This window comes from Lolium rigidum, chromosome 7 (genome assembly GCF_022539505.1).
Source record: "Lolium rigidum isolate FL_2022 chromosome 7, APGP_CSIRO_Lrig_0.1, whole genome shotgun sequence".
In the NCBI taxonomy this organism is placed as follows: Eukaryota; Viridiplantae; Streptophyta; class Magnoliopsida; order Poales; family Poaceae; genus Lolium; species Lolium rigidum.
In genome coordinates this window covers 94,189,691-94,261,779 of record NC_061514.1, presented here as the reverse complement: position 1 = coordinate 94,261,779, position 72,089 = coordinate 94,189,691, and the positions used below count along the sequence as shown (strand labels likewise).

General features: G+C 46.7%; 3 protein-coding genes across 3 annotated transcripts in view; 1 reads left to right on the top strand and 2 right to left on the bottom strand.

Moving 5' to 3' along the window:
• Positions 1 to 10,923: 10,923 nt before the first annotated feature.
• Positions 10,924 to 12,213, top strand: LOC124670073 (fasciclin-like arabinogalactan protein 8). Its single transcript, XM_047206583.1, has one exon. The coding sequence runs from the start codon at positions 10,924 to 10,926 to the stop codon at positions 12,211 to 12,213; it is 1,290 nt and encodes a 429-aa protein (XP_047062539.1).
• A 16,550-nt stretch (positions 12,214 to 28,763) lies between these two features.
• Positions 28,764 to 30,443, bottom strand: LOC124669693 (xyloglucan galactosyltransferase XLT2-like). The gene has a single exon (XM_047206256.1). The coding sequence runs from the start codon at positions 30,441 to 30,443 to the stop codon at positions 28,971 to 28,973; it is 1,473 nt and encodes a 490-aa protein (XP_047062212.1). The 3' UTR covers positions 28,764 to 28,970.
• Positions 30,444 to 62,583: 32,140 nt separating this feature from the next.
• The window catches only part of LOC124671690 (probable serine/threonine-protein kinase WNK5), a 16,896-nt gene continuing 7,390 nt past the window's right edge, over positions 62,584 to 72,089 (bottom strand). The window contains exons 2-3 of the mRNA XM_047208032.1: positions 63,719 to 64,343; positions 62,584 to 63,039 (exon numbers count right to left, since the gene is read on the bottom strand). Of these exons, the coding sequence (XP_047063988.1) occupies positions 62,653 to 63,039; positions 63,719 to 64,343 (1,012 nt within the window). The 3' untranslated portion in view covers positions 62,584 to 62,652. The remainder of the gene's footprint in view (positions 63,040 to 63,718; positions 64,344 to 72,089) is intronic.

Genomic DNA, 72,089 nt, shown 5'->3' with positions numbered 1-72,089 from the left:
CTGAAGATAACCAGCGGCGTCCATAACCCTGCCCAGGCCAAGCCAGAAGGGTAACCTTGCTAACGTCGTCATCTTGTACTCGTCGAAGTCGGGCCATCGCTGTCGACAAAAGGGAGGAAGGAAAAGAGAAAGGGAAAAGTCGAGAGTAAGTACCAAGGAACGAACTCCGGCACGTACTTAGCGAGACTGGAAATGGCTATGCTCGCCGAGCGAGTATAAATATATATCGCCTGGGGCTATATGGTAGGTTTAGCGGCAGCAAAACAATAACCAATAGAGACACACTACAACATCCGTCTACTCAGAGAAGATAAGGGAGCGCATAAGGTAACAGATAAATACTACACAAACATAACCCAGCCGATTACACATATCCCCTTCAACAATTGCGAAGAGGCAATGTAAAAGGCACTCAACGGTGGACAAGTTTCATTAGGTAGCCATTGTAGTAATGCTATATTACTACACAAGTTATTAGCAATTATTAGCATCAACATAAAGGTGTAAGTTGTTCTATGATCGAGTTAAACAGCTCCAAGTCGTCCATAACCGCGGACACGGCTTATCGATAAGATGTACACCCTGCAGGGGTTGCCCAAATGTAACCATACGCATGCTCGACCCACTTACGACAGTGGATGTCTCACAACAAGACCGTTCCCAGCTCAACAAGAAAGTCTAGGGGGGGGCACCGACTAAGCTACCCGTAACGAAGTCCGGCCGTACTCCGAGCGGACTCGGGGTTTGCGACGGTGGCTAGGCGTGCGAACCACACGCTTCGCTAAACGTCCCGTGGGGTACAATACGAGAATATAAACACCCGAAGGCAACAAGAAGTAAACACCCGAAGGCAACAGTAAGTAAAGCATGGCATACATGGCATCGGCAAATAAAACCAAGGTTGTGGCCCCCTTTTCAACTAACTTGAGAAAAGGTAATGGGTGAGGGGGGGTCCCAATAATCGTCCCCACGCATGGGTAGAGCGCTCAATCTCGGAACAGATAACAAGAACTCGGGTCCTAGGGGACATTAGCGAGTCAAAGTTCCGATGCTTTCGCAAAGGGGCTCACGGATGCCTCTGCTACAATTTTAGTTGTTAACAATTAAGTAAAACATGTGTATCTCCAACAACCGATATAGCATGTGATAACCTCCCAACAACCCAACATATCCCGATAATGCATCGAGATAAACAACGAGCCTAAACACGCCTACGACTCGCAAGGCTCAAACATCAAGCAACGGCTATGGATAAGGAATGGTGCATATAGGATTAATATGGTAAACAAGTGGAATAGGACACGTGACTCGATAAAGAATCGCAACATAAGGATAGCAGTGCGAGGGAGAGAGTTAAATAGGTGAAGAGAGAGGGCTCGCCTGTGAAAGGTTGCAGAAGAACTTGTCGGAGAACTCGTCGTATCTCACATCACCACTTCGTGATCCTATCCGGGAAGAAGCAAATGCTACAACAGACATCGGATGCAAATCTTACAACTACGGAATAAGAACCGACATGATCAAGATGATATGCATGACATGGCAAATATGATGCAATGCAACTTATCCAATTTAAGCGGAGTCGAAACCCCGGACAAGCAAATTAGGTTGGAGTTGCATTTCTACCGACAAATATAAGTGTTGGTTAGCATGACATACCAAGGCAGGGGTGTGCTACTTCCAATTTAAACGGAGCGGGGAAAATCCTTGTTGGATATCCGAAATACTCCTTAGTTCCATATTAGGTGAATGCACAAACTATCACGGCTGGACATGATGCAAGATGCAAACATGCATATGGATGGCATATTCATGTTCAGTGCATTTTTCTGATCAATTTTCATATAAAACACTTTGCATTTCGATGAACAGTTTGAAAGATATGATTTATCCAACTTTATCACATTTTCTGGAATTTCTGTAAAACAGAGAAAAGGGGAAAACGTTTCTCACTCACGGACAGGCTAGCCTGAGCGACTGACGCGCGGGCCAGGGAGCTGACGTGGCTGCCGACTAGGTCGGTGGGTCGGAGCATAACTCCGCGGGGGTTTTCGACAAAACGTCCAGGGGTCGGGGACCGCGGTTGAAGGGAAGAGAGGTAGCGGGGGTTTTCTGCAAGAGATGTAGATCCAGATCTGAGTAGGGTTTCTCACCCAGGGGAGATCCAACCGATCTGGCTGACAGGTTGGGCCCGCGGGGCGACGTGGCTGCCACGCTGGCAAAGCGTGCGGGCACGCTCTGGAGGTGTTCGATGCCGTGCACAGGCGACGAGCGGCGGTGACCACCGGCGCGTGGCGTGGACGCGCGCGGGCGACTCAGTGCGTTCCCAGACGCGAGCGGGGCTCTGCGGATGCGCCTCGTCAGTGCGGGTCAGGAGGGGGTGGTGCTGTTGCCGGGGCTTCACCAGAGTGGCGCCGACGGCGAGGACCTGCGGGAAACCACCTCGGTCACCGTCGGTAGAATGGAAACGGGAAGGAAGGGGGAAGAAGGAGGGGTCTAGGGGATGCGTCGTCTCACCAGGAAGGTGTAGGAGTGGACGGGGAGGCCGGAGGAGGAGGGACGGCATCGCCATCATCGACGACATGCGCGCAGCTGGAGATGGGGAAGGAGAGTGTGGCGACGAATCGGGGTGCCCCTGGCGCGATTCGACGTACTGGGAGGAAGCGGGAGACGCGCCGGTTCTCTGGGTCTCATCGGCGTGGCGTGGGGTTGACGGAGGCGGTGGGGCGCCGACGAATTTTGGGCGGAGGTGCACGGTGGTTTTTCTCCTCCGTTTGGCTAGCAGAGAAAAACGAAACGGGGGAGGAGGAGAAGACTTGGGTGAGGGGAAAGAGAGGTGCGGTCCAAGAGATAAAGCAGGAGAAGGGGGCGGCTTCACATGGGGAGGATGATGCGGCGGGTGGAGGACCACTGCGTACTCACGCCGCGCGCGTGCTCTTCCCGTCGTTTTCCTGTGTGACGAGGAAGGAGGAGAAAAGAAAAGGGGAGGACGAATCGGTACGGGCCAAAAAAGGTAGGAAGGGAGAAGAGAGGTGGCCCGCGGGGATGGTTTGGCTGAGATGGTGGTGGGCTGCAGACTGGGCCGCATGGCCTGGTCGGTTGGCTGGGGCTGACTGGGCCACCGGGGGAGAGGGAAAAAGGCCAGGGGAGAGGGAGAGCCTAGGAGAAAGGGGAAGGTTAGAGTTTTATTTTCTTTTCTCCTTTTGTTTTGTTTTTAGAAAACTGTTTTGTATATTAATTTGAAACAAAACCAGACCAAGATAAAATTTATATTTAATTTGAAACATATGAAAATAATTTTATTTTTCCTTGTTAGTTTTGTTTTAGGGTTTGTTAAAAAAAAGACAAAGACGGGTTTATTATATAAACCATATGAGAGGGTAAAATAAAATAATTAGAGTTTATAAAATAATTTTATTTTGTTAAAACATGGATGAGATGATGCATGATGTCATGATGATGCATAAAAGAAAAAGAACAAACAAGATCTATTAGGGGTACTACCCTGGGCCGTTACAATCGACACCACTAACAAGGAACCTCGCCCCGAGGTTCCACGCCATGGTACGGGGGAGAGAGGTGAATTATCGGATCTTCAGGCGATGTGTCGATCTCCTCGACACCACTAACAAGAGGTCTTGCTCCAGCTTGATCGGCGACACCACCAACAAGAAGTCGTTGTTTCCGATGACGATGATGACTCCGGAGAAACAAAGGAAGGAATAACAGTCACACGGATCCACCAATTCAGGTAACAAGAGCGAATAATAAGTGTAGTCGGTATGGTGATCAGCCCATCCCGCACTCAAAGTATTACTCTGCACATGAATAGGAGAGTCGTGTAACCAACTCCCAGAATTCTGATTGACGATATCGACAAGCATTGTCAGCGAAGATTCGACGGAGCCAAAGAACAAAGTATTGTAGAAAGATCAGAGAGGCATAGATGACATCAATGGAGAAGACGAAGGTTAGCCGCCGGTGATGTTCTTCTGTCCGAAATCTTCGGAGATCGGTCCTAATAGGTGAAGGCATAGATCGTCCAACCCACGTCAGAACCTAAGACTCGGAGAAGCAGATAAGAGAGAAGAAACAAAACTCGCAAAGGTAAAAGGAGAATGAATATAGATAAGGAGAAAAACAGAGCTAATCAGATCTATCCAATGAATTTTCGAAAATAGGTTTTGGACACTCTAACTCAACGACCGTTGGCAAGGCTATCCTACAGGCTGGACTAGTGGGGTATCGTCAACCTGAGCTCTGATACCAACTTGTGACGCCCCGGAACCGGTACCATGAGGATCTCAGCGAACCCACCGAAATCCGCATGATATCGATTCAGAGACGCCCTCCGACACGACGTGCGCGACGAATCACACACGTGATGCCAGAGGAATTAACACGAGCGGTAACATTACCACAGGATTACAATAGAGCCCACAAGATACATATATTACAACAACGACTCCAACGAGTCAAGATACAAATATACAGTACAAAGATCCGAATCATACAGAAGATCAAATACGTCCGAGTACGGACAAGATACAAATTGGACTAAGAGTCCTGAAGATAACCAGCGGCGTCCATAACCCCGTCCAGTGCCAAGCCGAAGGGTAACCTTGCTAACATCGTCATCTTGTACTCCGTCGAAGTCGGGCCATCGGTTGCCGACAAAAGGGAGGAAGCAAAAGAGAAAGGGAAAAGGCGAGAGTAAGTACCAAGGAACGAACTCCGGCACGTACTTAGCGAGACTGGAAATGGCTATGCTCGCCGAGCGAGTATAAATATATATCGCCTGGGGCTATATGGTATGTTTAGCGGCAGCAAAACTATAACCAATAGAGACACGCTACAACATCCGTCTACTCAGAGAAGATAAGGGAGCGCATAAGGTAACAGATAAATACTACACAAACATAACCCAGCCGATTACACATATCCCCTTCAACAATTGCGAAGAGGCAATGTAAAAGGCACTCAACGGTGGACAAGTTTTATTAGGTAGCCATTGTAGTAATGCTATATTACTACACAAGTTATTAGCAATTATTAGCATCAACATAAAGGTGTAAGTTGTTCTATGATCGAGTTAAACAGCTCCAAGTCGTCCATAACCGCGGACACGGCTTATCGATAAGATGTACACCCTGCAGGGGTTGCCCAAATGTAACCATACGCATGCTCGACCCACTTACGACAGTTCAACAAGAAAGTCTAGGGGGGCCACCCGACTAAGCTACCCGTAACGAAGTCCGGCCGTACTCCGAAGCGGACTCAGGGTTTGCGACGGCGGCTAGGCGTGCGAACCACACGCTTCGCTAAACGTCCCGCGGGGTACAGTACAGAATATAAACACCCGAAGGCAACAGGAAGTAAACACCCGAAGGCAACGAGTAAGTAAAGCATGGCATACATGGCATCGGCAAATAAAACCAAGGTTGTGGCCCCCTTTTCAACTAACTTGAGAAAAGGTAATGGGTGAGGGGGGGTCCCAATAATCGTCCCCACGCATGGGTAGAGCGCTCAATCTCGGAACAGATAACAAGAGCTCGGGTCCTAGGGGACATTAGCGAGTCAAAGTTCCGATGCTTTCGCAAAGGGGCTCACAGATGCCTCTGCTTAGAATGTTAGTTGTTAACAATTAAGTAAAACATGTGTATCTCCAACAACTGATATAGCACGTGATAACCTCCCAACAACCCAACATATCCCGATAACAGATCGAGATAAACAACAGAGCCTAAACACGCCTACGACTCGCAAGGCTCAAACATCAAGAAACGGCTATGGATAAGGAATGGTGCATATAGGATTAATATGGTAAACAAGTGGAATAGGACACGTGACTCGATAAAGAATCACAACATAAGGATAGCAGTGCGAGGGAGAGAGTTAAATAGGTGAAGAGAGAGGGCTCGCCTGTGAAAGGTTGCAGAAGAACTTGTCGGAGAACTCGTCGTATCTCACATCACCACTTCGTGATCCTATCCGGGAAGAAGCAAATGCTACAACAGACATCGGATGCAAATCTTACAACTACGGAATAAGAACCGGCATGATCAAGATGATATGCATGACATGGCAAATATGATGCAATGCAACTTATCCAATTTAAGCGGAGTCGAAACCCCGGACAAGCAAATTAGGTTGGAGTTGCATTTCTAACGACAAATATAAGTGTTGGTTAGCATGACATACCAAGGCAGGGGTGTGCTACTTCCAATTTAAACGGAGCGGGGAAAATCCTTGTTGGATATCCGAAATACTCCTTAGTTCCATATTAGGTGAATGCACAAACTATCACGGCTGGACATGATGCAAGATGCAAACAGGCATATGGATGGCATATTCATGTTCAGTGCATTTTTCTGATCAATTTTCATCTAAAACACTTTGCATTTCGATGAACGGTTTGAAAGATATGATTTATCCAACTTTATCACATTTTCTTGAATTTCTGTAAAACAGAGAAAAGGGGAAAACGTTTCTCACTCACGGACAGGCTATCCTGAGCGACTGACGCGCGGGCCAGGGAGCTGACGTGGCTGCCGACTAGGTCGGTGGGTCGGAGCATAACCTGCAGGGGGTTTTCAGCAAAACGTCCAGGGGTCAGGGACCGCGGTTGAAGGGAAGAGAGGTAGCAGGGGGTTTTCTGCAAGAGATGTAGATCCAGATCTGAGTAGGGTTTCTCACCCAGGGGAGATCCAACCGATCTGGCTGACAGGTTGGGCCCGCGGGGCGACGTGGCTGCCACGCTGGCAAAGCGTGCGGGCACACTCTGGAGGTATTCGATGCCGTGCATAGGCGACGAGCGGCGGTGACCACCGGCGCGTGGCGTGGACGCGCACGGGCGACTCAGCGCGTTCCCAGACGCGAGCGGGGCTCTGCGGATGCGCCTCGTCGGCGCGGGTCAGGAGGGGGTGGTGCTGTTGCCGGGGCTTCACCGGAGTGGCGCCGACGGCGAGGACCTGCGGGAAACCACCTCGGTCACCGTCGGTAGAATGGAAACGGGAAGGGAGGGGGAAGAAGGAGGGGTCTAGGGGATGCGTCGTCTCACCAGGAAGGTGTAGGAGTGGACGGGGAGGCCGGAGGAGGAGGGACGGCGTCGCCATCATCGACGACATGCGCGCAGCTGGAGATGGGGAAGGAGACCGTGGCGACGAATTGGGGTGCCCCTGGCGCGATTCGACGTACTGGGAGGAAGAGGGAGACGCGCCGGTTCTCTGGGTCTCATCGGCGTGGCGTGGGGTTGACGGAGGCGGTGGGGCGCCGACGAATTTTGGGCGGAGGTGCACGGTGGTTTTTCTCCTCCGTTTGGCTAGCAGAGAAAAACGAAACGGGGGAGGAGGAGAAGACTTGGGTGAGGGGAAAGAGAGGTGCGGTCCAAGAGATAAAGCAGGAGAAGGGAGCGGCTTCACATGGGGAGGATGATGCGGCGGGTGGAGGACCACTGCGTACTCACGCCGTGCGCGTGCTCTTCCCGTCGTTTTCCTGTGTGACGAGGAAGGAAGAGAAAAGAAAAGGGGAGGACGAATCGGTACGGGCCAAAAAAGGTAGGAAGGGAGAAGAGAGGTGGCCCGCGGGGATGGTTTGGCTGAGATGGTGGTGGGCTGCAGGCTGGGCCGCATGGCCTGGTCGGTTGGCTGGGGCTGACTGGCCACCGGGGGAGAGGGAAAAAGGCCAGGGGAGAGGGAGAGCCTAGGAGAAAGGGGAAGGTTAGAGTTTTATTTTCTTTTCTCCTTTTGTTTTGTTTTTAGAAAACTGTTTTGTATATTAATTTGAAACAAAACCAGACCAAGATAAAATTTATATTTAATTTGAAACATATGAAAATAATTTTATTTTTCCTTGTTAGTTTTGTTTTATGGTTTGTTAAAAAAAAAGACAAAGACGGGTTTATTATATAAACCATATGAGAGGGTAAAATAAAATAATTAGAGTTTATAAAATAATTTTGTTTTGTTAAAACATGGATGAGATGATGGATGAGATGATGCATGATGTCATGATGATGCATAAAAGAAAAAGAACAAACAAGATCTATTAGGGGTACTACCCTGGGTCGTTACATCTATGGTGCAAGTCGTTGCAGGGTCCAGCGAGGCACCGACGAGGAAAGCTCCAACCAACAAAACAATTTTATGAAAAGTTGTACACAAATTGTGTGTCAATTATCAATAATCCTACACTTACGGGGGATTCCTATGGGATAAAATCTACAGGCTGATCTGGCAGTGTATCATTGGTTCAAGATCGTAAAATGATGGAACCAAAAACAAACTGCAGCAAAAAGTATAAGGTGACCCCGTAAAATTATGGTAATTATTTCTTCCTATAGAATTTGCACTATAGATTTCTGTATGATTAGTTTCTATAAGATATGGTTCGATGAATCAAACAACTTGTGTAACATTTTTTTATAGAATTCAAATCTCACACTATTCCTATAAAAATCCTATAAATCAAAGGAGCCCTAAAATCTTTTGAATCAAACAGGTGCTGAGCAGTTTTATGGCCGGCCGGCAGATGATCGAGCTTGGAGCACGCCTGCTGCCTGCATATCAATCATGGGCGCTTTTGAATGGTTCCTCGCTTTTGCTTTGATGATCATCACGAATTATGAGAGAAATGGTCACAAACTGTAGGTTGCATTTGCCCACTTGAGCCTGCATTTTAACACACGAATTATGGTAATTATGAGAGGAATGGTTATCAGGAGGACAGTCTTACATAACACAATACACTGTCCGAAGAAATTGTACTAGCAGCTCGATTTTTGAGTCTGTGTGACCATTAATTTACTTCTGATTATACCTGCATATTAGTGGAAAAAACAGTTGATGTCTTACCTTTTTTTTTGCGACGTAGTTGATGTCTTAACTGCCTCACCTACAAAACAGACCAATGCACACACCGATACACGGTACCCGGTATACGACACGACGTCGCAACACATGGACCATCTTCCTCTCCTCGTGTTGTTTCCGGTGTGACGAGGCGCTCGCGATCACCTTTTTCTTTTCACGTTCGCAGCCTCACGCCATGTCCAGCGGCTCTGTTTGTGTTTATTTATGATGATGCCATTGAAAAATAATTTACACCTCAACTTAGCGGCTCGACGTATACTGATCACACTATCCGCAGAAAAGTAAATGCGGTTTAAATACTCGTCGTGAACGTGTCTAGGAGGACACAGTGCGGGCATCCGCCCCTTGGCACTTAGGCCCGCCTCCTAGCGACCAAGCGTGTTTTGCCTTTCGTGCGTGAGTACCGATGGGCGGCGCTCAACATCTTTTCGCGTCGCGTTAATTTCGCACCGCGCCTTCCGTGCGCCTGCGCTGGTGGCGTCGCTTCGGCATCAACGCTAGAGCATTGAAGGCGAGGCAACATGCCAGTCTTTTAAAGAGGCGGCAACCATTTCCTCGTCCACGCCATTGCCATCGTCCTAGTCCTTGGCACCCCTTCTTCCGACCTAGACCATGGGTAAAAGCTGGCCCTTCCGCAAGGCAAAGCATGGCGATGAGGTCGGCTCCTCCTCGTGTGGCGGCAAGAAGCAATGGCATCGCTTTGCTACATCCAAGTGGAGTTTGCGCGTCAACTGTGGGAGGCGAACCGACCGATGCCATGGTTGGATGCTAGCCTACCGGGTAGAGGCTGGTACCTCAAGTCCCTTCGCGTGTCGGTCCCTCCCGTGCCTCGTGCAGGACAAGAGCGGCGCAGCGAGATTCGATGCTGCCGGTTCATATTGCCGCTAGATCTACTGCCGGTTCAAACTGTCGAATCTGAAAGGGTATTTTCCTACTAAAATGATTTTGTGTGTTTGTTATCAACATAGAGATATTTTAATCATGTGCTTATGTCTCAAAGATAACTATTGTAATAAGCTTGTTACGGTAGCCGATCCCTAAAAAGTGAAGCGAACAAGAGATGCATTGCAGCTTTATGGGACAGCGACGACGTGGACAATGGCGAAATCAACCCTGTGAATGGCACTCTCAACTTCATCTTGTTCGACCACCACCACTAGATTGGGTTTAGTTTTAGATTTTTTAAACTTTCATTTAAAAAACCTAAATGTACAATTTACCTGCTGCTTAGTTTATTTCAAATCATATTGGTAGTCCAAACTTTGTTCAATTTCTGAAATCCGAAAGAAATATGACCATATCTCGACGCTCCAAAAACTTCACGTTCGGTGTTGTTGCCGCGATAGTTACGAGGCCGGTAAGGGCTCCTTTGATTTAAAGGATAGGAAAAGCATAGGAATAGGAAATGTATAGGATTAGAATGGCATGTCTACTTGAAACCTATAGGAAGATGAAGTTTGTTTGATTGTAGCAAAGGAATTTTTCCATGAGGTATGAGCTAATGCTTCTTTCCTATAGGAATTACACTACAAGATTCCTATAGGAATTTTTCCTATAGGATATGTTCCTATGAATCAAATAACATGTATAGGAATTTTTCCCATAGGAACCAAATCCTACACAATTCCTATGCAAATCCTTTGAATCAAAGGAGCCCTAAAGATGCTCTAAGCTTGTATAAAAAAAGAGAGAAAAAGAGCATAACCGACACGATCCTACATGAATTGGACACAAAGTTCCTAATATTTCATTCGGATTTGAGAAACTGAATAGGCCAAACTATTTTTGAGATAGGAACAGAACAGGCCAATCTTCACACGGAAGCAAAGGTCTCCCCCCACCGCCGAAGATCATCACAGCTCTCAACGCGCTGGAACACGCCCAGACATTAGTGCCCCACACCTAATCAAACCTAACCATGGTCAAAGTAACCCAACCACACCTCAATCCAGTTCCCCAAACGGCCAAAAACCCAGACGCAGAAAGCTAAAACCCCCACGCCACGCAGCACAGCACAACAAATCTTTCCCCATTCCCCACCGCCACCACCGCCATGGCCGCCGCGTACCGCCTCCTCTTCCTCCTGGCCGTCTCCCTCGCCGCCGTCTCCGCCGCCCGCGCCCACAACATCACGGCCATCCTCGAGGGCTACTCCGAGTACTCGCTGTACAACAGCTACCTCTCCCAGACCAAGGTCTGCGACGAGATCAACGGCCGCAGCACGGTGACCTCCCTCGTCCTCACCAACGGCGCCATGTCCTCGCTCGTCTCCAACCTCTCCCTCGCCGACGTCAAGAACGCGCTCCGCCTCCTCACCCTCCTCGACTACTACGACCCCAAGAAGCTGCACTCCCTCCACGGCGGCTCCGAGCTCACCACCACGCTCTACCAGACCACCGGCGACGCCTCGGGGGACATGGGCCACGTCAACATCACCAACCTCCGCGGCGGCAAGGTCGGCTTCGCGTCCGCCCAGCCCGGCGCCAAGTTCCAGGCCACCTACACCAAGTCCGTCAAGGAGGAGCCCTACAACCTCTCCGTCCTCGAGGTCTCCGACCCCATCACCTTCCCCGGCCTCTTCACCGCCGCCTCCGCCGCCTCCACCAACCTCACCGCGCTCCTCGAGAAGGCCGGCTGCAAGCGGTTCGCCGCGCTCGTCGTGTCGTCCGGGGTCATCAAGACGTACCAGGCGGCCATGGACAAGGCGCTCACCCTGTTCGCGCCCACGGACGACGCGTTCCACGCCAAGGGCCTCCCGGATCTGGCCAAGCTCACGGCCGCCGACCTCGTCACGCTGCTCGAGTACCACGCCCTGCCGCAGTACGCGCCCAAGGCCTCGCTCAAGACCATCAGGGGCGGCATCCCGACCCTCGCCTCCACCGGCAAGGGGAAGTACGACCTCTCCGTCGTGGCCAGGGGCGACGACGTGTCCATGGACACCGGCATGGACAAGTCCCGCGTCGCCTCCACGGTGCTCGACGACACCCCGGTGGCCGTGCACACGGTCGACAGCGTCCTGCTGCCTCCCGAGCTCTTCGGCGGCGCCCCGTCGCCCGCGCCCGCTGGAGCGTCGGCCGACACGCCGGCGTCCGCCCCTGCGCCAGAGGCCGCCTCCGCGCCGGCGCCCGCTCCCACCAAGCAGCACGAGAAGAAGAAGCCGAAGGGCAAGTCGCACTCCCCGCCCGCGCCGCCGGCTGATTCCCCTGACATGGCCCCCGCCGACGCGCCGGACGGAGACGAGGCGGACAAGGCCGGCGACAAGAGCGGCGCCGTCGCGGTGGGCACGGGCTTCGCGGCCATGGTGGCCTCTGTCGCCGCCCTGGTCGGCGCGTCGTTGCTGTGATCTGCCCAGGTGTTCGGCGGCCCTCGTTTGTTCTCTTCCTCTGGACACCCATGATGTGATGCACTCCGGTCTTGCTCGCCAGTTCGTCGCGGGCCACTGAAATGATCATCTGAAGATGTTTCTTATTCCTGGTTTGCTGATTTAGTAGTTAGGGTTGAATCATTGCGTGGATTTTGGTGATTGTGGCGCCTGCATTGGTAGTTTTAGTTGCTCAGAACAGTTCTATCGAGTTCGATTATGCTATGCTCGTTCCAGGTGCTGAATTCCCTCTTACAATGACTGAATTCGCATCCAGCATCATGCATTATTGGTTCAGTCGGTTGCAACGGGTGCTCTGGTCTTATTAAACTCGATAATTGTGGCTACTTCATTCTACATTGCAGTTTCGCGTGTACATTCTATATTTTACATCAGTTTATCTTTGCTTGCACATTGTAGAATGTTCGTCAGTTCATCTTCTTTGCTGGCCTGGCCGCACTCTAGAATCATCCATAGAGTGAGTTGATATGGCCAAAACGTACTGGGCCGCTCACAAGCTAGACCAGAGTAGAACAATGCAGCTTGCCGGAGTTCTGATCTTGGTAGCGCAACGTAGTTTTGAAAGAGTATTGCGTATCATGTGAATTTCGAAAAAGTCGTTCAAAATTTCGAAAAATTCATGTTCATCGCCTGAACTTTTCACCGACCACCTGCACAAACGACAGCACTACTCCTGCCTCGTTTCCGGGGTCGCATTGCGTATCATGTGACTCTGCCGTCTGCGGCGAGCCCGACGCCGTTGGCCCCATGCCTCGCTTTAACTCGTTTCGTTTTTTTGCAATCCGTTTGCCTGCCGATACGGCGTGGCTCCACGCTGGTGCAGATCATCATTCAGGCTATGGTCCCTGTAAAATCAGAGCTTGGAGCTGTACTCGCGTAGCAATTCGAGCAAATGCCTCGTCTCGTTTCGTGGACACTTTTGGGTAGATGCGCGGCGTGTACGGTGTACAGTACCGTGTATGTACAAATCTTGGCTGGATTTGCGATGGCAGTTCGCTGCTTTTGCTAAGACTGTACAAAACATCGCCCCTAGGATACCGCTCTATACCTCGAGTCCTCGAGTATCCGATGAGTGCGTCACAGGGAAAAATTCGAAACGCTTGCGCGGAATCCTGGCTGCTGCTCCTCTCGGCGTGACGATTGCTGGTGCCCGTTGGAACTGAAACTTGGTAGGAGACGAGACAAACTGTCAATGAGCGAGTCGGCCTTGGTCCTGCTGCGTGGCCCCCATTGGTGAAGCGACTGTTGTGTGTTCGTGCGCGGTGTGGGTTCATCGCTCTCGTTCATGACATTGGGATTCTCCTGTGTACTGTAGCTGTACGTGCCTCGAACCACTGCAGTTCTACAATTCCTAATCTCGATTTCGTCCGTAAAATAAAGCCTCGAGGACGCCGAAGAAGACTCCTGATCCTCGAAAGAACAAATTGCATCTGGGCTTGTTGTTACTTGTCGGATGCACATGCTTAAGAGCATCCTAGCACGACCGAACCGTATTTTTCCGACCGATTTACGGGTTCATGTCAAAAGTGGCGCAGAACAAAGACTGAACTCGTTGTCCGGTCGAAAAACTTTTTTAGGGTCTGAAAAGTTTAACACTCGACTCCTATTAATATAGACCTAAGGGCAGTTTACAGGCTCAAAATTAAACGGATTTCTCACCGCTCCTCCAGCGCCGCCGTCCTTCAGCGCTGATTTCTGACTACTTTGTCAAAATTATGCAACGCTGGCCAAGCTCGTGGCTGCAGGCGACGCGCGCGGCGGGCGGGCACAACAGGCGGCGCGACAATAGCTAGCAGCGCGGCCAAGCAACAACGTTTAATGGGGCAAGGGCTGGCCTCGTTGCTGTGCATAAAGTCTGCCCAGGCTCCGTCCGCGCGGGCGGAGCAAGCAATCATGGTGATTAGTATTGACGTTTAATGGGCAAGAGCTGACCTCGTTGCTGTGCATAGAGTCTGCCTCGGCTCCGGACGCGCTCGGCTCTTTTGTGTGTGTGTGTGGCCGTCTTCGCTTGACCCCCAAGCTCGCGGCTGCAGCCAGGGGCGTGGGTGGCGGCCCGCGCAGGAAGATCTAGGCAGCGGCGGGGATAGTTTTTGTGAAGAAGATAATGACTTTTCGAATATTCTGTTTTATTTTATTTACAGGATTTGTTCTGCGTCAGCCGTTTTGCGATTCATAAATATGTTTTCGGAAGACTAACTCCAGTTTTTCGGTTTGCTGTTAGAGATGCTCTAACAAAGGTCGAGTGGGAGGAATAAAAAAGGGCAAAGTTGGAATCGGCCAGTGTACTGTACTCTGTAGATGGGAATGGAGTCCAGAACAGTCAATTCGTCGCTGGGCACGAAATGCTCGGCACGCAGGGCGTCGCCACAACCAAGGCCGGGCACTATATACTGTATTACCGCCTGCCCACGTGCGATTTGCGGTGGGCTGAGGCCCAGTTCGCCTGTGGTGGACACCTTTTTTTTCGTTTTGTTTGTTCTGCTTTTCTTTACTGTTGATTTTCGTTTTCTTTCTTCCCTGTATTTTTCATGTTTTTTTTTCTAAATTACGGAACTATTTTATCCAGTGTTTTGTTTTTAAAATTGAACCTTTTTTACCAGGTAAACTTTTTATAATTTGAACTTTCCTGACCATGACCAATTTTTTAAACTGAACATTTTTAGATCAGGAAAATTTATAAAATATGAACCTTTTTTATCCAGCGAACAATTTTGAGAGTATGAACTTTTTAAGACTATGAAAAAATTATAAAATCTGAACCTTTCAAAAATCATAAACAATTTTCATTTTTAAATCTGAACGCTTTCGAAAAGCATGAACATTTCAAAATCCAAAATTTTTCAGGAATCCTAAACTAATTTCAAAATCGGAATATTTTTTAAATCATACAAAGTAAAGTAAGAGAAAAAAACAGAAAAAAAAGAGAAAATGATACAAGCAATACCTGTTAACAGACTGGAAGGAACCGGCGCAGCAGCCATCTGCAGCTGCGGGCTAGGTGCTCTAGCGCTGGCTACATAGGGCTTGTTTCATGTGCTGGGAGTAACTCCCTGTCTCACTATTTTCTATACTCCCTTAGGTTCTAAATATTAATTGTAAATTTAGATAAAATATAGGCTAAATTTTGTAGGTTTAATAAACCTCTGACAAATATTTAGTGCAAAGGTGAATATAAAATTTTAGATAAGTCCTTTTTTCTATATTGAAGAGCTCTGGCTCCTCATTTCATTAAAGATGAAACCAAATATGTTCACAAACGTTATTATACCATAAAAATATTTCACCCTAGGTCTCCTTGTAGGAACAATGCAAAAGCATCGGATTGAGTGCTTGGGGGATACCACCGCGTGGTGGCACGCTTGGCGCGCGTCTACTCCCCCCCCCCCCCCCCCCCCAAGCTTTTCTTTTTACAAATTCTTGTGTTTGAAACACATAAGCAATTTAAACATACACGAGTACATATCTTTAAAATATTGCTTTGAATGGAAATAGAACAAATAATAAACCCTACAAATAGAAATTCAACTAGATCAAAGATCCGACACAATTCTTGACTCTCCTTTGAGCCTCCAAAGATGCTCTACAAGATCATGTTGCACTTGAGTATAAATATTTGAGTCACGGATTTCTGCATGCACAACGATCAAATCAGCAAAAGGTGCAGGCACCTAGTGAGCAATGTGCGCAAGAGGACCCTCACACTCATAGGGTCCAACATGCCTGGTTCGAGGCTTTCGGTCACCTGTATGCATCAACTTGGTCTTGAGACTAGGTAAGAGCAGGATACCGAACAATAGCAAATCGAGATTGGAGCACACCAAATGCCCGCTCAACATGCTCAACAAAGTGGCAATTCTTCTGAGGCGTCAGGATTGTTTTGACGAATGTCGCCCATTTGGGTTAGATGACATCAACTAGATAGTACCCCTTGGTATACGAGTTGCCATTCATCTCATAGTTGTATGGTGGAGTATGACCTTCCACAAGTTTCATGAACACCGGAGAGCACTACAACACATTAATGTCATTGTGTGATCCATCCATGCCAAAGAAAGAATACCAAATCCACAAGTTATGATCTGCCAGAGCTTCGAGTACCACACTGCAGTATCTGGGACTTCTGTCCTTTGTACAAATCTTGTCAATCAAACAAATAGTTCTTCCATGACCAGTGCAATGCAATCGATGTTTCCAAGCATCTCAGGAAATACTCACGCACATTTTGTGCCATGATCATAACAGTATCTGCTTCATTTTGCCTTCTGAGATAGTCTTTGCCAAACTTTCTCACCACTACTCTACAAAACTTATACGTGCATTCGATGAGAATTGTACTCACTCATGCGAAGGTATTTGTTCCGTGAGTCAACATGGGCTCCATATGCAAGCATCCTCATGACGGTGATGCACTTCTTGATCAGTGAGAAACAAGTCGTGCCAACGATGTCTTGCTTCAGCTTGATGTAGATGTTGTACTCTCTGACACCATCATCGGCGAATTAGCCGTTGTAGAGCATGTATGTCCCTCCAACCTTTACCGCCGTCTATATTTCCTTCTTCCAGGCTTTGAACCTCCACGGCGCGCCTCTTCTTCCCCTGCTCGACGTCATCAAGCATTTTTTTGAAGGCAACTAATAATTGACAGGTGGTCCCGAATGTCGGCGTCGAAGTCTTCCTTATCATCTATGATTCGTTAGATCATATTGCCGTCTCTATCCATGTCTACGAGCAAAAAGATCGTTAGCAATCAGAGCCAGCAAGTTAGGCAAGAACCACGACTGATGGTTCCTACAAGACAAACGACAGATCACCTTTAGTGCATGGTGGATGCGCGGAGAAGCCACCGTGTTCGTGTCCGAGTTAGTGAACACGGGCCGTGCCAATGAACAACTAGGTAGTGAGACGTCACTCTGGATTCCGGTACATGTGAAATATTCCGTCGGAATGGCCGGCAGTTTGAGCGGCAGTGGGAGGGGTAGGAGGGCCAGGAGGGAAGGCGCATTGCAAAGAAAGGCGGGAGACAACAGCGTCAGCTTTGGTCACTGACAGGTGGGTATCCATGTAGTTACGTATGGTACCTCCGCAATGAGAAAATGTATTGGTTCACGCCAAACCGAATCAGCCTTCCAGGTGCGCGACTGGAACGATTAAATGTCCGAAGCTTTGCAAATTGCTTAGAAGATACAGTTTGGAGCACGGCGACCACTAGAGATGCTTTTACGCCCACATTTATAATCCTTGGAAGAATACTTGCAACTGGGTTTGTTCTTATTTGTCGGGTGCACTAACCTATGACTTGAGTAAAGAAAACAAGTGATGTCGGCCATGTGGGAATGGTATGGGTTGCTCAAAAAAAAATGTGGGAATGGTATGGAGTTGATCGCAGGCAACTTGCAAGGTGGGCCGGGAATTTTCCGCAAAAAGGACCCGGCACAACACAACCCGGATGTGTGCGTCTAAAAAAAACTGTTACTCGGACAGTATGCTCTAGAATCTAAATTTTTACCTCCTTTTGCAAAACCAGGAATAGTCAAATCGATCTGAGAAAAAATTTACAATCCTTAGAGCATCTCCAGCGTCCCCCAAAGCGTCCCCAAACCGCGTCGGATTAACCGTTTGGGGGACGTGTTTCGTTCGTGCCGCGTTTGGGGGACGTCGCTCCCCAGCCGCGTCCCCCAAACGCCTCCCCCAAACATTTGAAATACTTTTGGGAACATGATTTACACGAAGACACAGTTTGGAACATGGTTTTCCACAAACTAATACATAGTTTGAACCATGGTGGACACAAATATAAAATTTTGCAAAGAAACTAAACCTAACTAGGTCGTGCATCGAAGGTTTCCTGTGTTCGCTGCTAAGAAAGAACACTCGAGGGCACACCCAGTCACCTAAACTGGAAAATTCAGCGGGAGGATGGTGCCCTTGTTAGTTCTACCGATGAGGCGAACATCTAGAAACTTCCGTGCACGTGTTCGCTGCGAAGAAACAACACGCAGTCGTCCTCCTCGTCGGTGTTGTCGCCGTGGTAGTCCCGGCGGCAGCGCGTCTCGTCGAAGACCTTGACGCTCATGTCCCTGTCGCCGAAGTAGGAGAACAGGAGGATGAAGCCGGCTTCGAGGCTGTGGTGCCGCGCGAACTTCTCCCAGCCGATGTTGAGGGACATCTTGCCGCACGCGTCGTAGATCACGTCGACGATCCACCGGTAGTAGTCGCACGCAGCCTCCCGCAGATGCATCGTGCGCGGGCGGTCGTCGCCGGCGACGTAGTCGGCGAAAGAGTCCGGCAGCCTCTGGATGCCGCGCGGGTCGCCCTTGAGGACGAGGACGAACTCGAACAGCACGTCCGGCTCCACGTCCATCTCTGACGATGAAGCCGACGCGGCGTGGGAGCGACGACGAGCGTTCGGCTCGCCGCGGCCACGACCACGACCACGGCCGCGAGGTCGGCCTCCGCCTCTACCAGACATAGCGTCGAGTCTTGTTGAGATGGTGGCGGCTAGGGTTTGGAAGAGAGGCGCTAGGGTTTGTGTGTGAGAGGGACGATGAGAGGCGGCCCTTTTATAGGCCGGAGGGAGGCGGAGGAGCGGTGGCGCTCATTAACGTCGGCACGCAGAGCTAGGCGCGACGCGTCACCGTGGCTCTGCGGGAACTGCACCGTCGCTGCGCGCCAATAACTTCCATCGCGAGGTAGGCGACGGTTAGGTTAAAATTTATTGTGCCGCTGACGAGTCGGCCCCGCCACTCCCCGCCTCGCTTTTCGGTGTGTCCGGCGTCCCCGGTGCGTCCCCTGTGGGACGGGGACGGGCTCGGGACGCCGGACACCGTATCGGGACGCGCCGGACAAAATTTGAGTTTGGAGGACGCGGCTGGAACGGTTTTTTGGTCCGGCGCGCACCAAATTGCTTTGGAACGCTTTGGGGGACGCGGCTGAAGATGCTCTTAAGCAGGTGCTCGGACAGTCAGACGGGGCATTAGGTGCCTGATTGACCTAGACAAAAGGATGATTAACACTAGAGGCCTGTCTAGAGCATATGTACTGCTCAACACTCCTGCAGCTGCAATTTCAGCATAGCAACTTGGTATTGTTGCCTAAATGATGTGGAGGTAGAAATGGTGGAGCAGGAGAAGCACTCGAGGGAAAACCAGCGGCGCAATAACAACTTGGCCATGATCTACGTATCTACGCCACTCATTAGCCATCAGTTGTACTGAGTAACCATGGATTGAGCGATCGACGACGAGCTGTCTCCGGCGAACTTGGTACGGAGTACGGGGCACCAGCTAATGCAGAGCGTGAGCGACGGTGGGGTGAATCATTGCCGGTCCAGAGAGGAGGCGTGCGGCTCCCGCCGCGGCGGATGCGCCTTTGCCTTTTAGCAGCAGCCAATCCACTCATTTCCGTGGGTGGAGTCACTCAAGCTCAAGATTCTCGGAGGAACAAACATGCCAAAGGCAATGTCGAGCGGCCTGGTAGCGGCCCGTGCACTGCCGATCTGTTGGTGTCGCCTTTTCTTTCGAACCCAATTGTTTGACGATGATGAGTTCGACGTTCTTCGTCCCTACAATGATGAACCGGATTTCGAGCAGGAAGAATCACTCTTTAAGCATAGATCGTAGAAATGATGTTACCCGTCCTCAGTGGCGGACCTAGGATTTTACTGATGGGTATGCCATACCAAAATTTGATGGCAATTTCAATAAAATAGTTATATATTTTATAAATAATTTAAATTTTGCCTTATAATATGGTATATAATATGAATTTAAATATAAAATTGAAAAGTTGCATAAATAAAGAATATGGATGATTATGAAGTTTATGTTCACAATCGAATTCTATTTAACTATTTAATATCATGATGACATATAGATGAATATGAGTCTAGAACTTAAATAAAAAAATCAGCTACTTGGATAATTACCGCAACACACATGCGCCATGCCCGAGTTTTACCGTTGTTTGCAATTGATTAGGTCTTAGGGAATTTCCTGCGGGGAGATCCATTTTGGACACAAAAGAAATGTTCGTTTTTGTCACAAATGGGTCGCCACGGACAGGCGTCCGCTCACCCAACGGAGAGACCCATTTAACAAAAACTTGTCCATTTTATTTGGTCAATGAAAAATTAGACCCACTCCTGTGAAGACTTTATTTTTTGTGTTCTTTCTTAATTCAAAATATCACAAACAATCACAATTAAAATTTGCACTAAACCAAGAGCTAGAAAATTTTGTACAGATGCATACCAGAAACATACATACTGTAAATTACTCAGATTGCAAAGAGCTCATGTCAACATGCTAGTACTATTTCCAGATTGCGGACGTGGAGCTGCTGGCCGGCGACGGTGAGGACCAGACACGGGCGTGCTAGGAGGCCGAGCGGCTCCTGGCTCTATTTCTTGAGGAGTACCACGGTAGTATAAGCACAGATGCATGGCTGGGCTGTATCTAAGCTGAGCAGTTTTGCACATCGATCAGGTTTTTTCTCCTACTACACACTAGCACGGTTTGACCGCCGGGTATGCCTTGGCATACCTGGCATACCCTGTAGGTCCGCCGCTGCCCGCCCTGTAAAGCTTGAGGCCTTGTTCGGTAGAAGCGTTTTTTTGAGTTTTGGGGTGGCTTATCCCGGTCCAATTTGAATCCCCTGGAAACCACGACCGGTCCGTTCTGTAGGCCAGTTTCGGACGGTTTTAGCCCGTTTGACCCGCTAGAAAACACGTCTGGACGCCAGATTGCCAGGGATCAGAAACGCTCGCCCCACCTCGCGTTTAGGAAAGGGATTGGCGTGGGAGAAAATCGAAGGGGATTGGGTGGCTGGAGTGTTTCCACCAAAAACACGGTGGGTTACTCAACATTCAACAATACTCGTTGATCCCCTCCTGCCGAACAAGGCCTGAGAGTATCTCCACCGGCGTGTTCTAAATAGACGTCGATAGCAGCGTCGACACAGTGCTATCGGAGGCGTCGGCACTAGCTCCCTCGGTATAGGGAAGACCCTCCCACGCCAGCAAATCCGACATGGCCGGCCCCCAATTTTTTTTGGATGTTTATCTATTTATCAAATTACAATATTTTTCGTTATTTTAAGCAACAATTTAAACAATATTAAATATTCAAACACATAAATAGTTTCACATGACAATCCAAATATATAAATTAAATTATTCATATAAGAATTCAAATAATTCATCTTATTTAAGAATCATGTGGTGTTTTTCTTCTCTTACACAAATGCTCAACTATATCATTCTGCATTTGAGTATGAATTTGTGCATCTCTAATTTTTTGGATGCTTGACGAGAAAAGCAACAAACTCGGCCACTACCTCATCAAGTATGCCAAGAGGTCGCTAATGATCAAATGGATGGTCATCATCCACTAGTTCTTCACACTCACTCTCTATGATCATCTTGTGCATGATCACACAATGGTTCATCACCTCCCATACCTGAGACTCCGACTAGGTGAGAGAAGGGTATCAAACAATGGAAAAACGCTGCTGGAGCACATCAAATGCCAACTCAATATCCTTTTGACATGCCTCCTGGCATCGAGCAAAATAAGCTCTCTTCTCGGTATTAGGGTCGGGGACTGTCTTCACAAATATAGCGTACGGTGGACAGGTACCATTGGCTATATAGTATCTCTTATTGTATGCGTGTACATTGTTCTCATGGTTTACGACCGAATCATGTCCCTCGGCTAGTATTGCAAAATCCAGATAGCGTTGGACCATGTTGATATCATCGTGAGTCCCTATCATGCTAAAGAAAGTGTGGCAAATGCAAAGGTCATAATCCTCCACAACTTCAAGTATCACAATGCACTCTTCGGCATGATCCTTGTACAACCCTTGCCAAGAAAATAGGAAATTCTTCCAGCCCTAGTGCATGAAGTTGATACTCCTGAGCATCCCGGGAAATACTTTCGCAACATTTTGTCTCAGGATCCAAGTTGTATCTTCTGCATTTGGTTCTCTTAAATAGTGATATGGCCCAAACACTTCCACGACCGACTGACATAACCTCTAGACACTCTCGAAGCATGTGGACTCCGACATGGGCATATAGTCATGGAGGAGCTCCATACGCAAAACACCACAGAGCATTCGTGCACTTCTGAACTGATGAGAAGCCCCACAATCCGGTGAAGTCGTTCTTGCACATGAAGTAGGTGTCATACTCCTTGACGCCAAACACAATCCACATGAACAACTCCTTGTTCATCCTGAATCACCATCGAAAATCCTTGGCGTTATGTGTTGCATCATCTTTGAAGTAGTCGGAGTCAAGCAACTTTGCACCGGCAAGCCGATGTCGGTCCTTTTTCTTCGCCTTCCCAACCCTCGATCCACCTTGCCATGGACCGACGACTATCTGTTGTCGAAGAAAGAGGAGGTTGGTCAAGATCGGCAGCTGATGTTGTTTGTCAGCGGTGGCTGCAGTTTCCTCTTTCAACTACATCTGCATCATCACCTCGCCGTCACTATCCATTACATCAAACCCTAGAACACCTTGTGGGCGGGGCGAACAAGCGACAATGTTGTCCGCCGTGTTGTGCCCCGAGTCAGGGCGGTCGATGAGGAGCATCGCATAAGGACCTATCAACGTTTTGTGTGGTATCCCACGATGGTGCTTCGGTGATGGCGCCAGACAATCTTGCTGAGCGTTGTTGCGGAAGCGGTTGGGAAACCCCAAGAGGAAGGTGTGATGAGCACAGCAACAAGTTTTTCCTCAGTACGAAACCAAGGTTTAATCGACCAGTAGGAGAAAGGCGTGACTTCTGAAGGTGTTGCTAGCTGACTAGTGGCAGAGCGCATTACCGGCGTTAGAAACAACGTGGAACCTGCACACAACACAACCAAAGTACTTTCCGCAGTGAGGTTGTCAATCTCACCGGTTTGCTGAATACAAAGGATTAGATGTATCGAGTGAAAAGAGATGTTTACAGTAATTAAAGAGAACATGAATTGCAGTAAGTAAACAAAACAGCATGATTGTATCAGTGTAAAAGAAAGAACCGGGGCCCATAGTTCACTAGATGTGTCTCTCCATAAAGATAAATAGCATGTTGGGTGAATAAATTACAGCTGGGCAATTGAAAGAATATCGACCATACATGGCAAGATGATTACTATGATATTTGTTTGGGCATTACAACATAATACATAGACCGTAATCCAACTGCGTCTATGGCTAATAACCCACCTTCCGGTTATCATCCGAACCCCTTTCAGTTTTAAGTTGCAAGCAACAGATTATCTACTAGCAACAGAGAGCATGCAAGATCACAAATAACATATGACATGAATATATAATCGACCTCAACATAGTATACAATATTCATCGGATCCTAGCAAACACAACATGTAGGACATAAAGATGATCTTGATCATGTAGGGCAGCTCACAAGGTCTATACATGAGGCAAAAATTGGAGAAGACAACCATCTAGCTACTGATATGGACTCATAGTCCAGGGATGAACTACTCACGCATCACTTCGGAGGCGGGCATGGCGATGTAGATGCCTCCGGTGATGATTTCCCCCTCTGACAGGGTGCCGGGAAGAGCTTTAGAACCCCCTGAGATGAGTTCCGCGATGGCGGCCGCGACGGAACTTTTCATGGATCGAGGCTCGGGTATCCAGGGTTTTCCCGAGATCGTGAATAAATAGGTGGAGGAGGCGAGGTCGGTGGCCGCCTGGTGGGCCCACACCACCCCTAGACGCGGGCCACACTCAGGCCGCTCCATGGGGTGGTCTGGCCGCCCTGTGGTGCCACTTCGTCCCCCCTCCGGACTTCGTCATCGTTTCGGTAAAATATTGACTTCGGTTTTTTGTTTCGTCCAATTCCGAGAATATTTCCTGTACAATTTTTCTGAAATACAAAAACAGCAGAATACAAGGAACTGGCACTCTGGAATCTTGTTAATAGGTTAGTGCCGGAAATCATATAAAAGTGCATCGAAGTGTAAGCAAAACATATATGAAATGGTGTAAAACAAGCATGGAGCATCAAAAATTATAGATATGTTTGGGACGTATCAACGGCGGTAGGAGAGGCATCACCGTCAAGCTGCTCCCTTCGGACTGCGGCGGAACTGGTGGCACCATCGACTGTTTCGACCGAGCCATGACGCGAGATGGCTAGACGTGGCGGTGGCGCCGGTGTCGGTAAGGATTCTGGTTGGGCAGGAGGGAGACAAGCTCGTGAAGGCGACTGTGACGACGTCAATGACTAACTAGCAGGGTGGGTGGCAGATTGGGAGGGCCGGATGAGGTGGGGAATGGCCATGTGTAGATGCCAGGAGGGAACCACAGGCGAAATCCTACGTGGATTGCTATGTCGCCGCTCCCAACCTGCCCCTTGCGGATAGAGGCTAACATGGGATTCCGGCGATTTAATTGGGTTCTAAAATGCACCAACGATTTTAGGGGGATTCTCTGGTGGTATCTCTTTTCAGCCGAACACCCTCATAAGGTTATGAAAATTGTTATTGGAAGCACCGGTAGAAATGCTCTGATACAATACGTTTGAGGGAGAGCTGTAAGAAAAAATAGACTTTGTAAAAGAACCTGCTCGAGCAAAAGATGCCATATCGTAAGCAATAAAAAAACTCTAATGAGTTGCACGTAAGCTAGTTATTCTACATGCAGGAAACCTCTACAGAGATATTCATTCCATAGTCGTGCAATCAACAACCCATCCACTAGATACGAGATATACGTGTACGTGTCTAATATACAATCCATATATAAGAACGGTATGAGTTAATAAAAAAAATTATTAATAAAAATTGCAGTGGGGATTTTCCCCACTGTTTCACCCTCAAAAAAAAGAACGGTATGAGTTAATATATAAAGGAAGTTGCATTGTTTGTATATATTTGGTTGCGTAGAACTATTTTGAGGGGATTAATTTCATTCGTAGGTGTATTTTCCGTTGTTACATAGTAATTCATAACAAAGACCATTTGAGGTTAATGCTTCATTCTCTAGTTGATGTCGGTAACAAAAATAAAATTACTTAGAGCATCTCCAGTCGCGTCCCCCAAACCGTCCCCCAAAGGGATTTGGGGCGCGCCGGACAAAAAAAGCGTTCCAGCCGCGTCCCCCAAAGCCCTTTTTTGTCCGGCGCGGCCCGATACGGTGTCCGGCGCCCGAGCCCGTCCCCGTCCCACGGGGGACGCTCCGGGGACGCCGGACACAGCAAGCGAGGCGGGGAGTGGCGGGGCCGACGCGTCGGCGGCACGGTTAATTTTAACCTAGCCGTCGCCTACCTCGCGACGGAAGTTATTCGCGCGCGGTGACACACCTGCGGCATCTTTGCCTTAATGGCGACGGAGGGGCGGGCGAGACGTCTCGTCGGTGCTGCGCGGCCTCCATGCGTCGCCGGCGTTCGCACGCCACCGCCCGTTCCCGCGCGATCTTCCCGCCTCTTCTCGTACGTTCCCGCGCTTTCTTCCCGACGCCGGCGTCTATAAAGGTCTCCCGGCTCATCAATGGTAGCCACCACACCCCGCCGGTAACAAACACAGCCCTCGTCGCTCCACGGCCGTCTCCTCCATCACCGGTGGCAATGGCGAACCGCCCCGGCGATGGCCACTTCCCTCCACCGCCGTCTCCTCCATTGACGAGCCGGCGGCGGCGTGCGGCACTCGAGGAGGCACTCGAGGAGGAGGCCCGCCGGCGGCGTGAGGCGCGGCGGGCGGCGGATCTAGCGGCGTTCTCCGCCCCTGCCTCCGCGGCTGAGGAGGCCGCGGCGGCAGCGGCGTGGCGAGGAGCGGCGGTGCGACACCGTTGCGGCGTTCGACGCCTCGACGGGACAAGAGGCGCGACGGCGCCGGTGCCGGGAGGAGATGGAGCAGCGATGGGCCGACGAGCGCCGGCGCCGGCGCGATGAGCGGCGGCGGCCGTTCCGCGAACGGCGTGACTCGATCGAGCGCCGGCGGCGTGAGTCGATCGAGCTCCGGCGGCGGGCGGCGGCGGAGGAGCGTCGGCGGCGGGAGTCGACGCTTACGGCGCTATGGGGGAGGCGGGCGGAGCGGTTGGCGGCGGCCGACACGTATGCGGCGGCGATGATGGAGGCGCCAACGGATGTGGAGGAGGAGGCGCCAATGGAGGAGGAGGCCGAGGCGGAGGAGACCGAGGTGGAGGACGGCGACGACGACGGCGAGTTCGGCCGGTCCGACGACGACGCCCCGCACCCGGACGAGACGGCCGATCAGCAACGCGCCCTCGTCGAGTCCTTCGAGTCGGAGAAGAAGCTCCATGACGGCGCCCGTGCCCGCGAAGAGGCGCGGATTCGTCGCGCCGTCGAGCTCTCCCTCTGCCGGCCCGGCGGGGAGGGCGGAGGAGGACTATCGGCGGGAGCGGCACCGTCCGGCCACCGCCGAACGCAAGGAGAGGAGGCGCGCGCAGGAGGAGCTGCGGCGTAGGGGAGGCGACGACGGGGCGGGGCCGTCGAACGCGCCGCCGGGCGGTCGGTAGCCTAGGTTTAGATGAAATCTAGCCGTTTTCATTCAAACTTTGTAATATATAATCAAAATTGAATGAAAACCTTTATTTTCCTGCACAAATATTCATTTGGGGGCGGCGTTTGGGGGACGCGGCTGGGGAGCGACGTCCCCCAAACGCGGCACGAGCAAAACACGTCCCCCAAACGCTCAATCCGGCGCGGTTTGGGGGACGGTTTGGGGGACGCGACTGGAGATGCTCTTAGTTGCAATAGTTTACAAAGAACATATACCGATGAAAAACATGTGGATTTAGTGCTTGGATTACATGGTTTTTCAAATACAAGCATAACATGTACATATATCATTCGTGACCAAAATGGAGAAGCTAGTATGAATATTGTCGTGAGAAGCAAAAACTGACATACATGACCATAATGAGAACATCGGTATTGTATGAATGACGAAAAATGATTATACCTATTGTAATATGCACATGTAAATGTACATACTTATAGAGTGCCATTTATCGCAATTTATCTTTTCAAGCGGTGAATGATTAGGGTAACAGATTACTAGTAAGAAAACAACAAAATTAGGTCGATCTTTGGACCTGTGGGTGGATTTAATTTATTTAATGTGTTTTCATGTGATCGTTTGATTCTGTGCTCTCCTTCCTTAATTTTATATGGCTAACATTGGAATCCAAACTATTTCTGGTCCAATCTCTCAATATAAAATATTCATAGTTGTGGACGATGCAAGGGGTTGCACATATCCCAGAAACACATCTACAAGTTAGCACAAAACTCTGCCTCATATCAACTCGTGAGCTGCAACCAATATAGTATGGATATTGTCGCGAGAAGCAAAAAAAACTAGAGTGCCATTTGTCACAATTACCTTTTCAAGCATTGAATGATTAGAGTAACACCTTACTAGTAAGGAAACAACTAAATTAGGTTGATCTTGGGACATGTGGGTAGATTTAGTTTCTTCAATGTCTTTTCATGTGATCGTTTTTTTTTTGTCTCATTCTTAAATTTTATATGGCTCAACGAACCCAAACTATTCTTGGTCCAATCTATCGGTATAAAATATTCATAGTTGTGGACGATAGAAGGTATTGCAACTATCCTCAAAACACCTCGACATGTTAGCACAAAACTCCGCCTCATACCAACTCCCGAGTTGCAACCGATGAATTGCTCATATATACATTATAAATTGTTATGTGATTAATTTAGCATAAAAGTGTCGCTAAAAACTGACATGGTATCATCCTGCAGGAAATGTTTGATAGATGAGCAAAGGTGGAACATATGCCTAGTTTGAGAGTCCAATAGACAATTAGGTTTTCCCCGACTAACAGCTTGAACAAGGTATAAAAGTAACTTTCATATAAAAATATGTAAATTTTCACAATTCCACATCACAAATGTCGCATTAGTTCATGCCTTCTCATTGCACATCATCATCGAGAGGAGCTAATCAATGGAACTTCATGTGATTTTCAGAGGATGTTATACCAAATGATTTTTTTTCCCGGTTGAATCATTTTTAGGATTTGAATCATTTTTCCTAAAGATTCCTAAAAGTAACTTCCATATGAACTATTTAAGAGGAAACATATATTTTAAAAAACGGCCGGGCCAGCGACCCAAACAAAAAAAAAAGACCTAAATGTTTTAATACATTTGAACCATTTTGTATAAATATATTTGAAATGGAAGACAACTATCGTGCGAAAAGAAGTGAGTTACAGTTTTGGACGGAAGGAGTAGAAGTAGAACAGACCAGAAACTAAGATGCTTGACATGTGATCACCAGATTGAGGAGCTAACCATTTGATAGTAGTAGAGATTAAGAGTCAAATGAAGTAGGACAGACCAGAAAGTGCCGTGCTTCATGGTAACATGGTTAGACCAGATCGAGGAGCTAACAAATTTGAGACATATTAAGAGTCAACTTTGCTAAGAATCTAATGGTTGCAGGCTGTCAAACTGTACTACAAACTCCAATGTGCACCGTCTCCCATAGAGGAACTAGTATTCAGAATACACAGTTTCATACACTTGCTTAGATTCTGTTCATTCCCTATGTGGTGATGTAATTGACATCTACAACCACGGTTAAAAGTAAGATTACAAGTAGCTGTTGTTTAATTTTAGCTCTTCACACAACGAATCATCAGAAAAAGGAAACAAAAAAGAATGATCAATATGACAGTTTGATCCTCTCCGCCGGTGACCAAATTACGTCCTCCTACTCCGTTGCCGCTCGGCGACCCGCCGCAGCATGCCGTCGACCATGACGTCCAGGGCGTCCTTCATGCCACCGCCGAGCCCATCCTTGTCGGCGGCGGAGTAGACCAACCTCGGTATCATCTTCACCACGCGCTCCCTCATCCGCCGCACCCGCGCCTCGGGAATGGCCGCCAGCACGCCGCGTAAGGTGACATTGCCGGCGCGCAGCTCGTCGCGATCAATGAAGACGGACCACTCCCCGACTTGGCCGTGGTCTACCGGCAGGTACCACTTGTACTGGATGTAGGCGCTGCGCTGCCAGAAGAGCACCGGCACGGCCCCGGCCACCATGCAGTCGAAGAGCGAGCGGCGCGTGAAGCTGTCCCCGCGCGGCTGCAGGCAGAAGCGCGCGCCCATGAACAGGTCGAGGACGAGCGCGTTGTTCTTGATGCACTTGCCGTCGGCGCAGTCCAGCGCTTCGCACGCTGGCCCCGCGGCCTGGCACTCCTCGAGCAGCAAGCCCCGGAAGTCCCCTTTGATGGCCGAGCGCGGCGCGCCGGCGAAGGCGAAGAGCCTCGGGCGCGCGACGGACGCGACGTGCCGCTGCCACGCGCGCGCGTCGGCGGCGGTGCGCGGGTGGAAGCCGGTCGGGTACGGTATGCCGACGTCCATGTCGTCCCAGGGCTCGCGCTCGATGACGAGGCGGGTGACGTTGGCGACGCCGGGCATGGCGAGGAAGCTGCCGCCCCACCCGCCGCTCGGCCCGCGGCGGAAGTCCCAGGTAATGCGGCCCAGCGCGAGGAAGTGGTCCCAGCCATTGGAGCGCTTGTAGTAGGGCTGGGCGTGGAGCCAGGAGAGAAGCGCGACGCAGTCGCTGTCCCGGTCGGCGTCGGTGGCGTTCGCGGACCACAGGTGGCGCCCGACGGCCAGACCCGCGTAGAAGGGCACGAAGAACGCGGCGGCGCGCGCCGGGTCGGCCGTGCGGCACCGGTGCGAGAGCAGGCGGCGGTGGACGATGAGCTCGAGCGCGAACTGGTCGGAGGAGTACCAGGAGCCGAGCAGCTCGGGCGGCAGGATGGACGACAGGCTGGTCCCTTCCGCCGGGAGCCCGCGCCCGTCGTTGGCGAGGTAGGGGCAGATCGAGTACATCGGCATGAGCGTTTCGCACATGGAGAGCAGATCCTCGTTGAAGACGGCGGGCAGGTCGTAGACGTACACGAGCCCCCCGTCGCAGCCGGAGTCGTCCGCGGCGGGGCGCGGCGGCTCCTTCACGGACACGGAAGAAGCGGAAGCGGGGCGCGGCGGCGCCTGTACTGAAACGGAAGAAGCGGCGGCGGTCGGGACGCGCACGGAGGGGGGCGCGGAGCGGTAGGCGACGAGGAGGACGAGCTGGAAGACGAAGAAGGCGCCGAGGAGGATCACAACGAGGCGCTGGCGGCGCGCGGCGGGATTTAGCGGCTCGGGGCGGTGCATTGCGGCCATGGTGGTGGGGGGTGGAGGAGCTCTGAGCTTGCTGTGGATGGCGGTGTCGGTGTGTGGATGGTGTGAGGCGCCCGAGCTGGGGGAGGACCACCCCCGCGGCCACGGGGAGAGAACGTGGGGTGCAGTACCGGGAGAGGAATGGGGGATGGGTGGAGATGGCCGGAGATCGCGCTCTGCTGGGGAAGAGGTAGTAGTACTGGAATGCTAGTATAGTGGAAAAGGAGTGATGCTGCTTTCGACGAACGGATGTCCGGCTAGCTCAACTCCAGGCTGATTGGATTTGGCCTGGACCAAATTTTTACGCCACTATATCACGGAGAAAAACCTTGGATTACCGTTACCGATCAGAAAAGTCATTTTGTTTAGTAGCTCGTGAAAACTATTTTCTGCATCTGAGAGAAGACAACCTCATTGTTTGGTTGATTTCATGCTTTTACTAGCCTCACCTATATGGTAATATGGTGACCTTATCTCATTCATCACAAGCATCGGTATATCGTCGACCACGAAGCCAGCCACCATTATGGCATCCTGTTCATGCCGGTCACAAGCATCACCATGTCGTCGACCACGAAGATGAACACCACCACGACACCGCCGTTCATAACCGTCACAAGCATCACCATGTCGCCGACCACGAAGTTGAATACCACAATGACACCGCCGTTCACGTCGGTCATAAGCATCACCACGTCATCGACAATGAAGACGAACATCACCATGCCACCGTCACCATATCACCTCTCAGTTCTCACCTATCATCACCACGTCACCATCCATGAAGATGGCAAGTGAGAAATTGAGCAAAAATATTCCAAACTATACTCACACATACATACGAATTACAATACTAGCGAGCCATTTATCTATCTGTCTATGTCCACCGAAACAAAAACCTTGCAACACGAAAGTCATGCGGAATGGTGAGGTGAACCTACTCCTCAAAGGAAATTTCAAACAGATGAGCGTGTGCGACGAATTTGGCAAAATTCGCTCAAAACTTTATACACGGAGTTGACAATTTACAACTGACGAAACTCGAAATCAATTGTCGGAATTGATTCATATCATCGACACACATCGCTTTTTCATGTACATCTTATATCGATTTGGAATATGGTTGTGTTGATTTGAAGAAAAGGTGTGTGAAGTAGTTTAAGGGAGAGTAAGATTAACCCATTCCACATGCACAGATTGCATCCATTGAGGGAACGAGTGAACGGGACAGGTCAGGTAGAAACATCCGATTTGGGCGTTTCTACGGATAGTGCTTTAAGAACCGTGTGATGCAACAACGTGGAGAAGCTCACGCAACCAAACGAAAAATTACTGACCCGATACGAGCTAAAGGGTCTCCATGCTACCAAACATGCCCTAGACCATGGGCGGAGCCACCACCGGGTCGAGGATGGTCGGTCGACCCGGCTCAGAAATTGGGGAAAAATAATCGATCCTAAGGGCATCTTCAATGGGGCGACCCATTTCGGACTCCTAAAAGAGGTCGCGAGCGTCCGTTTGCGTCGCCTCACGAACGTATTTTGTTCGTGCGTCCGTTTGCATCTGGGTGTGCTCCCACCGGGACGATCCATTTTTTGAAGATTTGCAACATATATAGAAAGCATAGAAACCTAGTGCATTCAAACTATACAAAGTAGTTCTAGAAGCCTAGACTACTTGTTGCCTGACGGGCCGGCCCATCGTTGCGTCGCTCCCTCGTCTGCCTCTCCGCCGCCTCCCGTGCGGCCGCTAGGGCTCGGTGCGCTGCCGCGTCCTCTAGCAGGCACTGCTGCAGCCTCACGTTGGCGGCGTTGTCCTTGAGCGTCTCGAAGGACTCGACTATAGCCTTATGCTCTGCCGCCTTCTCCTACGGAGTAGGCGCATCATGGTCATCGGAAGACCATGATATGTCAGAGTCAGAGTCCTCTGCGGCTGCCACCATGCGCTGTTTCATCTCGGCGTCGATCGTCGCATGGGCCGCCCGCTCCTCCTCTGCTCCCTTCTCCGCTTCAGCCAGGGCCTCGGCGTCCCTGACCAGGTCGAGGAGGTCGTTGTTGTCGTCGCCGTTCCGGCAGCCCGCCGCCTTTCCCCGCCGGCCCGCCGCCGCCTTCGTCTCCAGTCGCCCCCCTGCTCAGCGCCTCAGCTCGTCCCCATCTCCGACTCCAATCTCCTGGCCTCTGCTTGGCCGGTCGGCCCTGCTCGGCTGCCCCAGCTCGGCTCGTCCCCGACTGCCTTCAATGGACACCGACGAGGAGGCAACTTAATGGTATGATACTATCTTATCAAAATGTAGCTCTATTTTGGTGTTCTTGTTTTTTTATAGTTATTTTGTTGTTGTACTTGATGAAATATGCAAATTGAATCTGTTTGGACCTCTTTTATTGAATACATTTGCTCTTTTCTTGAATACATTTGCTATTTTCTGTTAAAAAAAATTAGAGCTTGGTTTCGACCCCCCTCAGTTTAATTCCTGGCTCCGCCACTGTCCGACTACTGCGGGTTGCGGTCCTGCTAGGCTAAATATTTCGATTTTGTGAGTTTAGGTTAGCATGCAGACAAATTTTGGTTGGTTGTCCAGCCTAGACCAAAGCATCCATTGGCGCAATCTATTGTGTTCCCGCTGACCATTTTAACCAAGCATGTCTAGTTGGTCTTTGACATTCAAATTTAGTCGTCACAAAGTTTATCATAAAGTGATAGGGATAACTGAAATAAATATTGTTCTTAAAGATGAATACTTTACAATCACATAACCATATAGTTTCACAAACGAAAGGATTCAATCAAAAATCAAATGAGACTAGTTAGGTTGGTTTCCCACATAGATCCACACATGCTCAATCAAATTGGATTGAAGGCGGTCATGAGTGGTCCATTCCCGCAACGTATTATGCATATGCAAGAAGTGTTCCCAAGATGCTGACAAGACTATGGCTCAACCAAGTCAACTTCAAATTCCCACTCTTGGTCATAGATGTTGTCATTTTGCTCTTCCTGAATTATCATGTTGTGCATGATGATAATATTTTCATCACCTCCCACATCTTCTTGGCGCTCGAGGTTCTAGCAGGGTGTCGGACAATTGCCCAGCGTGATTGTAGCACGCCAAATACCCGCTCTACATCCTTCCGTGCATCCGCTTCCACAAATCTCTTGCATTTTTCATCTTCAAGGTTGTGGATTTTCTTCACAAAGGTGGACCAGGAAGGGTCGATGCATCCAAATAGATAATAATCCTTTTACATGGCCTCAATGCATGTAGACTCGCTTGTGCGCAAGTACTCATCAACGAGATCACCTGGTACCCCATAAGCAATTTGCCGAATGGACGCCGATGACACAAGTAAGTAAAGTGCGAGAGAAATAATTGCAGCGAGTGGCCCAATCCTTTTTAGCACAAAGGACAAGCCGGTTTGTTTACTTATAATGACCAAACGTTCTTGAGGACACACGGGAATTTAGTCTAGTGCTTTCGCTTCATATAGCTGATTAATCTTCATTGTTTTGATAAGTGTTGTGTGGGTGAACCTATGCTAATGTACCGCCCTTCCTAGGACTAATACATACTTGTGATTATACCCCTTGCAAGCATCCGCAACTACAAGAAAGTAATTAAGATAAATCTAACCACATCCTTAAACTACGAGATCCTTCTATCCCTCCCGCATCGATATACCAACGGGGGTTTAGGTTTATGTCACTCCGGCAACCCCGCAATTAGCAAACGAATACAAGATGCATTCCCCTAGGCCCATAAATGGTGAAGTGTCATGTAGTCGACGTTCACACGACACCACTAGAAGAATAACACCACAACTTAAATATCACAACATTGAATATTAACCAACATAATTCACTACTAACATTTAGACTTCACCCATGTCCACAAGAACTAAACGAACTACTCACGAGACATCATATGGAACATGATCAGAGGTGATATGATGATGAATAACAATCTGAACATAAACCTTGGTTCAATAGTTTCACTCAATAGCATCAATAACAAGTAGAAATCAACACGGGAGAGTTTCCCCTATCAAACAATCAAGATCAAACCCAAATTGTTACAGACGGTGACGAGGTGCAGCGGTGGAGATGGCGGTGATGATGATGGTGATGATGGTGATGATGATGGAGATGATGTCCAGCTCGATGACGCGTGACGATGGCGTCGATTTCCCCCTCCGGGAGGGAATTTCCCCGGCGGATTTCAGCCTGCCGGAGAGCTCTTTTCTCTCTGGTGTTCTCCGCCCCGTAGAGGCGGCTGTGACTCTTCGCGACTATCCTCTGGGGCTTAGGTTTTCGGGACGAAGACGTACGCGAAGAAAAGGAGGCCAGAGGGGGCTGTGTTCCCCCTCCTCACAGGGCGGCGCGGCCAGGCCTTGGGCCGCGCCAGCCTATGAGGTGGGCCCACCTCGGCTCTCCTCGGCTCCCCCTTATGGCTCCCTTCGTCTTCTGGAAAAATAGGATTTTTCATATAATTTCCGTCAACTGTTGATCTTCCGAAATATTGCATTCTGACGGTGCTTTTTCCAGCAGAATCCTGACTCCGGTGCGCGATCCTCCAATAATCATGAAACATGCAAAATAGATGAAATAACATAAGTATCATCTCCACATATGAAATATATCAATGAATAACAGCAAATTATGATATAAAATAGTGATGCAAAATGGACGTATCAACTCCCCCAAAGCTTAGACTTCGCTTGTCCCCAAGCGAAACTGAACTCGGTAAACAAGACCACATGTTTATGGAGTGAAGAGTCGATAAATAAAATACGGACAAGAAGCATCATATTCATTCACACAAGACATTCTAGTAAACAACTTCCTCATATAATTCAACTTGAAACAAGTAGAAGGTAATCACAAATAAAGGTGCATAAGGAATCATAATTGGTGATGGCAAACTTTGTTCTTGGTCAGAGAACGATTAACAGATTATACTTATCTATTGAGCAACGCTCTCATATTAAAGCTTATGGTAAACTTGCATACTCAATCATAGTAATCTCCTCATAATCATTGATAACTTTCAAAGCTATATTCATTCAGATAAAACTTGTACTAAACAAGGAAGAATAGAAGACATGATGAAATAGATCACAATGTAGATGGTTTGAACACAACAACTCAAATGCTTACTTGAGATGGAGGGAAATAGGTTTACTAACTCAACATAAAGTAAAAGACAGGCCCTTCGCGGAGGGAATCAGGGATTAAATCATGTGCTAGAGCTTTTTAAGTTTTGAAATCATATAGAGAGCATAAAAGTAAAGTTTTGAGAGGTGTTTGTTGTTGTCAACGAATGGTAGCGGGTACTCTAACCCCCTTGCCAAACAAACCTCCAAAGAGCGGCTCCCATGAAGGACGTCATCTCTACCAGCAAGATAGATTATCCCTCTTCTCTTTTGTTTACACATGTACTTTAGTTTATTTAAGGATGACACTCCCCCCAACCTTTGCTTACACAAGCCATGGCTAACCGAATCCTCGGGTGCCTTCCAACAATCTCATACCATGGAGGAGTGTCTATTGCAAAATTAAGTTGCTCACCGATGAATCGAGGGCAAAACATGTGAAGAGAGTTATTAATGAAAGTTGATTAATTGGAGTCGGGAACCCCGTTGCCAGCTCTTTTTGCAAAATTATAGGATAAGTGGATGAAGCCACTAGTCCATTAGTGGAAGCTGCCCAACAAGATTGAAAGATAAAACACCACATACTTCCTCATGAGCTATAAAACATTGACACAAATAAGAAGTAATAAATTTTGAATTGTTTAAAGGTAGCACATGAAGTATTTACTTGGAATGGTAGGGAAATACCACATAGTGGGTAGTTATGGTGGAAACTGATGGCATAGGTTTGGTTTAAGGGTTTGGATGCACGAGAAGTATTCCCTCTCGGTACAGGTCTTTGGCTAGCAAGGTTAATTAGCAAGCATAAGAGTTGAGGGAAACAAACAAATATACATGTGATAGAAATAATCATGAATCTTCCTTGTAAGCACAAACAATTTTAACTTCAGAATACTAAGCTAGGGACTAACAAGAAAGATAATAACATATCTACATGTATTTCCTCTTCTCTACTTAAAACTCAAAGTGTTGTTGCTATTGACCAATGCTAAGTTTGCCAAAACCAAAAAGATTTACTCAATGCTCCCAAAGTGATACCAATACTAACAACAAGATTAATCATATAATAGAGATTGCAAACTAAAATAAGATGTGCAATATGTAAATGATAAGACTTCTCATTAATATTCCATAACGATAGCTCACACCAAGGGATACATAGATAACCAACTAAAGAGAGATACTTCCATACCGCAACACATCTTATATGATAACTTCCCTACTCATGATATGACACTACTTGAAAGTAAAAAGGTAAAAGATAGTGATGATGTGATACCGCGGCACTCCCCAAGCTTGGAACAAACCAAGGGGATGCCAATACCGATGATGAATTACTCCTTCGGCGGTGGTGATGGTGAATTCCGGATAAGCTTCTCAACAAGCTCCTTTAGCTCATCAATCATGTACGTGAGGTTGCGGATCATCTCTGAATTGTGCTCGACGCGGTTAAGAAGCACGTCCGACGGCGAGTCCCAACTCTTAGAGTTGTTGTTGTAATATCCCAGGTATTGGGGTTACAAAAATAGAGGAAACAGATGTGTGCATTGCATTCATGCATAGAAAATCTGGGGAATTTTCGCGCTTTAAAGTAAAACAGTCACAGTAACTGAAGTTTCACTTGACATTGGTGGAATTGAAGTAGCTCATCAAGTCAAGCGCTATAAACCTCAAAGTGACTTTGCTAAAACCTTGTTTTGGGTAGAGATAATTTGATCTAAGGGGTTAGATCAAATGGAACTAATAATCAACACAACAACACTTTACTCAATGATCAATTGCTTGATCTTATAAAAGATTACAACATGGTATTCCTTGCCATAACATATGAACATCCATTTAATTGGAAATCAAGTAACAATAAATGAAGAAACTATTCTTCACTTATCTTCTCCATGTCTTAAACTAATCCATGCACTTATCATAAACCCTATGATATACATTCTACTTTAACCTTGGAAACAAGACAAGGAGATTCAACTTAAGAAATATATATTCTTCCCTATTCCAAATAGTTTTACATCAAACCTAGAGAGGTGAGAGTTCTATTATAATTATTAAAGAAGCAATAACAAACCTTGAGTTAAACCTTGGATATACATCCAAGTATTCAAATCATCATCTTCAAGACAATCCCTAGAGAGAGAACCCATTTATGTTAAACATAGATATTGATGATCACACCATTCTCTATGGAGGATAACCTTAGGTTAGAATTGAAGTCCTTCCCAAATGAGGGAGACCATCCATACTAATCCTAGTTCTATCTATTCAAATATCCAAATGGTTAAATCATCATTTCTTGGGAGAACTTTAAGTAAATATCTCAGGCATTTTCCTGGGATATAAAACTATTGAGACAGCCATGACCATGACCATCCTAGAAAGTAAAATAGAAGTAATATATCCTAGTTGATCAAGACAATGCTTGATCATGGAAGTGAGAAACCAATCCATTAGAAATAATTTAGGAAGCCAAACCTTGATCATTATAAATTGAGTGATGATCATAAACCCTAAGAACTTGAGGTAAAGATATCAAGAACAAGTGGATCATGTCTAACCATGATCATGCTCTTGAAGTATAAGTTAAACCCTAATAGGATAAGCAGATATCATTAGCCACATGAAATTATAAGGAGATCAATAATAAGCAACCCTAGGCTTATATCCCAACCTTTACTTATGAACCAATTGGTGATCATAAGTAGAATCCTACCATATCTATATTGCATAAAATAAATAACCCAAGAAAACCTTAGAGCTAAACTCCATACTTTATATGGTGAGAAACCATACATCCATATGACCAAAGTTAACTATAAAAAGAACTATAACCAATGTAGTTACTTCAAATGATTAATTGAGGATAATAATAGAAGTTAATTGGTAGAAGATAAAACCAATTCTCAAATCCTTAGTGATTAGAGAAGCACATAAGATATGAAGCAAGTAACCATATTAACATGGTTAGGGGAGATTAAACCCTAGCCAATGCACTATGGTGTCATTCCATATCTACAACTTAGAATTATACCTCAACCCTAGTTTGTATATCACTTAGGTGGTCACAATAAAAACCTACGCAACAGTTGAGTTTCAAATCATGTGTCAATAGGTAAATATAAATAGAACCCTAGTGTTGCACTCTAATTAAACCTTATGCTTCAAATATTGAACATAAGAAGCACTTGATGTTAAACCCTTTACTTAAACCCATGTGTGGTGATCAACCACTTAACCTTGTAAACAAGACCAAACCATTCCGGAAACAATATCTACCTTAGATATTTTCAAAGATAAGAATAGTGATAACATTGAAATAGGATTATAATAATAATTATAAGACCCTAACAAATAGGCTCACATAAAATAATATGCAAGTGACCAAATTCTTAATTAATAGATCCAACCCTAATGATAACTCCTAAAATCCTTAGAGTAGAAGTACTCAACTCCAACAATTCAAAACAGATTGATTCACCAGGAAAAAGAAAATTAAAGAGTAAATATAAACTCATGCCTATTTGTTATTTTGAATAAGCCAACAAGCATAAAATGTAATCAAGTATAAAATACTTGCCTCAAATAGGAAAGTGGTGTAATAGTCATTGCACTACATATTAATGGAATTAACATAGTAATAAAACCTGCAAGGTATAAATAGGATTCAAATTTGAATTTTAAAAGCAGAATTCAAAACAGAAAATAAGAAAGAAAACTGAAAACAAAATAAAAGAAAGAAGCTTACCTGGCCACAGGAGCCCAACACCGCAGCCCATCAAGCAGCCCAGGCCTAACTCCAAACCGTAGCCCAACACCAGCCCGTAACCCTTCGCGTGGATAAAGATGAGAGGAACGTCTTCGTCTTCGTCTCCGCTACTGCTCGCACGGCAGCTCGCCACCGCGACGCCCAGGGCCACGTCCCGCGGTCGCCTCCGCTGTAGTTGACTGCCAGCACACGCCGGTGAGGCTATAAAACTCGTAGAAGCCCTCAATTTGACCTCTCCTCGTCTCATTTTCCCCAATTCCGAAACCCTAGCTCACACCGGCCATGGTCACCGCCGTCGACTGGGGCAACCCCGTGCCTCGCCGTGACCACCGTCGTCATCGCCATGATCTACTGGCTCCTCCTGCACAAGGAATCGAGTTAAGAAGCTCACAGTCGCCGGGGGTTGCGCGTTCCCTTTCGCCGGCAAGCCGCAGAAAAGTCGACCGTATCGTCGTCTCCGGCCATCTCCTTCACCAATTCGAAGCAATACGCAGCAAGGGTGAGCATGCGCTTCTCGACAACCTATTATTGGCCTTTAGCATCCACCGTAGCTCACTATCGTCGTAGTCCGCCGTGCTCCTCCGTTTCCGTGCTCGCCGGAGTTTGCTCCGACGACCATTTGCTGGGGGCGCTGACCCTATTACACTCAACACTTCAAGCCGCGGCCTACCGAGCCCATCCACCCAACCCCGCGCGGTCTGTGGCGACGTCGCCGTCGCCGGCCACCTCGCAGACACCGTGAACCATGCCACGTAGACACCACCGTGGCGTGTGACATGGCCTGTGGCCCACTAGCCAGTAGTTGTGGGTAGGATCAGTCCGGGTGTAGCTAGTATTTATCATTTTAATTCAATACCAGAAATTACCAAAAACTTTGCAATAGATTGTAAAATTCAATTTTACTCGGAAAATTATAAATCAGATATCAAAATTCTTAGAAAAATAAAATCTATTCAATAAAAATATAATCTGCAATTTTTGTTTTTAATAAAAAATAAATCATTTAATACTTGTTATTTAAGCCTTTTCTTTTAATTCCAAATGCAAATAAAATTTAGAAATTAAGAAAACATTTCTAAAATAAATAAAACCAATAAGAAAATAAAGAAAACATGAAAACTAATTTACTTGATTTGTTATTTTTGTTAAATCCTTATTAGAATGATTTAAACCCTAATTAATAATTACTCTAATTAGTAAATTATTTAAAAATAATAAAAAGCCAAATTGAATATTATTTTATTCTGAAGTTATTAATAACTTCAACTTTATTAATGAAGTTATTAATCCAAGAATTATAGGGTAACTAGAAAACCCTAGTTCCATATGGTAGAAAAACAGGAATTCATCATTCCATGTGATACCCTAAAATCCTAACTCCATTAGAAACCCAGTTCCATTATTTCATGTGAACCTTAAATGGCTTCTAACCTAAACCCTAGGTTGGAGCATGTGATCATGGTACCTACTTCCAAATCATAGAACCATAGTAGCAACTAAATACTTGTCTTGGTCACATAAAATGTAGAAGACATATCACCAATATATGGGTATTCCATATATTCATCTTCATCAGACCTAAATAATCAAGTAGGGTCAACCAAGTGCAAACCCTAGTTATTATTACCAAAACCATCATCCTTAAGTACCCATGCTTAGCATCACACCAATGTGATGAACCTCAGGAGCAACTATGCCAAATCTTTAGTATTACCTAACCATATTCCACTAAACCCTACTAGTGTTGGATACTTATCAACCATCCTATTTAGGAGCCAATTATTCTTTACTTAATAGAACCAACAGTAAAACCTAGACCATCTCAACCCTAATTGATATACTTCTTATTATTCAAGAAGTATGTTCTTCAAAAGTTATTCTTTTGAAGAAAATAAAGAATCATCACCAACCCTGCTTATAAGGACCTATAAACCCTAGCTAGCTATCACCAACAAGATGAACCAATCTTGATAGCAACCTTGTATGAATAATTGCTTAGAATGCCAGGCTTAACTCAACCTTACAAGCCCTAAGTGTTGATGAATCCCACTAGGTTGTGATCCATCTACTACCTACTCCAGAAACCAATTAGAACCATAGAAAACCATAGAACTCCCCAAACCTAATTATCATACTTGTTCTTCATTAAAGAACATGTTCTTCAAAAGTTATTCTTTTGAAATATATGATAATTAATCATTAACCATGCCATATAGTGCTAAAACCAACCACTATCCATTATATGTTAGGATTATACCAAATGTTATGGTTGTGTGCTATTAATGCTATTATTATGATATATTGCAGCACATGTTCATGATACCATCTAACCACACCTGAATAAGAACCTTGTTTGTGAATCACTCTAAAAGTGCAACACACCCTAAACAAATCATCTCAACTCACTAATCCTAAATCATCGGGGTTAGGTCACGTTTAGAACTATTGCATCTCATACTTATGCATTATTGCATCCTTGCCAATCTTTTAAACATCGTCCTTACCGGACGATGATGCTATTTCAGAATTTGGAGTTATTGCGTATCGAAGACCTTGTATGCATAATCTTGCAGCCAAGAAAGGCAAGTTCATCGCTTGCTCATACCATTTGAGTATTTTTATCAAACTACTTGCAGAGTACTATGATTATCACTATTGCATAAAAACCAAAACCACTATTTTCATAACTATGAATATGACTATGTGGTGGGCAATGGAACCATGGATTGTGTGGATATGGTGGAGGTTCCATTGCAAGGGTTTATATCCATCTAGGATTAACAACAAATGTCGTCCAGTGATTCTTGTGCCGTAATACCCGTGTTAACCATAAGATCCGGAGTGGGACGGAGTAGTCAAAAGTGTTTCCACCTCTCGTACATCAACGGATGCGCTCTACCGTAGACACTTGTATCAGTCGGGGGCGAGCGGTTGGCTGGGGAAGCTTTAAGTCCCCACGGCATAGTCCGTAGACACTTGTCGCCCAAAGAACAAGCGGTTGGTTGGGGAAGCCTTAAGTCCCCACGGTATTGCGGTCTATGATGGGTTGCAGCTACCGGCGAAGGAGTTTGGTTAACGAGTCCCAAACTGTTGTCGTGGTCGGGGTCCACCCGTGAGTGGGAATAATGGGACCGGCGAGGACCCAGGGTCGGGGTATGCAACAAAGGGTGGGTGTGCGAGGTAGCGGAGGAACATGATTGGCTAGACCTTATACCGGGCCTCACACCATAGGAAGTGTGAACGGGCATGCAACCCGGTTGGCACCAAGGTTAAGATCTCTTATGGGTAAAGCAACACACCTCTGCGAGTGTAATGAACCGTGACTGTCACTCCTCGTTCCGGGATATGGAACTGCGAACGCGGCCGGAAAGGAGCTCCATGAAGTTCTAGTAAACCGGTGAAGGCTGACGGACATAGTTCTTCTGAATAAAAGCAACCTTTTGAAGAAATGGTTATGAAAACTTGCATTGGTATTAGACTTTCTGGTCTAATGCTATAGCTAGTGCATTAAACACCTCTTTCCTATAATGAACTTGTTGAGTACGCTCGTACTCATCCCACTCTTAAATCCCCTGCTTAGATATGGAGGCATCGAAGGAGGATCTACGGTGCAACTCGAAGACCGAGAAGTCAACAACTACTTCAAGAGACGGGACCTCGTCGGAGGAGTCAAATACCACATCCAGCAAGGAGAAAACCTAGTTTAGCCATAGAAGGGAACTAGTTTCCTATACCTAGCTCCTACTTAGCTAGAATCTATTCTTAGCCTCTTTAGCTAGTTAAATACTCTACAAATAGAGTTCGTGATAAGTCTAGACTACGAGTCGTTCTTCTGGGTTTATTTGCAATTTTACCTCATTGTAAAGTAGGAGGTCGTGATGATCTTATGTAACGTAGTCAATGTTGTAATTCTATAGACATGCCTTGGACCCGCATATGTTTCTGTTGTACCACTCTGAGCGATATAATACTAGTGGAACGGTGTTTCATTGGTGTTATATCAGACTTGCATACTACACCATGCAGTGGTATGCCGGGTCACCACAGTTGTTTCCCCACCCTTCAGCTTCAGGCTTCATTCTTCCTGCAGCGTTAGAATGATCTATATCCCAGTTGCTGGGCAGCACTGCTTTGGGAACCCTTTCAGTTTGACTATTATGAATTAGAATGTGAAAGGGGTGGTAGGTGCCTGGAGGAGATGTCCTTGGAGCTAGGTAGTGACGTGGAACTCTTCCTGCGGGTGCTAATCCGTGCGCTTTTCTTGGCGTTGAACGGGTTTGACACCACTCCGATGCTTGCGACGGTGGCGCGCGGGCGTACTCGCGGAACTTCCTCAACTTCCTCTTCATCCTCCTTGACTTCTTCCAACTCGGGGTCTTGAATATCTTCCTCCGAAGGCTCCTTGTCCTTGTTCTTGGAGACCATGGTGCTTCTAGATCAAAGACGGATCCTGGCAGAAACAGCTCGAAACAAAACACGTCGAGAAAACGATATACGGACCTCCAGGGGTCCGGGGGATTATATAGCAAAAAATTTCACGACAAACGGAAAGTACCAGATCGAACCAGAGTCGGAGAGGGGCGACGAGGCGGCCTCCTCACAGGGCGGCGCGGCCAGGCTGGGGCCCGCGCCGGCCTGTGGGGGCACGCCCTCGTGCGTCTCCTCCACTCCGTTTCGATCTCGTAATTTTTCATATTTTCCAAAAGTTGCAAAAACATTGTTCGGAAAGTTAAACACGGACTTTTTCTTACCAGAACTGTTACCTATTCAAAGTCGGACTCTGCAGGACTGTCAACTTGGTCTTTGATGAAAGCTTCCGGAGTTATCACTTGAATAACATCAACATCTTCATTATAAGAATCACCCGAGATATAATGCTTGAGTCTTTGTCCATTCACCACTTGTGTGGCATTACCTTGCGGAGAGCTAATTTTAATTGCTCCTGATCGATACACCTCATCAATGACATATGGTCCTTCCCATTTTGAGAGTAATTTCCCTGCAAAAAATCTGAGACGAGACCGATACAATAGGACTTTATCTCCAACATTAAATTCTCTTTTGATAATTCTTCTATCATGCCATTTCTTAACTTTCTCTTTAAAGAGTTTAGCATTTTCGTAAGCTTCACTTCTCCATTCATCTAGAGAACTCAATTGTAGCAATCTTTTCTTACCGGCAAGTTTAGGATCTTTATTTAGTTCTCTCATGGCCCAGTAAGCTTTGTGCTCTAGTTATAAAGGTAAATGGCAAGCTTTTCCATAAACCATTTTATACGGTGACATACCCATGGGATTTTTATAAGCAGTTCTATAAGCCCATAGTGCTTCTTTCAATTTAATAGCCCAGTTCTTTCTAGATTTATTAACGAGTCTTTTGCAAGATAGATTTAATCTCTCTATTTGATAATTCTACTTGCCCACTAGTTTGAGGATGATAAGAGAAGCAATTCTATGATTAATACCATATTTAGCAAGAGTTTTTCTAAAACCACCATGAATAAAATGAGACCCTCCATCAGTCATAATATATCTAGGAACTCCAAATCTAGGAAAAATAATATCTAAAAGCATTCTTAAAGAGGTCTCACCATCGAGCACTTTTTGTAGGTATGGCTTCCACCCATTTAGTAACATAATCAACAGCAACAAGTATATGAGTGTTACCTTCTGAAGAAGGGAAAGGACCCATGAAGTCAAATCCCCAACAATCGAGTGGTTCAATAACAAGAGTATAATTCATAGGCATTTCATTGCGTCTGGAGATATTACCAACCCTTTGACATTCATCACAAGATAAAATAAATTTCCTTGCATCTTTGAAGAGAGTTGGCCAATAAAAACCTGATTGTAGAACCTTTTGCGCGGTCCTATCTCCGGCGTGATGTCCTCCATAAACACTACCATGACATTTACTCAATATCTCCTGTTGTTCATATTCGGGAACACATCTTCGCAGAATACCATCCACTCCTTCTTTATATAAGTGTGGGTCATCCCAAAAATAATGCCTCAAGTCATAAAAGAATTTCCTCCTTTGCTTTGAGCTGAAAAGGTTGGAGGCAAGTACTTGGATACAATAAAGTTAGCATAATCAGCGTACCAAGGACTATCTCGCGAGCTCACCTTTATTACAGCCAATTGTTCATTTGGAAAACTATCATTAACGAGAACAGGATCATAAGCAAAATTTTCCAATCTAGACAAATTATCAGCAACGGGATTATCGGCACCTTTCCTATCTATAATATGTAAATCAAATTCTTGCAAAAGAAGTACCCATCTAATAAGCCTTGGCTTAGCATCTTTCTTTGTCATAAGGTATCTAATTGCAGCATGATCAGTATAAATTGTAACTTTTGAATCAACAATATAGGATCTAAACTTGTCACAAGCAAAGACTACGGCTAATAATTCTTTTTCAGTTGTAGCATAATTTCTTTGAGCAGCATCAAGAGTTTTGCTAGCATAATGAATAACATTCAATTTCTTATCTACTCGCTGTCCAAGAACAAGCGCCTACAGACAAAATCACTAGCATCACACATAATTTCAAAAGGCAAATTTCAATCGGGAGGTTCAACTACGGGAGAGCGGTTGTTAAGGCTTTCTTTAGAGTTTCAAAAGCTTCCTTACAATCATCATCAAAAACAAAAGGTACATCTTTTTGAAGAAGATTAGTAAGAGGCTTTGAAATCTTGGAGAAATCTTTAATAAATCTCCTATAAAACCCAGCATGACCAAGAACACTACGAATACCTTTAACATCCCTAGGATAGGGCATCTTCTCAATTGCTTCAACTTTAGCTCTATCAACTTCAATACCTCTCTCGAAATTTTATGTCCCAATACAATTCCTTCATTAACCATAAAGTGGCATTTCTCCCAATTAAGAACAAGATTAGTTTCTTCACATCTACTGCAATACTTTATCAAGGTTTCGCAAGCAATTATCAAAAGAATTCCCATAGACGAGAAAAATCATCCATGAATACCACTACAATACTCTCACAAAAGCCATGAAAAATAGCAGACATGCATCTTTGAAAAGTAGCAGGAGCATTATATAAACCAAAAGGCATACGCCTATAAGCATAAGTTCCATAGGGACAAGTGAAAGTGGTTTTCTCTTGATCTTTAGTTTTAACAACAATTTGTGAAAACCCAGAATAACCATCAAGAAAGCAAAAATGAGTATTTTTAGACAACCTTTCTAACATTTGATCAATAAAGGGTAAAGGGTAATGATCTTTCTTAGTAACCTTATTAACTTTTCGATAATCAATGCACATTCTATACCCTACAACTACTCTTTGAGGGATGAGCTCATCATTATCATTAGGCACAACAGGTCATTCCTCCTTTCTTAGGAACACAATGCACAGGACTAACCCATCTACTGTCAGCAATAGGATATATAATACCAGCTTCAAGAAGTTTTAATACCTCATTCCTTACCACATCCTTCATCTTAGGAATTAGACGATGTTGATGTTCAACAACAGGCTTTGCATCATCTTCCATATTGATAGCATGTTGGCAAATAGAGGGAGAAATCCCCTTCAAGTCATCAAGACTATAGCCAATAGCTCCTCGGTGTTTCTTCAATATTTCCAATAACCTTTCTTCCTCAATATCTGAAAGCTTAGAACTAATAATAACATGATATATTTTCTTATCATCAATATGAGCATACTTAAGATTATCAGGCAATGGTTTTAAATCAAAAACAGGATCTTCCTTTGGTGGTGGTGTTGTACCTAAATCTTCAACCGGCAAGTCATGTTTAAGAATAGGTTGACGAAGGAAAATTTCATCAAGCTCATTTCTTTCTTCCCTAAAGACTTCACTCTCACTATTCTCCAAATGTTGCTGCAAAGGATTATTAGGAGCAAGAGCAATAGACGCACACTGTTCAACTCTAAAATCATTATTAGGCAAGTCAGCTTTATAAGGAGTTTTGGCAAATTTAGAGAAATTAAACTCATAAGATTCACTAGCAAATTTAGTCATAATTTTTTCCTTCTTGCAATCTATAACAGCTCCACAAGTATTTAGGAAAGGTCTACCAAAAATAATAGGACAAAACTTACTAGCAGCAGAACCAAGTACCAAAAAGTCAGCAGGATATTTAATCTTACCACATAGAACTTCCACATCTCGAACAATACCAATAGGAGAGATAGTTTCTCTATTAGCTAGCCGAATAACCACATCAATATCTGCAAGTTCACAAGAACCAATTTCATGCATGATCTCCGTATAAAGCTCATAAGGAATGGCGCTAATACTTGCACCAATGTCACATAAACCATAATAACAATGATCACCAATTCTAATAGAGAGCATAGGAACACTAGCTTTCCTAGACTTATTAGGATGCGAAACAATATTAGAAGCATCTTCACAGAAAATAATATGACCATCTTCTACATTTTCAGTCACAAGATCTTTAACTATTGCAACAGCAGGTTCAACCTTAATTTGTTCTTCATGTTCTATAGGTTTCTTTGCACTTTTATTAACCGCACTAGATATAACAGAGTACTCCTTCATTTTAGCAGGGAAAGGAGTTTTTTCAATATAAGCTTCAGGAAGAATATGATCAACAGTTTCAATTATAGCACATTTATTTATAGATGGATCAATTTTATCTTTATATGGTTCATGATACTTATCAAAATTCTTCCTAGGCAATTCAAAGTGAGAGGCAAAAGCTTTATAGAAATTTGCAACGACTTGAGAATCAAGACCATAAGTAGCACTCATATTACGAAATTTATCAGTATCCATAAAAACTTCTATGCATTTATAATCATAGTTTATACCTGACTCTCTATCTTTGTCGTTCTCCCATCCTTCGGTATTCTCCTGGATCCGATCAAGAAGGTCCCTTTTAAACTCTTCTTTATTGCGTGTAAATGATCCAGAACAAGAAGTATCCAGCAAAGTCTTATCTTGAAAAGACAAGTCTTGCATAGAAATTATCAATAATAATATTACCAGGAAGCTCATGAATGGGGCATTTGAGCATTAAAGACTTCAATCTCCCCCAAGCTTGGGCAATACTTTCTCCATCATGAGGCCAGAAATTATATATGCGGTTTCCGATCTTTGTGAATTTCACTTGGAGGATAGAATTTGGAATAAAATAAAGGCACAATGTCCTCCCAATCAAGAGAATCCCTATTCTTCGACAATTTATACCAATGCGCTGCTTTACCGGACAGACGATATAGAGAATAGTTTCTTCCTAACTTCATCCATAGCAATACCTGCACATTTGAATAACCCGGATAATTCATGTAAAAACAGTAAATGATCACCAGGGTGGACAGTTCCATCCCCTTCATAGCGGTTATCCACAACACGTTCAATAATTTTCATAGGTATTGTGTATGGAACCTCTTTCTCACCTGGTGCCTCATCCACTACCTTTGCAGTAGTAGTAGATTTCCCAAAGAGGAATTCAAGAGAAGACCTCTCCATAATGAATTATAGCAGCGGGCAGAAATAAAAACAGCACGTACAATAAAAAGTTTCCCTTACCAATTCCAGTTACCAATAGCGCTTCACTCCCCGGCAATGGCGCCAGAAAATAGTATTGATGACCCACAAGTATAGGGGGTGTATCGTAGTACTTTCGATAAATAAGAGTGTCGAACCCAACGAGGAGCAGAATGTGTTGATAAGCAGTTTCGATGAAGGATTCACTGTAAATGCTCACAGACAAGTATTCGGGGGTTTTGATATAGCGAGATGAATAAAGTACAAGTAAGTAAAGTGCGAGAGAAATAATTGCAGCGAGTGGCCCAATCCTTTTTAGCACAAAGGACAAGCCGGTTTGTTTACTTATAATGACAAAACGTTCTTGAGGACACACGAGAATTTAGTCTAGTGCTTTCGCTTCATATAGCTGATTAATCTTCATTGTTTTGATAAGTGTTGTGTGGGTGAACCTATGCTAATGTACCGCCCTTCCTAGGACTAATACATACTTGTGATTATACCCCTTGCAAGCATCCGCAACTACAAGAAAGTAATTAAGATAAATCTAACCACAACCTTTAACTCTGAGATCCTGCTATCTCTCCTGCATCGATATACCAACAGGGGTTTAGGTTTCTGTCACTCCGGCAACCCCGCAATTAGCAGACGAATACAAGATGCATTCCCCTAGGCCCATAAATGGTGAAGTGTCATGTAGTCGACGTTCACACGACACCACTAGAAGAATAACACCACAACTTAAATATCACAACATTGAATATTAACCAACATAATTCACTACTAACATTTAGACTCCACCCATGTCCTCAAGAACTAAACGAACTACTCACGAGACATCATATGGAACATGATCAGAGGTGATATGATGATGAATAACAATCTGAACATAAACCTTGGTTCAATAGTTTCACTCAATATCATCAATAACAAGTAGAAATCAACACCGGGAGAGTTTACCCTATCAAACAATCAAGATCAAACCCAAATTGTTACAGCGGTGACGAGGTACAGCGGTGGAGATGGCGGTGATGATGATGGTGATGATGGTGATGATGATGGAGATGATGTCCAGCTCGATGACGGTGACGATGGCGTCGATTTCCCCCTCCGGGAGGGAATTTCCCCGGCGGATTTCAGCCTGCTCGGAGAGCTCTTTTCTCTCTGGTGTTCTCCGCCCCGCAGAGGCGGCTGTGACTCTTCGCGACTATCCTCTGGGGCTTAGGTTTTCGGGACGAAGACGTACACGAAGAAAAGGAGGCCAGAGGGGGTTGTGGGCCCCCTCCTCACAGGGCGGCGCGGCCAGGCCTTGGGCCGCGCCAGCCTATGAGGTGGGCCCACCTCGGCTCCCCCTTCTGGCTCCCTTCGTCTTCTGGAAAAATAGGATTTTTCATATAATTTCCGTCAACTGTTGATCTTCCGAAATATTGCATTCTGACGGTGCTTTTCCAACAGAATCCTGACTCCGGTAAGCGATCCTCCAATAATCATGAAACATGCAAAATATATGAAATAACATAAGTATCATCTCCAAATATGAAATATATCAATGAATAACAGCAAATTATGATATAAAATAGTGATGCAAAATGGACGTATCAGACGCCGAACATTTTTGGTACGAGGAAAAGCCAACCTTACTGGTAGCATCAAGGTTGGCCTCAAAGTAGTCATCGTATGCCCTCACACCATCAAGAAAATCGAGAAACAACTTTCTGGACATTCAATAGCGGCGATGGAATGTCTTCGCGTCGTTCACCGGATCGGTTGGGTGGAAATAGTTTCGCATAAGGTGTGTGTGTCAACCAACTCGATCTTGGCCGGTGTTGGCCTTGCGCTTCACCGACGAGCTATCCCTACGGATTGGTAGCACATAATGGTCGTGTGCCATGCTTGCGGTTGCGTACAAGAGTTTGGTCTCACCGTCAGACTTCTCGTCCGACGATGCCGATGATATTTTGTAGAAAAAATCGATTTCCTTAGTACTCATCTGCACAAGCATATGCAGCTGGTCAGCTCATGAATACATCTTCAATGTCTATGGCCACGCAGTGCAACGAAAGAGAAAGAAATTTGGACTCGCTCATACCTCAAAGTCGGTCCGGCGACTGGGCGAGCAAGTTGTGGCGCACGGGCAAGCGACACGCCCAAGGGTGCTATTGTTGAAGATTTGGTGGCGTGGCCGGTGGCGGGATGGATGCCAATAGGCAGCCAACTCCATCAACGCTGCGGTATGCGTCGTTGCTGGAAATGGGGAAGTCGCGACGATGGTCGGGGACAAGCAACAACCGGCCATATAATTTGTTGATGGCGTACACCTGCTAGAGAACGTGGTTCATGGGTAGCTGGATCCGCTGGGAATTGGCGACCACAACGGCGACCCAAGCACGTACGGTGGCGCTTCCTGGGGTGGTGGTGGAGATGGTGCTATTTGGGGTAGGGGAGTTGATTATATATGTCTTGTGTGCCACTGGCGGGAGGGCGCTGGGTGGCCAAAAGGAGGACGTGCACACTGGCCCAGCGCATCGGCATCCCAAATCTGGTGAACGAATCGGTTGGTCCGCGCGAGTCGGTCCTTTAAGGTCACTCCGTTGGAGCGTGCGATGCCAGTCCGAAGTCTACGCGGACCGTTTCGGACGGCACATGATAGAATGGGTCGCCCCGCTGGAGATGCCCTTAGATCATCTTTAACGGAGGGTTTATTTTGGAAAAAAAATGGGAGTGACTATTTCTCAGTCGACTGAGCGTTCTCAGTTAGATGATGTCATTTATCTCAGTTTGAACATGAGTTGCAATTGATAACTAACCTGAACCACGAGGCAAATCTAATGGTTCGGATAATTTTTCCCAATAGCATCCTTAGTTGTAACTGAATTTTTTTTAGTTGTAACTCCACTTACAACCGAAAAAAAAACACAATTGCAACCCAACTAGATAAGAACTAGCAAATCCTTAAAAAAATGTGTTAGCTTTGGTTGGTTTGTAGGTGGCGTGTAGACATAAACTATCCACTGTGTGTTTGGATGGTCTCGCCACCAACGGTAATCCAATTTTTAAAAAGCCGAGTCAAATATTTTTTTTTAAAATGCACTTGTACGCTACTACCCTGAAAATTACAATGCAAAATTACTTATATTTTAAGCGTAGCAAAAGTGATGAAATTGCATAATTTTATAATAAATTAGATGACCCATGTGCCATAGTAGGAACCAATCGGTGGCGAGGGTCAGCCTCTCTATCCTCATTTATTGCCCTACCTGCATTTGTGAGACTTGACGCGTGGATGATGTCCTCGCACTCTTAAATTGGCCCCGAATTTTCTCCCGGAATGCCGTTGTGCATATAAAAAAATGGAAATTTATCCATTTCGGGTCACCGTTGCAGCTCGCATTGAGGTCACGCGAACATCAACATACATGAAATATCCATATGGGGTCTCCCATTGGAGATGGCCTTACATAACATCTATCACTATTTTTTAATTAGTGCAAATATTTGATAGCAAATTATCAACAACTCTGACAAGTGACAACAAACTCCACCTTTTAGGCCAACGTGGCGAAGCTTCGACGGAGCGAAGGGATGGCCATAAAAGCCAATGTGAATTGGGTCCCACTTTGGTCTGCCATCGCCCATTTTCCCTTTTGTCTTTTTGTCTTCCCCTTTGCACACAATTTGCACATGATGAATCGCTCCCGGAGTCTATTGATTCTCTTCCAATTGGTTGGATCGTAGGGGCGATGATTTACTTCACGGGCGAGGTCTCTGGTTCAAGTCTTGCATACCAGTAAGTTAGCAATCAAGGGAATCAATCACAGGAATTGAGCCAAAGAAGAACCGCTTAGTGGACACACCAGCGCCTACATCTGTTTCTGAAGAGGACTTGGAAAGGTAAGTAGGTGACTCCGCCGAGACTAGAGAAAGGTACATAGCGGATACCAGATTCTAGAAAACAAACAGTATGGCACCCAATACTGAATGGATAAGCAATTGGGCTCGTGGATGGAAACTAAAATGTTGCAACCAAATTAATTTGAATAGTGTACAACCAAATTAAGAGCATAGTTCACAATTAATGTAGTCTAGCAAATAAATAACATAGTTCACAAGAAAACAAATAAAATGATATGAGATGGCTACTATTTTCCCCAATGCCCACTGATGCTTAATCAAATTTGCTTGAAGTCGATTGTGAGTGTGACAGTCACGGATCTCATGATGCACGTGGAGGAACTCCTCAAACACTGCTAGCTCAGGATGTGGCTCAACCAATTCACCTTGAAATAGCCACCCTTGTTCAAGGAGGCCTTCAACATGCTCATCCTTAACAATTATGTTGTACATGATGACATAACCGGTCATCACTTCCCACAGGATCTCAATTCTCCATGTTATAGGAGGGTGTCGAACAATATCCAACCGAGATTGGAAACACCAAAATATCAGCTCCACATCCATCCTACAAGCCTCTTGTTGTTTAGCAATCCTCTTTTTTCACCTATTTGGGAGCACGGATTTGTCTTCACAAATCTGGACCCGATCGAGATAGATGCCATGAACTAGATAATAGGCCTCTAATCATCTATGGAAACCCTCGTGCCTCATTGATCAACAGCAGCCGGGCAATGTCGATAACATTTGGCGCTCTTAAGTAAAAATCGTCGAACACCGCAATGAATACTTTGCAGAACTTGCAAATCGATTTGAGGCATGTGGTCTCGCTCATTCACAGGTACTGAACATTTTTTGGTAAAGGGTGAAGCCAAGCTTACCTACGGCATCAGGCCTGCATCTAAAGTATGAGTCATGGTTCCTCACGCCTTCGAAGATAGTCAAGAACAACTTCCTTCACATCCAAAAGCGGCACCGGAATATGTGCTTCGGGTAGGTCGAATTGGTGCGGTGGAAGTAGTCCTTGAAGAGTTGGTAGTGGATAGCTTAGGAGGCTGTGACTCTTCGCGACTATCCTCTGGGGCTTAGGTTTTCGGGACGAAGACGTACACGAAGAAAAGGAGGCCAGAGGGGGTTGTGGGCCCTCTCCTCACAGGGCGGCGCGGCCAGGCCTTGGGCCGCGCCAGCCTATGAGGTGGGCCCACCTCGGCTCCCCCTTCTGGCTCCCTTCGTCTTCTGGAAAAATAGGATTTTTCATATAATTTCCGTCAACTGTTGATCTTCCGAAATATTGCATTCTGACGGTGCTTTTCCAACAGAATCCTGACTCCGGTAGCGATCCTCCAATAATCATGAAACATGCAAAATATATGAAATAACATAAGTATCATCTCCAAATATGAAATATATCAATGAATAACAGCAAATTATGATATAAAATAGTGATGCAAAATGGACGTATCGTACGCCGAACATTTTTGGTACGAGGAAAAGCCAACCTTACTGGTAGCATCAAGGTTGGCCTCAAAGTAGTCATCGTATGCCCTCACACCATCAAGAAAATCGAGAAACAACTTTCTGGACATTCAATAGCGGCGATGGAATGTCTTCGCGTCGTTCACCGGATCGGTTGGGTGGAAATAGTTTCGCATAAGGTGTGTGTGTCAACCAACTCGATCTTGGCCGGTGTTGGCCTTGCGCTTCACCGACGAGCTATCCCTACGGATTGGTAGCACATAATGGTCGTGTGCCATGCTTGCAGTTGCGTACAAGAGTTTGGTCTCACCGTCAGACTTCTCGTCCGACGATGCCGATGATATTTTGTAGAAAAAATCGATTTCCTTAGTACTCATCTGCACAAGCATATGCAGCTGGTCAGCTCATGAATACATCTTCAATGTCTATGGCCACGCAGATGCAACGAAAGAGAAAGAAATTTGGACTCGCTCATACCTCAAAGTCGGTCCGGCGGCCGGGCGAGCAAGTTGTGGCGCACGGGCAAGCGACACGCCCAAGGGTGCTATTGTTGAAGATTTGGTGGCGTGGCCGGTGGCGGGATGGATGCCAATAGGCAGCCAACTCCATCAACGCTGCGGTATGCGTCGTTGCTGGAAATGGGGGAAGTCGCGACGATGGTCAGGGACAGCAACAACCGGCCATATAATTTGTTGATGGCGTACACGCCTGCTAGAGAACGTGGTTCATGGGCAGCTGGATCCGCTGGGAATTGGCGACCACAACGGCGACCCAAGCACAGACGGTGGCGCTTCCTGGGGTGGTGGTGGAGATGGTGCTATTTGGGGTAGGGGAGTTGATTATATATGTCTTGTGTGCCACTGGCGGGAGGGCGCTGGGTGGCCAAAAGGAGGACGTGCACACTGGCCCAGCGCATCGGCATCCCAAATCCGGTGAACGAATCGGTTGGTCCGCGCGAGTCGGTCCTTTAAGGTCACTCCGTTGGAGCGTGCGATGCCAGTCCGAAGTCTACGCGGACCGTTTCGGACGGCACATGATAGAATGGGTCGCCCCGCTGGAGATGCCCTTAGATCATCTTTAACGGAGGGTTTATTTTGGAAAAAAAATGGGAGTGACTATTTCTCAGTCGACTGAGCGTTCTCAGTTAGATGATGTCATTTATCTCAGTTTGAACATGAGTTGCAATTGATAACTAACTCTGAACCACGAGGCAAATCTAATGGTTCGGATAATTTTTCCCAATAGCATCCTTAGTTGTAACTGAATTTTTTTTAGTTGTAACTCCACTTACAACCGAAAAAAAACACAATTGCAACCCAACTAGATAAGAACTAGCAAATCCTTAAAAAAATGTGTTAGCTTTGGTTGGTTTGTAGGTGGCGTGTAGACATAAACTATCCACTGTGTGTTTGGATGGTCTCGCCACCAACGGTAATCCAATTTTTAAAAGCCAGTCAAATTTTTTTTTTAAAATGCACTTGTACGCTACTACCCTGAAAATTACAATGCAAAATTACTTATATTTTAAGCGTAGCAAAAGTGATGAAATTGCATAATTTTATAATAAATTAGATGACCCATGTGCCATAGTAGGAACCAATCGGTGGCGAGGGTCAGCCTCTCTATCCTCATTTATTGCCCTACCTGCATTTGTGAGACTTGACGCGTGGATGATGTCCTCGCACTCTTAAATTGGCCCCGAATTTTCTCCTGGAATGCCGTTGTGCATATAAAAAAATGGAAATTTATCCATTTCGGGTCACCGTTGCAGCTCGCATTGAGGTCACGCGAACATCAACATACATGAAATATCCATATGGGGTCTCCCATTGGAGATGGCCTTACATAACATCTATCACTATTTTTTAATTAGTGCAAATATTTGATAGCAAATTATCAACAACTCTGACAAGTGACAACAAACTCCACCTTTTAGGCCAACGTGGCGAAGCTTCGACGGAGCGAAGGGATGGCCATAAAAGCCAATGTGAATTGGGTCCCACTTTGGTCTGCACTGCCCATTTTCCCTTTTGTCTTTTTGTCTTCCCCTTTGCACACAATTTGCACATGATGAATCGCTCCCGGAGTCTATTGATTCTCTTCCAATTGGTTGGATCGTAGGGGCGATGATTTACTTCACGGGCGAGGTCTCTGGTTCAAGTCTTGCATACCAGTAAGTTAGCAATCAAGGGAATCAATCACAGGAATTGAGCCAAAGAAGAACCGCTTAGTGGACACACCAGCGCCTACATCTGTTTCTGAAGAGGACTTGGAAAGGTAAGTAGGTGACTCCGCCGAGACTAGAGAAAGGTACATAGCGGATACCAGATTCTAGAAAACAAACAGTATGGCACCCAATACTGAATGGATAAGCAATTGGGCTCGTGGATGGAAACTAAAATGTTGCAACCAAATTAATTTGAATAGTGTACAACCAAATTAAGAGCATAGTTCACAATTAATGTAGTCTAGCAAATAAATAACATAGTTTACAAGAAAACAAATAAAATGATATGAGATGGCTACTATTTTCCCCAATGCCCACTGATGCTTAATCAAATTTGCTTGAAGTCGATTGTGAGTGTGACAGTCACGGATCTCATGATGCACGTGGAGGAACTCCTCAAACACTGCTAGCTCAGGATGTGGCTCAACCAATTCACCTTGAAATAGCCACCCTTGTTCAAGGAGGCCTTCAACATGCTCATCCTTAACAATTATGTTGTACATGATGACATAACCGGTCATCACTTCCCACAGGATCTCAATTCTCCATGTTATAGGAGGGTGTCGAACAATATCCAACCGAGATTGGAAACACCAAAATATCAGCTCCACATCCATCCTACAAGCCTCTTGTTGTTTAGCAATCCTCTTTTTTCACCTATTTGGGAGCACGGATTTGTCTTCACAAATCTGGACCAGTCAGGATAGATGCCATGAACTAGATAATAGGCCTCTAATCATCTATGGAAACCCTCGTGCCTCATTGATCAACGACAGCCGGGCAATGTCGATAACATTTGGCGCTCTTAAGTAAAAATCGTCGAACACCGCAATGAATACTTTGCAGAACTTGCAAATCGATTTGAGGCATGTGGTCTCGCTCATTCACGGAGTACTCGAACATTTTTTGGTAAAGGGTGAAGCCAAGCTTACCTACGGCATCAAGCCTGCATCTAAAGTATGAGTCATGGTTCCTCACGCCTTCGAAGATAGTCAAGAACAACTTCCTTCACATCCAAAAGCGGCACCGGAATATGTGCTTCGGGTAGGTCGAATTGGTGCGGTGGAAGTAGTCCTTGAAGAGTTGGTAGTGGATAGCTTAGGAGGCTCGTGACTCTTCGCGACTATCCTCTCGGGGCTTAGGTTTTCGGGACGAAGACGTACACGAAGAAAAGGAGGCCGAGAGGGGTTGTGGGCCCTCTCCTCACGGGCGGCGCGGCCGGGCCTTGGGCCGCGCCGGCCTATGAGGTGGGCCCACCTCGGCTCCCCTTTCGGCTCCCTTCGTCTTCCGGAAAAATAGGATTTTTCATATAATTTCCGTCAACTCGTTGATCTTCCGAAATATTGCATTCGACGGTGCTTTTCCAACGAATCTCGACTCCGGTAAGCGATCCTCCAATAATCATGAAACATGCAAAATATATGAAATAACATAAGTATCATCTCCAAATATGAAATATATCAATGAATAACAACAAATTATGATATAAAATAGTGATGCAAAATGGACGTATCGGACGCCGAACATTTTTGGTACGAGGAAAAGCCAACCTTATCGGTAGCATCAAGGTTGGCCTCAAAGTAGTCATCGTATGCCCTCACACCATCAAGAAAATCGAGAAACAACTTTACGGACATTCAATAGCGGCGATGGAATGTCTTCGTGTCGTTCACCGGATCGGTTGGGTGGAAATAGTTTCGCATAAGGTGTGTGTGTCAACCAACTCGATCTTGGCCGGTGTTGGCCTTGCGCTTCACCGACGAGCTATCCCTTGGTAGCACATAATGGTCGTGTGCCATGCTTGCAGCTGCGTACAAGAGTTCGGTCTCACCGTCGGACTTCTCGTCCGACGATGCCGATGATATTTTGTAGAAAAAATCGATTTCCTTAGTACTCATCTGCACAAGCATATGCAGCTGGTCAGCTCATGAATACATCTTCAATGTCTATGGCCACGCGAGTGTAACGAAAGAGAAAGAAATTTGGACTCGCTCATACCTCAAAGTCGGTCCGACGACTGGGCAAGCAAGTTGTGGCGCACGGGCAAGCAACACGCCCAAGGGTGCTATTTTTGAAGATTTGGTGGCGTGGCCGGTGGCGGGATGGAAGCCAATAGGCAGCCAACTCCGTCAACGCCACGGTATGCGTCGTTGCTGGAAATGGGGGAAGTCGCGACGATGGTCAGGGACAGCAACAACCGGCCATATAATTTGTTGATGGCGTACACCTGCTAGAGAACGTGGTTCATGGGTAGCTGGATCCGCTGGGAATTGGCGACCACAACGGCGACCCAAGCACAGACGGTGGCGCTTCCGGGGTGGTGGTGGAGATGGTGCTATTTGGGGTAGGGGAGTTGATTATATATGTCTTGTGTGCCACTGGCGGGAGGGCGCTGGGTGGCCAAAAGGAGGACGTGCACACTGGCCCAGCGCATCGGCATCCCAAATCTGGTGAACGAATCGGTTGGTCCGCGCGAGTCGGTCCTTTAAGGTCACTCCGTTGGAGCGTGCGATGCCGATCCGAAGTCTACGCGGACCGTTTCGGACGGCACATGATAGAATGGGTCGCCCGCTGGAGATGCCCTTAGATCATCTTTAACGGAGGGTTTATTTTGGAAAAAAAATGGGAGTGACTATTTCTCGATCGGCCGAGCGTTCTCGATTAGATGATGTCATTTATCTCAGTTTGAACATGAGTTGCAATTGATAACTAACCTGAACCACGAGGCAAATCTAATGGTTCGGATAATTTTTCCCAATAGCATCCTTAGTTGTAACTGAATTTTTTTTAGTTGTAACTCCACTTACAACCGAAAAAAAAAACACAATTGCAACCCAACTAGATAAGAACTAGCAAATCCTTAAAAAAATGTGTTAGCTTTGGTTGGTTTGTAGGTGGCGTGTAGACATAAACTATCCACTGTGTGTTTGGATGGTCTCGCCACCAACGGTAATCCAATTTTTAAAAGCCAGTCAAATATTTTTTTTTAAAATGCACTTGTACGCTACTACCCTGAAAATTACAATGCAAAATTACTTATATTTTAAGCGTAGCAAAAGTGATGAAATTGCATAATTTTATAATAAATTAGATGACCCATGTGCCATAGTAGGAACCAATCGGTGGCGAGGGTCAGCCTCTCTATCCTCATTTATTGCCCTACCTGCATTTGTGAGACTTGACGCGTGGATGATGTCCTCGCACTCTTAAATTGGCCCCGAATTTTCTCCTGGAATGCCGTTGTGCATATAAAAAAATGGAAATTTATCCATTTCGGGTCACCGTTGCAGCTCGCATTGAGGTCACGCGAACATCAACATACATGAAATATCCATATGGGGTCTCCCATTGGAGATGGCCTTACATAACATCTATCACTATTTTTTAATTAGTGCAAATATTTGATAGCAAATTATCAACAACTCTGACAAGTGACAACAAACTCCACCTTTTAGGCCAACGTGGCGAAGCTTCGACGGAGCGAAGGGATGGCCATAAAAGCCAATGTGAATTGGGTCCCACTTTGGTCTGCACTGCCCATTTTCCCTTTTGTCTTTTTGTCTTCCCCTTTGCACACAATTTGCACATGATGAATCGCTCCCGGAGTCTATTGATTCTCTTCCAATTGGTTGGATCGTAGGGGCGATGATTTACTTCACGAGCGAGGTCTCTGGTTCAAGTCTTGCATACCAGTAAGTTAGCAATCAAGGGAATCAATCACAGGAATTGAGCCAAAGAAGAACCGCTTAGTGGACACACCAGCGCCTACATCTGTTTCTGAAGAGGACTTGGAAAGGTAAGTAGGTGACTCCGCCGAGACTAGAGAAAGGTACATAGCGGATACCAGATTCTAGAAAACAAACAGTATGGCACCCAATACTGAATGGATAAGCAATTGGGCTCGTGGATGGAAACTAAAATGTTGCAACCAAATTAATTTGAATAGTGTACAACCAAATTAAGAGCATAGTTCACAATTAATGTAGTCTAGCAAATAAATAACATAGTTCACAAGAAAACAAATAAAATGATATGAGATGGCTACTATTTTCCCCAATGCCCACCGATGCTTAATCAAATTTGCTTGAAGTCGATTGTGAGTGTGACAGATCACGGATCTCATGATGCACGTGGAGGAACTCCTCAAACACTTGCTAGCTCGGGATGTGGCTCAACCAATTCACCTTGAAATAGCCACCCTTGTTCAAGGAGGCCTTCAACATGCTCATCCTTAACAATTATGTTGTACATGATGACATAACCGGTCATCACTTCCCACAGGATCTCAATTCTCCATGTTATAGGAGGGTGTCGAACAATATCCAACCGAGATTGGAAACACCAAAATATCAACTCCACATCCATCCTACAAGCCTCTTGTTGTTTAGCAATCCTCTTTTTTCACCTATTTGGGAGCACGGATTTGTCTTCACAAATCTGGACCAGTCAGGATAGATGCCATGAACTAGATAATAGGCCTCTAATCATCTATGGAAACCCTCGTGCCTCATTGATCAACAGCAGCCGGGCAATGTCGATAACATTTGGCGCTCTTAAGTAAAAATCGTCGAACACCGCAATGAATACTTTGCAGAACTTGCAAATCGATTTGAGGCATGTGGTCTCGCTCATTCACAGGTACTGAACATTTTTTGGTAAAGGGTGAAGCCAAGCTTACCTACGGCATCAGGCCTGCATCTAAAGTATGAGTCATGGTTCCTCACGCCTTCGAAGATAGTCAAGAACAACTTCCTTCACATCCAAAAGCGGCACCGGAATATGTGCTTCGGGTAGGTCGAATTGGTGCGGTGGAAGTAGTCCTTGAAGAGTTGGTAGTGGATAGCTTCTCGATTGCGCTTGATGTTTCCCCAACGTGGCCTCGTCGAGCCCCGCATCTGCGGCATCCGCCTCTTGTTGTGTTCACGGATGAGTGCGGCCGTGGCCATCATCAATTCAGAACCACCGTTCGAGCCATCATCTCACGATGTCTCAATGATGCTTTTTGTAGAAAAACTAGTCGAGACAATGGTCAGTAGCCAATTTCTATGCCAGCGCTGGCTTAACACGTCATGTTTTGCATTCGAAATCATCCGCACAATTGGATGAACAGGTCCTGGGCGTCCCTGAGCAGGTGTGAGGCAACAAATGACAAAGTGGTGTGAGGCAACAGATGACAAAGTGGTCCTGTCTAGGCGACGGCAAACATGCAAGGTCGCTGACAGCAGGACTAGCCTCCAGTGAGAAGCGGCCGAATCCGAGGATCCTGACAATGGCGATGGGACATGCAGGAAGAGGCATTGCGGTAGGGTTTTGTGTGTAGGGAGAGACGCAATTTTGGGCGTGAGTGGCTTGTGTGTCATTGTGGATTGAGATCGAGGCGGACGCGGACGCTATGTGCGCTGACCCATTTCCAGCCCAAATGCCCTAAGCATCTTTTTTTTTTTATAATGGCTCTAAACATCTTTTTTGTTGCTCCCAATTTTAGTCTTTTTTCAGGATAATCTTTTTTGTTGCTCCCGATTTTAGTCCTTATTTCAGGATAATCATTTTTATTTTTTAGCAGCGATATTATTGTTGAGCTTTGGACGTTTTGAGACGCTCACTTTTCTCTAGTTGTAGTTTCTCTTTTTGTTGCTGTCAGCAACTGAACTCGTGAAAGCTTCTTTTCTATGATGAAATGGAGCTGGGGAGAGACTCCTTTTCATCTAAAAAAAATCTTTTATTGCTGATTGGGCTGCTGTAAACACCAGGCCGGAACTGCCGTTAGGGCTTTTATTTGATCCGATCCATCAATACTAGTTCGTTACTAGCGGGCCAGAACATCAGCCGTTGTCCATTGCGGGCTGTTCGGGATATGTAAGTTTTCTGGCCCGTGCGCTCTAGTATGTCTTTTTTTTTTTTGAAACGGAGTGCGATCTAGTATGTCGTCTCCTTAGATGTGCATTCTGAATCAGAGTCTCTGATTTGACGACGATGGTGTGGATGTGTGGTGTCAATCGGTAGTCTCTCTTAGGAGTCGCCAACATTTTCTAGAAAATGTTTATTTCGACTTATCCTTCTCATATTTCGTTTTTACATGGCGTATACGCATCTGCTCGCTTGCTTGACAGAGCTTAAAATAAACAACTCTGGAGACACAGCACCGTGCTCTAAAACTAGCTTAGCCAGGCTGACAGACGCAGATTGCTAGGCGTTAGCTTATCGTGCCGGTGGTGTCGTCGTCGATGTTATGGAAGAAAGGGTCCTGCAGGAGCTCGGCCGCCGAGGGGCGGTCCTGGGGCTGGCCGATGCAACGCTCGATGAATCCCCGCAGCTCCGGGTCCTTGAGTCGCCTCAGCGCGGCGGGCGGCACGCCGCCGGTGACGCTGTTGTAGATCTGCATGACGCTCTCGCACTCGGCGTAGGGCATCTCCCGCGTCACCATCTCCAGCAAGCACATCCCGTACGAGTAGATGTCCACCAACTCCGTGTACGTCTCCGAGTACATCTCCGGCGCCATGAACTCCGGCGTGCCCACGATCGTGTGCGCCAAGTGGGTGTTGTCCACGATCGCCGCCAGCCCGAGGTCCCCGATCTTGACCTGCACCCGCCGAGCCGTCAGCCTCGCGCGCAAAAGAATCAACGTGCAAAGCACGAAAGCAATGGCTGACAGCTAGAAAATGCAGCAGGCAACAGCAAGCAACGCGTGCGAAATGTTGCAGATCGAAGATACGCGGACTGAAGAAAATTAGCGTAACAAATTAAAGTGCGTCTCAGCGTGCATCACTTGTGTTTCTCCTTTATTCGAAAGCTAGGTGCAACTCACTCAAGCAAAAAATCTAGGGTTCCAGTTCTCTCTCGTGATGCTTTCAGATATCTGTCTCACACACAGATACGGAGAGCTCAGGTAGGTCGTCGTCACAGAAAAGAAGATGAAAAGGTGAGAAATCACCCCGCAGATTCGCTAATATCGCCAGCCTAATGCACGCTTCACGGGTCGGTGTACAAATCAACACCGCTAATTTGCATCTTGTACTGTTCCACTCCCAATTACCACCCTGCTTTTAGGGGGAAAAAGGAAGGTACCGCAAATTTTGCTGCATAAAGAGAGTCGATTTTTTATTATCCCCAAATCAGAATCTAATTAGAGCGGAATACATGCATCTAGGGCTAAATTAGTGGCACAATAAAATTAGATGCTGGCGATAATTTTTGGGAAATTTCTTCAGTACGTCAAAGAATTGATGGAGCGCGAGGGTTCAATCGAAGAAGATCGATACCTGGCCGGTGTTGCCGTTGATGAAGACGTTGCTGCAATTGAGGTCGCGGTGGATGATGCAGGGGTCGTGGGTGTGGAGGTGGTCGAGGCCCTCGAGGATCTGGCGCGCCCACTTCTTGAGCGCCTTGACGGAGACGTGCCTGTGGCGTTCGCGGTAGTCGCGGAGGCTGCCGGAGTTGCAGACCTCGGTGATGAAGTTGAGGACGCCGTGGTCGCGGTCGAGCCAGACCTTGTGGAAGCCGATGATGTGGTCGTGGTGGAGGGAGCGGAGGAGGCGCACCTCGGCATGGAGGCGGTCGACCATGGCGGGGTCCTTGTCCGCCAGGGCGCGCACGCGCACCCGGTTCCACGCCACCTCGATCCCTTCCTCTAGGTCGAACCCGCGGTAGACCTTCTTGACGGAGCCGAGACCTAGCACGGCCGCGTACCGCCCGAACCGCCCCGTCGGGTCAACCTCCTCGAACGCCTCCTCGTCGGGCGCCCCGGCCATGGCCTCCCGGCTGCTCCTGCTGTTGCTGATCACACGGTCGTGCTGCTGCTGCTGCGCGAGGCGCGGCGGCGCGTTGGGTTTGGGGGCATGCGAAGAGAACGGGAGGCAGCAGAAGTGCGGCCAATCGGGGCGGCCGCTATTTATAGGGAAGATGGGTAGCGGGCTGTGTGGAATATACTCCTGGCTTTGGGTTGCTGGCACGAGCGCACGCACCGCGCCGTGTGATCGATCGGACGGCGCCGCTTGACGGGTCTGTTCGTCTGGTTCACGTCGTCGCGTGGACTATATAAGAAACTCGTTTCGTCGACTCGTTGTAAAATAGATCGATCTCGGCGGCGACTCTGCTCCCGACTAGGCCGGCTAAGTCGCCGGTCCCTGCCTCTTCTATCGGTCGCTCCGGCGATGGGAGGGGGTGGGACCCGCGAGTGACTGCGCTGGACGGTAGTTTGGGTTGGACAAGTGTTTTCTTGGGGCGCTGTTCTATGGAGGAGACTGCGCCGCGTTTGAATAATTTGCCTCTCAGCTCTTTCTCCATCCCGACGTCGCTCCAACCGGTGGCGTCGGGGGCAGTGGCCTGGTCTTCCCGCCGGTCTTTGGATCTGGTGAGATTCATGTCTGGCGACTGGCGTTCGGCACTCTCGTGGGTGACGGTTGCGTTGGCTGCTGCAGTTATGTGTGGTGTCTTGCGGTTGGGTGTGAGCATGACGGCAGATGGCGGCATTCGTCTTCTTCGACTGAGTTTGGGGAAGATGGCGGCGTTGGGATCTGGTGATCACGGGGAAGATCCCCGGCCGACATGCCACAAAGTCTCGGGCTCGTCCTCTGCGACGACCCGGTTTATCGGCTAAAAAAGCATCTTTGAATGTGATGGTGATCTCCCAGATGCAGGTGCGGCGGTTGTTCGCCTCTTTTTTCGGCGTTACCATGGTGACGGTGGAGGAAGATGGACGATGTTTCGGCGAGGCACAGGTTTCTTCAAGGGTGAACTTGTAGTTTTACTTCTTGTAAGTTTCCTTGTGCAAAGTTGCTTGACACAAATATTTGTCTTGTATGGTGACCATATGTGTAATCTCTGTAAATAGATTGTCTAATGAAATATATGGTTACATAAAAAAACATAACAGAACCAGTACGTCCAGGCGGAGAGGTGATCAGGCTATGCTTTCAAGTGTGGTTGGATGGTTAGGAGGGCAAAGGCACCCTGAGCCTACTAGAATTAAAATTCTGGATTTGAGACTTTGGTGTCTCATTAAAAGGCTGAATATTTTTCAGTAGGAGGCGACGTTACAGTCGACATCGAGGCACTTGTGGTCCAGGATTCCAGGCTTAAATGATGGATACCAAACGACCTCTTAGCCAAATTCAAAATCTCATAGCGGTAAAACTTCCCGCCCCCTTCCCCTGCTAATATCACAAATATGTTTGGTAATTGGTTGAATGGAGTGAAAAAGAATGATAAGGAACATATTCGTTTTGGAATCTCAGCGATTTGTTGGTCCATATGGACAAGTAGAAATGATATTGTGTTTAATAAACAAAAGGGAACCAATTTTTTGCAGGTTATTATTCGTGCGGCGCATTGGATCCAACTTTGGGCGTATCTTCTTCCGGAGGACCAGCGGGATACTATGGCTATTGGATGCAACCGAATCTTGACGGTCGCACGGGATTGCTATTTCCAGGCTACTGGATGGCGGCACACTAGAAGGATTCAAGATTGAAAATGGATAGATTTTGTTTACTGTTCATCTTTGTGTGGTTGTTTATTGTTACAGCCTTAGCTTCCATATGATTGTAATAAGTACACTATTTTGAACTTCGTTCTTTTAATAAAAGACATGGTTGTGTGCATCTATTGATGTAGGGGCCGGAGCGATGCTCCCATATCGAAAAAAAACTTGTGGTCACTTCCTCAATCTCAAAATCCATCTGATCTATTTCTTGGACTCAATCTCTCGGAGGTGCTCATAGGAATAGTGTATGCGTGTGTTCATAGGGGTATATAAGTGTATGTACGTATGTGTGAGCGTCTGCGTCTGTAGTGTGTTTCGCAAAAAAAGTCAATCTAGGGTTTCGCCCACCTCGCCGAGGATGCCGTTGATTTGTTCCGCCATTATGGCTTTGGGGCCTTGTGACTCCTTGTAAGTGGGGTCGCCGCCAGGGATACCCACCGTCAACCCCCTCCGCCGATGTTGCCGCGACCATGTTCGCCGTGGCGGGGGGTCCCTCACCTCCAAAGGGATTGTGGGAACACGTCGTGGAGGCTTTGGCCACACATCATGGTTTTTGAGCTGCGGCACTCGATGTGGTTCTGGTGGGCACGACGGTGCGGACGGCTGCGAGCTGCTGCTCCAGCATGCTACTGGCGAGGCGGCAGTTGGCTGCGCGTGGCGGTTACCGGTGACGTCCGTGACGCGTCCTAGATGGGCCTGGGCGGGCGCCGCTCCATGCAGTTATGGAGGATGCAGCGGCGCATCTCATACCTTCGATCCGGAATACCGCGTGTAGTATAGTTGCTTTTTCCCTCGAAGATCTAGGTTTATATTGATCCTTGGGAAGCGATTACTATGGTGATTTTACTCAAACAAACCTTGTTAACTTGTAGAATCTTCATCTCATCGGACCTTCGCGTTTATTTTTGGTTTGTGAATCAGTGCATGAAGAGAGTCCAGGGCTAAGCTTTCACCTGCAGACGTGCATACATGAATGAGATAAAAGATAATAATAATAAGTATGGTTGTGCATAATCAATTGAGATTAGATTCTTGTGGATGATGCGTCCTTCTATACTATATGCACAGCTAACCACATCAACTATAGACTATTTTCCAACCCCGTCACTCAGTCGAGCTGGTTATGTATGATTATTAAGTGCTAAGTATAGACTAAAACATTAAGATCAATGATGTCACCATACTATCACTGGGTATTGCATGAAGTAGCAGATCACCACTAATCTCACCTCATTACCTTTATCAATCATCGGGGTCTTGGGTACCTAACAAGTCCTAGATTGAGGTACGAGATAAAGATAAAATCATACAAATATTATATGTAATTAAATCACAAAAAAGTTAGATGCACTTAACGTTGCGAGGTTAGGCCTCAATCCTCAGCCAGTGAGGACTAATCACATATGATAAGATCAACAATCATAAAAATTATATAGAAAATGCTAAGATCAATAACAAATGGTCTTACAATCCCACCATATGATAAGATTAAGAATACAAGTAGAATCTATGGCTACAGAGAGGGGCCCGGGAGGATGGAAATGGTGATGGAGATGACGGTGGAGCAGCGGTTACCCTCTCCTCAGATGTGATTTTGTGAAATGGATATCAGGTGGCTTCTTTCTGTCGTATCTCTCCGTATCTCTCCTATTTACGCGGTTGTGTTGCCAATTAGATATAGGCCCCTTCACGAATTTTTTCCATTTAACGAGGGAAGGCGGTGACACCTGGTACATGCACTGGTGGAAAAAGGGGCTTTGGTCGCGGTTGGCAACTGCCATTAGTCGCGGTGGCCCAACCGCGACCAAAGTAGCGCGACTAAAGGCCCCCCCCTTTAGTCGCGGTTCCTTACGAACCGCGACTAAAGGCCCATCCACGTGGGCCGCAGGGCGAGCGCCGGGGCGGAGGACCTTTAGTCGCGGTTCTTCCGGCCAACCGCGACTAAAGGCCTCCGCGAGGTTTAGGGTTTAGCCCCCCTCCCCCTAAATCTGGTTTCTTTTTAATTTGTATTATTTTATTTCTTTTGGGTTTTAATTTTGAAGGAGTTTCACATATTCTACGGTACTCGTATACATACATGCATATGAATGTACAATTTCAAACAAATTTGAAATTAGAACCAAAAAGAATTCAAGAGTAATATACAATATATATTCAATATCGGATGACCATATACAATATATATTCAATATCGGATGACCATATACAATTTTGAACAAGTTAGTTACAAATTCCGGTGCGTATAAAGATCTACGTCATCGTAATAGTGTTCTCCTCTAGGATCGATGACTTCCTCGCCAACCATCCAGCCTAGTTCCTCTTGAAGTGGTCGGAAGCGAGCTTCGGACTAAGCGTCTTCCGGAGGTTATTCCTCGAGATGTTGTTCTCACACGTCCGGTCCCGCTCATTGCAGTATCTCCGGATCCTCTCACAAACATAGTATCCACATAGATTGGTCCCCGGTGGCTGAGTATCCCCAGATACGTCGACCTGCCATTTTAAAATGTAGCTCTTTTTTGAATTCACCGACCTTGGTATCTACGAACCGTCTCCAAACCCTACGAGGCAAAGAAAAGTAAATAAACAAGAGAGTTATTAATTAGTTACTTGATATTAGGAAATGATGAACGAAATAGGCCGATCGATATAGAGCGCAAATGAATGAAAATAATTACTTTTGCATCATTTTTCTCATGTCGCCCCAAAGCGCCGGATCCATATTCGGAGAGTCGTGGACGAGAACTGAGGAGGTCCGAACTTTAATTACCATAAGAATCCAAGTGGAACCCGCGGACACGATACATGCACAGTCATGCATAACTCATCGATTAGCCACATACCATGCATGGAGTAAACAAAAGAGAATGTGCTCAAGACAGAAACACTCACCCAAAATGGTAAGGAAATAGAATATCACTTTTCTCTTGTTGTTTTCTAATAAACCGCCACAGGTCTTCCTCCACGTCGGCGGGGTGGTATTCTAACACATATGAATTAACGATGTGTGGGTCAATGAACCCAACATCATGGATGTTCCTTATTCGCATTTCCCGCTTCTTCATTCTCGCATAATATATAGCGTACAAAACAAGATAGTTAGGACAATATATATATATATATAGTGCGAGCAATGAACGAGATGGGGTAGAAATTAATAAATCACTTACGTAACGTAGCAACTGATGATAGATTTGTCGAGCTCGCGCAGATTGAACAACTGGAACAATTCACTCAGAGGAATTTGTACCCATTAACGTTTGAAGTGATGCACATATTTAACTTCCGCATAGATATAGTCTTTGACGTTTTCATGTTTTATGTAACCCTTGTACCAATTTAGCAGACCTTTCATTTGTCGAGGTAGATCCTCTTCCCGCGCAGTGCTCGATGAGAGGGCCATTCTTCACATATGTAAATACTACGTCCTTCATTGGCGCCTCATCAAGGCCTAACACCGCACGAAGAGTGATACCTAAGTCGGCCGCTTGTTTTCCGGCACTTTCTACGGTCAATCCATGTGCTGCCGCAGCTGCTATGATATCGGGGGCATCCGGACCGGCGGCTTGCACTATGAGCGGGGCGATCGATTGTTTACTTTGTTCCCCGAGCTGGGCAACTTCTTTCCCCCTTTCTAATTTTGACTCGGCCTCGTCCTTCAAGGCTTTCTTCTCCGCCAACTCTTTCCTCGTTCTTGAAGGCGAGTGCTTGCCTACGAAGTTCACGTAAATAGTCGTCGTGCGATTCTTCGCGGCTTGGGACGGTGTGTTCAAAAATGACTTAGCCCATCGCTTTTCCTTGTCGAATATACCGGCTTGGGCTCGCCCTCTATTTTCTTCCGGACGCTTGCCTTCCATTTCTCTAAATCAGCAGCCGCGCCCGCCTCGACTTCCTCGGCACTACTTTCCCAAGACCTCCCGGGGAGAGGCTTCAGTGATACCTCCGGTACCTTTGTTTTCTTAGGTACGTAAGGGTCCGGGTTAATAACCCGGGATCGCTTCCGCTTCTTCGCCGGAGGTGGATTGGGGGCGGTGCACGGTGTCCGATCACCCGCCGGACGAGGACCGGGGGCGGCGTCGGCCGACGTGAATGAGGTGTATTAGGTGAAGCACCACCGCCACCGTCACCGCCACCGCCACCGTCACCGCCACCGCCACCGTCCACCAGCCACCGCCACCGCCACCACCACCACCGTACGGGGTGGACTTGTTGGCGCCTCGCCCGGAAACTTGATAAATTTCTTCCGCCATAGAATGAACCGGCGCTTGACATCTCCAAGTCTTTTCACCCCTTCGGGTGTAGCAATGTCAATGTCCAGGTCCTCAAACCCTTGGACTATCTCCTCCACCGTCACACGAGCATAGCCATCTTGAATGGGGTTGTTGTGGTGGAGTGCTCCAGTGGTAAAGCACCGCCGATGGCTACCTTCATGGACATGTTCCCGATAGGATAATACGGATGACATGCTTTCATCTCCTTTATATCGTCCACGGGGTAGCGAGGAGGCTCCGGTGCAGAACTTCGACCACCACCGAGGCTCCGTGCAAGTAATTTCGATCGTCGGTGCACCAGCCGGTGAGGCCTCCGTGGAAGCCACGCTGCTTCTTCTCCGCTGCTGGCTTCCGAGATCCATTGGATGATCTTCATGCCGCACCCGAGCCGCATCTCTTTCGGCGACTAGTACACTCACGGTTTTCTTCATCACATCCATTTCCGTTACCAACTTCGCCACAACATCCGCATCCCGATCCATCTTTCTCTTACGGCTTCGTAACCGTACGGGTCATCTTTCTCGGGGGAACCCTAGTTTCCACGAAATGTCCCCGGGCATGCCTCGTACACGTCCTCCGTGTTCGGGATTCCCGAGGGCTTTTGTCGTGGCGTCGTTCTCTCCGTTGAACCTGATCCTCCCCTCTTGAGCATCCCTCATTGCCTCAATAAGGTTTTGGGTGGGTGTAATTATTTTGCCCCGGTAAACACACTCCCCTGTCTCCGGGTTCAGCGATCCCCCATGCCCGTACCACCAGCTTTTGGCCCTTGGGTACCATCCCTCCGTACCCGGACCGGATTCCTCGCGCCCTCGCCTCGTTCTCCATCTTCTCCCACTTAGGCCGCCAAAAGCGATACCCTCCTGGCCCCATTTTATGATTGTACTCCTTCTTGGCCGCATTTTCCTTATTTTTTTTCGATAGTTCAAGGAACCGCTCCGATTTCTTTTGCTTCACAAATTCTGGCCAATCATGTTGCAGTTTCTCATATTGTCCTTTGAAATCCGAGTCTTGCCCCGGTTGACAAAGTCATGGGCTAGATTTTGCTTGTATTTCCGGAATGCGTTGGCCATCCTAGAAAGAGCGAACTCGTTTGACTAGCTTGCGCCTCTTCTTGTTTTCCGCAATCTTGTTACCCTCCTCATCGTATTTGCGGTATTCCGGAGGTAGAACGAAATGTTCCATAAGCTTGTTGAAGCAATCTTTTTTTCTCTCTCGTTCGACAAAAGTGAAACCAACACGTGCCTTCTTTGGCTCATTCCACTCCTGGCGGGTGATCGAGACGTTGTCTCTAACAACGGCTCCGCATTGGCCGACAAACTTGGTGGCGTTCTTGCTGGGCTCCAGCGGCCTGCCGGTTGCTTCGTCGACAACATCGATGGTGCATGTTTCTCCTGCTTTCATCGTCTTGGTTGCGCCACGCTTTGACGACGACGTACTCGATTTTTTCGACGATCCGACCGAGGGCTAAAATAAGAAAGAGAGTCGCGCGCGTTAGTACACACACATTTATTCAAATCAGTTAGTTGTATCACCAGACCCTCAATATGTATATATATATATATACCTCGGCGCCGGAGGTGGTTGCTACTTCCAATTGAAGATCGTCGTTTATCGACGTTTCTTCGGCATCATCTCGCTTGCCGACGGCGCCCTTCATCTTCACACTCAAGGTTCGGATAAGAAGCGATATCATCTTCTTCTTCTCCAGGTCGGCACAAAAGGAATATCGCCTTTTATGATGCCGAACATATGGTCTTCAGCCGTCCGGATCATAGTTGTCCAGAATCGGGTCACCTCTATCGTCCGCCATATGTCGATCCCGAAAACATGTAGTCAAAACAAATTAATTAAGTAAAGAAGGGGGCGGTGGCGGTGGCGAAA

Excerpts from the sequence above, each read along its gene's own strand:
- LOC124670073 (XM_047206583.1), top strand. The coding sequence starts at position 10,924 with ATGGCCGCCGCGTACCGCCTCCTCTTCCTCCTGGCCGTCTCCCTCGCC.
- LOC124669693 (XM_047206256.1), bottom strand. The coding sequence starts at position 30,443 with ATGGCCGCAATGCACCGCCCCGAGCCGCTAAATCCCGCCGCGCGCCGC.